Genomic DNA, 72089 nt, shown 5'->3' on the forward strand with positions numbered 1-72089 from the left:
GCACAAATCCAATTCGTAAATTCGAAACACAATTCATAAATGCGCAAATCCAATTCGTAAATTCAGAACACAATTCATAAATATACATATCCACTTAATTTGGGGAAATATTTATGATTTTTTACTTGACAAAAGTTTTAATTGACAAACTTTTTGAATGTACAAATTGGATTAGCTAAATGTGAATAGTGCTGTGCATGTCTGAGCTTTATTTTTGTAAAAGCATTATTTTTGAGACTGATCTGGCTTCCTCGTTAATACTTCAAAACAAATTTCTTTGAAACATAAGAGCAATTTTGAACAAAATCAAAGAAATCTAAAACGCTAAAGTAGAGTGAAATTCAACTGGTGACTGATGTTAATTAAAAGTATTTTTAAAGCCATTAAAACAATAGCAGAAATTGCATCAATAGATATTCTATATAAAATTGGAATTACTAAAATATATATCACACTATTAAACTGATTTCAAAATGATTTAAAGTTATTGCTTACTATGCATAAAGATTTCAAGAAACTATATTATAATAAAAACAAATTACTGGAGAAATACATATGGCATGTGAACTGCAATAAGTCTATTGTCTAATCTTATTTATTTCCAGCAAAATTAAATAAGCGTTGAGTTTATAGAATATAAGATGAAAATAAAGTACGTACAGAAAGCATGTATGTATGACACATTTAATAGAAAGATAAACTTATCTCACCCTTTTTTCCTCCCAAGTTTCACTTGCTCAGACCATCGTTTCAGTTCACATAATTTAGAAAAATAATAACGTTAATCTATTCTAAGACTGCTCCTCTGCAGTGAATCCAATAAATTGTCTTCACCCCAGAGACCTGCAGGCAGATCAACATGGACAGGTCAACAGACTGACTATCTATGACAAACCAGGAAGAAGACAAAGCACGGGTGCCATATAGTGTCACTGCTGGATTTATTGGCAAGGTTTGTGGAAAGTGGTTGTCTTGATTCATTTGAGCGGCCTTGATTAACCCGTGGTCTCTGAAATGACTTGAGAAATCCTATTCGACAGTAACATACCTCGTCACATATGACACATCACTAGACATTTATGTTAGCTTGCTCTGTAATGGTTTACTCATTCTTTCTGAAGTTAGTTTAAAGAATTATATTGCAAAACATCAAACAGGGCAATTACATAAATGAAATTAGTTGCTTTCACTCAAATTTGAATGGAATTCTGCAATGGAAGTCAGCAAAACTTAAATGGTCCACGTAAATGGAACTCATTCAGTCAGTATCAAGAATACTGAAATATACACTACTGGTCAAAACTTTGGGGTCAGTTTTTTTTTTTTTTTAAGAAAATTATTCTATCAAGGCAACATTTATTAAATGTAATTTTTTTAAAATTGTTAAATATTTATTAAAATGTTGAATAACTGCTTTCTTACTGTATGCAGTTTCAAATGAAATTATTATTCCAGACATTATTTTATTACAATTACATTTAATAGAAATACTATTTATAATAATTAATATTAGAGTGATATCTGAAGGATTAAAGGATTAAATTATAAACTATGTTTGAAGAGTTATTTTAATAACATTTCACAATTTTACAATTTGTACTGTATTTTTGATTAAATAAATGCAGCCTTGGTGAGCAGAATAAGCTTATTTTAAAACATTTCAAAATCCTACTGACCCCAAACTTTGACTTACTAAGTTAATACATCTCATTTTAATAACCCAATACTTTTAAAGTATATTCATTCAAAATAAAATGACCGCAAATAAAGATATTACATTACATATTTTAATGTTTCTATCCAAGTAAAACCCAAATGAGCCAATAACCCATATGACTGGAGAAGAACTTATGATGAACATTTTCGATGTAAAAGAGAATTTTTTTTTTAGCTTTAGATAAGATACACGTTTCAGAGAAAAACAGGTATTTGTTATTATTATTAGCATACACTGAAAAAAATACGCTTGCTGTTTGTACAAACAACTTATTTAAAATGAGCTGAAACAGCACAATTCTTGAGTTTTTTGGGGGGCAGCTTAATTGTTTTAGGTTTAATCCACTTAAATTAGTAAAAACGAATGTTAACTTAATTCCCTCATTTTGTCCCAACACAAATTAGATTTTTACAGTGTACAATGAAACAGCATTGGATTAATATGATAGTTTCTTGTAAACAAAATTGAGCAACCAAAACCAACAAAAGAAGTCAAAGCTAAAAGAAAACACATTGCAAATGTTTATGGCAGCGCTTGTGAAATTATGGAATATTCTACATTTTCTTTTGCTATGACTGAATGAGCAGTGTCTTCTGGACGACGGATCTGGAAATTAGCATATATTTGGCATTGATCCTGGTGAGGTAAGAATTCCACCATACAGTAGGTGGTGTCATCCTGCGTCTATAGAGAAAACAGCTGACATTTCAGAAATCATCCATTCAGTTTAAATGATCAAACTGTTCATGTTTAAAAGATAGTGAAACTGGCAAACTAGGACAGCATGAATAAAGAAATATAAAAAAAAGTTCAACTATGGGTCACCAAATATCATGAGTCATTTCTGCAATAGTAAATGGAAAATTTTGCATTTTTGGAGAACTTGAATGACGATAAATAAAACTGGGAGTCATTCAGATCTTGTTCATGAAATGGATAACCAGAAGGTAATGTTATAGTAAATAACTAATTTTCTTGATATTCACATTTATACAACAGCTCATTCATTGTGTTTATTTATACATAACAGTATACGATTTTTGGTAAATTACACACTCTCAGAAAAAAATGGTACAATGTTGTACTATAGAAGGTACAAACTCTTGTCACTGGGGCTGTACTTTTTTATTGAACAGAATTGTACCTTAAGACAAAGAAACCAGTTTGTACCATAGCAGTTTGTACCTTTAGGGACATAATTTGTACCATTGGAAACCAAAATGTACCTTTGGTTTTTAACACCTGCAGATACAATATTGTACCTTCATCAAAGGTACAAATCTGATCCATGAAGGTACCACTACAGGGACAAAACACTTTGTACGTTAACACATGTGTCAAATGTGCATAGTGCAAAAAAACTTGCATAGTGGAAAGCAAACGCCAAAAGGTGCTGATATTTATTAGATGATGCTTACCAAATGTTTATTAAAAATGTCTTAAATGTTTAGTTTACAATACCTACTGAATAGTTTTGTTTTACCAGTTGTTTTGTATTATAGAAGTTAATAATTTGTTTATGAGTTTCCTTAAACATATGCTTTTAAATCTTGATTCATGTTTTAATATGGAAAGTATTTATAAAATCACTTTACCTTGCCAGTAATATTTATTTTCATAGATATTGCAATAAAGATGGAGTTGTCCAACACTTATGTACCTTTTTTATGAGAACAATTGTGTACCTTCATTTCAAATGGTCAGAAACATTATTCGTACCATTGTGTACCTTTTTTTCTGAGAGTACACAGTATTTAACTCTAATATGAACTTTATTTTACTGTAGGACTGTTATGCGGTATGTTACTGTATTTTAAAGTTGCATTGTAAAAATGTCTGTATATTTACCAGTAAAGATATACTATACTGTAAATACATATATACAGCGAGAGAAATGGTGCTGTAAATGTAAATACGGTATTATTGCTTTTTTTTTAGTATTTAGGAATTTTGTGTGTGTGTGTGTGTGTAATGTAATGTAATTGTAGCAAGTCTCTACCTAAATGTGTTGCATCTGTAATATAAATGTCTTTGCAAAGAGACTAAATCCACATGGTCATGAGTCAATAGAGAAGTACAATCTCCTTACCATGGTGATGTTAGAAGAACCACACGTTCCACTTTTATCTGTGGGTGAAAGAACAAGTTTAGCCAAAAAAGTTATTGGTAACTGAAAATGATCTTCATCTTTATTAATTTACCAACCTTTTTTTTTCTTCTTTAGTCGATATGCAAGCAGAATCAATGAGATGACCACAAACACCAGAACACTTAAAACAACAGCTAGCATGTGGAATGTGCTCCAGCCATCACTGTTAATAAATGACTATTAATTTTAATATGGCTGAACTGGGGTTATATTTGTGACACAATCTACCTGGATTTTTCAGCTGGTTGCTCTGAAACACTGGGTGTAGATGGAGAAGAAATCCAGAATGTTGGTTTGATGGTGGCTTTTGGTAAGAGAGGAGCTGTGTTGACTCCACTGAAAACTCTTAAGTCTATTTGTGGAAAATATAAGTGTATTTAATTATTGTTTTCATAAACATATTGTTCAATTAATAATTAAAGAAATGCAACATCCAATCATTTCTTATTACAAACATACAACTTCAATTTAGAAACAGAAGATCTTACTATAAACTAGAACATGAACCACTTCATAGGTGTTAAATATCCCTGCAACACCACATTGGTATGTGCCAGCATCTACTTCACTCAGGTTTGTAATTATTACTTCAAGTTCTCCACTGTACATAGAGATGGATATTCTTCCTTGATACATAGAGTCCACTACTCCTCTGTTGTTCACAATGAAGTAGCACCGCAACTGATTTAACTTACAGCAACTTATTTCATATGTATTGTAATATAGGTTAAAGAAATATCTTAAAGTAATCCTCCCTGAAGAATAAGACACAGTGAGTCCTTCGGTCAGATTCATTCCTGAAACACATTCACAGAACATTAATGTTTCCTCATTTTAAAAAGACTCATTTACAGCTCATTTACAGTCATCACAGTACATTGTTGTTTGTGTTTTGTGATGTTACAAATGATGCAAATTAATATGGATTACGTGAGAAATGGCAATTGACATAATGCAAATCTATTTAAGAACTAATAAAATAATTACCGTTAATCTCTGCCAATTTGAAATGTATAAATTTAGCTAAAAGATACATGGAATTAAACGCAGTCCTAGATGATTTCAGTATAATGATGGATCTAACCCAAAAAAACTCTAAAATGAACAGAAAAAAAGACTCTTCTCACCGTTCTTTAAGAGGACTAGAAGAAAGAAAATCAGCTTCATTTTCATCTGTAATAGCTCAAATGTTCTGTTAAAAATGGTCTGACTCTGGTGAACTTCATTCAACCTTCTAACAAACCAAGGAACAAAGTAAATCTAAATATAAGACATGACCAACAACTGACAGAGAAAGAGGAAGGGTGGTTCTGTTTCTCTGCCAAAACAATCTTCAAAATGTATAAATAAAGTCTGACACCAAAACCAGAAATTGATTTAGAACCACAAACAGTATAAAATGAATATTTAGAATTATAAACAATAATTCAAATTCTTGAGTTTTGTTTTATTCTTGAATAACTTTTACTGTTTTATGAAAATTTCAAGGACATTTTTGTTTGTTGTTTCCAGTGTTTCTATCAGTTGTCATGAGCTGTGTCTGAAACTGGTTCAAGAATCTATACATAGTGCACGAGAGCTGAGGTCAACAAACGGTAAATGAAATGAGCAAGTAAATCACTTTTTGATTTTGTTGAGTTTGTGTGAATGCACATTCAGATGATCATTTATCACCAAATTAATTTCATACTCGTTTATTACAAATTAATGATTAAATTTATTATATAACAGTGGTTTGTTCTGTAGACTTAAATATCATTAAACATTTATTTTACTATTATTATTATTAACAATAATAATAAAATACAGCCAGAATTATTAGCCCTCCTGAATTTGTAGCTCGTGTTAGCATGAGTTTCCTCCAGGTGCTTTAGTTTCCCTCACAGTTCAAAGACATGCACTATAGGTGAATTGAATAAACGAAATTAGCCGTAGTGTATGTGTGTGCATGTGAGAGTATATGGGTGTTTCCCAGTGATGGGTTGCAGCTGGAGGGGCATCCGCTGTGTGCAACATATGCTGAATAGGTTGGCAGTTCATACAGCTGTGGCGACCCCTGATGAATAATGATGAAAGAATTATTAGCCCCCTGTATATTTTATTTCCCAATTTCTGTTTAACGTAAAGAAGATTTTCTTCAACACATTTCTAAACATATTAGTTTTAATAACTCATTTCTAATAAATTGTTATTAATTATTTTCCCTTTGCCATGATGACAGTACAAATTATTTTACTAGATATTTTTCAAGAGACTAATATCTTCTCACGGGAGACAGTATGTGGACAAGACAACGGGTTGAATAATGACAAAATGACTTACCCATACAGGGCAGTTTATTAATATAGTTTATCATTTAAAAAGATGTAAATAAAAATTATAACATATTTCATCTGTCTGTCTACAACCTCTCAAAGGCCACTTAGGGCAATTATATGAATACATTCTGCAATAGTACTGAGATTTAAGCACAAGGCTTTTGCATATTTCATAACTCAGCAAGCATAATGATTGACTATAAATGCACATGTAAAGACGTAACTTGTGGCCTTCCTCTCACAACCAGTTTACAATGAAGTATAATACAATAAACTGCACATTTCAAAAACTGTAAGCAACAATTATAAATGCAACCCAAGCGAACTGTAAACATGTACAAATCTTATATTGATGCATATTTTGGAAATGTTCTGTTACGTATTTTCATTAATTTGGCCCAGGATATGACATTGCCGTCAGACCAATGTTTGCTGTGTGACTACCAGGTTTCAGCATTCTTCAAAATATCTTCTTTTGTGATCTGAGATGTCCTATAATGTATTTAATTTTAGTTTCTGTTTCTGAAAAGCTCTGTTCAGCGGGCTGTTTTTGCATCATTCTCATATCTACCATGAACTATTTGACCACCACTCATTTGAGAGGAGAAACAAAATATTTTGAAAGCTGCAAGCAGCAATGAAAGGGACCTCGCACCTGGGCTCACCCAGGAACAGCGAACAATAATAGTTTAAGCTGATATATTTAAAAAATCTGAGAAAATCACAGATTTATGTCAAACTTTCTTCTGTCAGCAGGTGGCGCTATGACTGTGACTCAATATTGGCATGTAGATGTCTTCAGAAGAGGAATCTTATCGAACATGTGAAGTTTCAGGAAGGTCTGGCATTGTGTGGCTGAGTTATAAGCCAAACTTCCTTCTGTCAGCAGGTGGCGCTATGACTGTGATTCAATATTGGCATTTAGATGTCTTCAGGAGAGGAATTTTATCAACCATGTGAAGTTTTAGGCAGATCTGACATTGTGTGGTTGAGTTATAAGTACTTCCTGTTCCGTGGCGAATCACTGAGGTTTGTCAGGCTGTCACGGACAAGCCCATCGGTGAAAACTCTAGATCTTCACAATATATCATTGCTAGAGCTTTAAGATAACATCACCCAAATTTGGTGTTGATATGATAACATTTGTACGAGGAGTTCGTTGCACTGTAAATCATGTCATTACCTGTTGCCAGCAGGTGGCGCTATAACTGTATCTGGATATTGGCATGTAAACGTGTTCAAGTCAGGACTCTTATCAAACATGTGAATTTTGAGGCACATTAGAGAATGCATGCCTGAGTTATAACAACTGGTGAATTGTGGCGAATCGTCAAAGTTTGGGAAGCCGCAACAGACACGTCCTTCGACGAAAACTCTAGATCTTTGCAATTTAGCATCGCCAAGGCCTTTAGATGACAAAAGCCAATTTTGGTCTTTATCTGATTAAATCCCTAGGAGAAGTTTGCTAAAATACAAAGCCTGGAAATGGCAAATACGCCACTTTTTTGGCGCAGGAAGTTAAAAATATCGGACATCCTGTTGGGTTAGAGATATCGCTCCAGGAGATTTTTTGTAGGCTTTGGCATGTTTGACGTGTGTGCCAATTTTCATGTGCATAGGTGGTGCTGTCGCATCATTTTGCCACGGCCACTTCCGAAACCTTTAACAAACATACATTTTCGCCACTTCTGGGACGTGTGCAAAGTTTCGTGAGTTTTCGGGCATGTTTAGACCCTCAAAATCGCTATTCAGAAGAAGAAGAAGAAAAAGAAGAAGAAGAAGAAGAAGAAGAAGAATTCCAATAGGGCACGGTCCCTAAATATTTATTCAGTTGTGATGTCTTTACTACCAATCAAGAATGACATGGCATATGAACAAACAAACAAAATAAAGCGTGAAAAGGCCCTCAGCTTTAGATAAGTATTAAAGACATGCTAACCTGAATGTTGATTCCTTGAGGTTCAATCATAAATTGCTGTGGAATTAAATGAACTTCACCCTCCTGAGAGTTGATAAACTTGACCTGGACAGTGAAAGATGAATAGAGATAGAGATAATATTGTCAATGTGTGATTATATCACAGTTCAACTGGCTGAGACTCTTGAAACTCTTTTTTTTTGGGCCTATTTTTAAAGTTATTCTTGTAAAACAAAAGTTGCACCTCATTTATTTCATCATGAATGGTCTTTAAGTACTTAACTAATCTGTCCAGCTTTAGGTTTGTTCTGTAGAATTTATGTCTCTTCCTGTGAAGGAACGTCAATAATATTTAAAGGAAATGACTAGGCCTTGATATTATTTCCTGCCAAATGTGGGTAGGTTTCAGCTGTGGCAGGTTAGACATCCGCGATCACTAGCCATTCTGGCAGATTGAATATAAATTTTAAATTGTAGATTTCATGTGAAATGAAAACTAATTGCATTGCGACACCACAAATCCACAACTCCCATGAGCTCCCCTGCAACCCAGTGTTTGCTCATGCGCACTACTGAGCAACATCACACACAACATAAAGGTGCTATACCATTTATATCATAATTTGAGTGATCAGAGAGTTTTTAAAATATCCGAAATCAAGTAAAAGCATTTTAAATTATTAAATCATATTTTAGAAAAATTAGGCATATCAAATATATTTTGCCAACAACAAAACTGTGGATAGTGAAAATGTATAGTGGCTAGTTACTTGACTAATGGCTAGCCACAGTGGCACAATGTCCTGGACATGTTTTAAAAACTTTTAATTTGAAGTTAATTTACTGGGGTGCATGCTGTGGGATTAAATTAACTCCATATTAAAAGTACGGGGTACTATACAGTGTCCAGCTATATGGTTATGACAAATAGGATAAACAAACTACTTACCGCAATGGTGTCAGAAGTTGCAAATATTTCTGAGGACATAAAATAAATTCAGGATTACATTAGTAATTTTTAAGTCATATTAAAACACAACTGATGGCTTTACTAACCTGTGGAGCTTTTCTTTAGTAGAAACACAAGCAGAGTCACTGAGACAGCAGCAGCTAGTAAGGACACTCTCTACATGTCACTGGTTAACAAAGGTGAACTAATTATCATTTCAAAATGTAAACATCCGAACACTTCTAACAGCTTAATGTGGTGTTTTAGATTATTTTTATTAGCTGGAATTGCTGAACTGGGTTAATATTTGTGATTTGATTTACCTGGATTTCTGTGCTGGTTCCTCTGACACACTGGGTGTAGATGAAGAAGAGAATGCATGATTGATGCTGGATTTTGGTGAGAGAGGAGCTGTTTACTCCACCTAAAACTCTTAACTCTATTGGTGGAAAATATAAGTGTATTTAATTTTTTTCACAAATGTATTGTTTAATTCATTCATTTTCTTAAATTCATTCATTTTCTTTTCGCTTAGTCCCCTTATTAATCTGGGGTCACCACAGCGGAATGAACCACCAACTTATCCAGCATTTGTTTTACGCAGCAGATGCCCTTCCAGCTGCAACCCATCTCTGGGAAACACATACACACTTATTCACACACACAAACACTACAGACAATTTAGCCTACCCAATTCACCTGTACCGCATGTCTTTGGACTGTGGGGGAAACCGGAGCACCCGGAGGAAACCCACACGAACGCAGGGAGAACATGCAAACTCCACACAGAAACACAAACTGACACAGCCAAGGCTCGAACCAGCGACCTTCTTGCTGTGAGGCGACAGCACTACCTACTGCGCCACTGCATCGCCCATAATGAAGAATTGCAAAACATAATTTTTAGATGACAAAAATACAACTTCAATTTAGAAACAGAAAATCTTACTAGAAACTGTAACATGAACCTTTTCATAGGTGTTAAATATCCCTGCAACACCACATCGGTATGTGCCAGCATCCACTTCACTCAGGTTTGTAATTATTACTTCAAGTACTCCACTGTACATAGAGATGGATATTCTTCCTTGATACATAGAGTCCACTAGTCCTCTGTTGTTCACAATGAAGTAGCACAGCAACTGATTTAACTTACAGCAACTTATTTCATATGTATTATAATATGGGTCAAAGAAATATCTTAAAGTAATTCTCCCTGAAGAATAAGAGACACTGAGCCCTTCGGTCAGATTCATTCCTGAAACACATTCACAGAACATTAATGTTTCCTCATTTGAATTCAGTTCATTGTTGTTTGGGTTTTGTGATGTTTTAATGTAAATTAATATGGATTACGTGAGAAATGGCAATTGACATAATGCAAATCTATTTAAGAACTAATAAAAGAAGACATGTTAATCTTTAGATTCAGATTTTCAAATTCAGCTAAAAGATACAAATTCAGTGATTACATTTTAAGACATGGAATTAAATGCAGTCCTAGATGGTTTCAGTATGATGGATCTGACCCCAAAAACCTCTAAAATTAACAGAAAAAAGTAACCTTCTCACTGTTCTTTAAGAGGACTAGAAGAAAGAAAATCGGCTTTATTTTCATTTGGGCTTTGATAGCTCAAATGTTCTGTTAAAAAGGGTCTGACTCTGGTGAACTTCATTCAACCTTCTACCAAACTAAGGAACAAAGTAAATCTAAAAATAAGACATGACCAACAACTGACAGAGAAAAAGGAAGTGGGGTCTTACTTCTCTAAACATTCATAAATTCATTTTGTTTTCAGCTTAGTCCCTTTATTAATCTATCTGGGGTCGCCACAGCGGAATGAACCGCCAACTTATCCAGCATATGTTTTTATGCAGCAGATGCCCTTCCAGAACCCACAACCCATCACTGGGAAACATCCATACACACTCACTCACACACCGACACTCATACACTACGGTCAGTTTTAGCATTCCCAATTCACCTGTACCGCATGTCTTTGGGCTTGTGGGGAAAACCGGAGCACCCGGAGGAAACCCACCCGAACACAGGAAGAACATGCAAATCCACACAGAAATGCCAACTGACCCAGCTGAGGCTCGAACCAGCGACCTTCTTGCTGTGAGGCGAATGTGCTACCCACTGCGCCACCACATCAGCCATTTTTCTAAACAGTCTTCTTCAAATATGAATAAAGCCTGACACCAAAACCAGAAATTGTTTTACAACCACATTAATAAATGAATATTGAGAATAATAAACAGTCTTTTGAAACTTTGAGTTATGTCTGAAACTGGTTTAGAAATCTCTATATAGTGCATGACAGCTGAGGGCATAATATCAACAAAAGGTAAAAGAAATGAGCAAGTAATTAACTTTTTGATTTGTTTGTGTGAAAGCACGTGAGGTTCAGATTATATTTTTTCCCAATTAATTTTATACTTGTTAATTGTTTATTACTTACAAGTTGCATTTTTTTCTCCTTTCCCCCCCACAAGAATGGAAGTGAAATGGGTGGAGCACACTGACATGACTACATAAAAGCTTAAAACTGATCAAATGAAAGCAAATATAAAAGTTAAATATTATTGAACATTTACTTTAATAATAATAATAATAATAAATATAGATACGGATACACACTTCTCAGTTTTGGCAACGCGGTGGTGCAGTAGGTAGCACTGTCACCCAAGCAAGGTTCGAGCCTCGGCTGGGTCAGTTGGCATTTCTGTATGGAGTTTGCATGTTCTCCCCATGTTGGCATGGGTTTTCTCCGGGTGGTCTGGTTTCCCCCACAGTTCAAAGACATGCGGTATATGTGAATTGGGTGAGCTAAATTGTCTGTAGTGAAAGGGTGTGTATATTGATGTTTCCCAGAGATGGGTCACAGCTGGAAGGGCATCTGCTGCAGAAAACATTTGCTGGATAAGTTGGCAGTTCATTCTGCTGTGGCGACCCCGGATTAGTAAAGGGACTAAGCCAAAAAAGAAAATTAATGATTTTTCAGTTTTTACATTTAGTCAGAATTATTATATTAGCCCCCGTGTATATTTTATCCCCCTGATTTCTTTTTATGGAGAGAATATTTTTTCCAACACATTTCTAAACAGAATAGCTTTTTTAGCACAACTTTTACTTCAGTTTATTAAGACTATATCATTATTCATTCAGTAGCCTACATAAAATTACCATTTGTCCAGTGTTTCCTCTATTTATTTTCTCTTCTGCGTTTTTTTATGTGGTGTTTATTTTTTATGGATCTATTACAATCAAGTAATCTAACTGTAAATGCGGTTGCGTGGGGTACAATGTGTGGGATTAATAGTTGTTTTGAAGGGACAATCATTTAGTTTTTCTTTGTCTAATATTTTTAATTAATAGTTTTGTAGTATGGGTTATACAAATTGTTTTATAAACTATTAATAAAGTTAGATATTACGAAAAACTATATAATAATAATAATAATAATAATAATAATAATAATAATAGTAATAATAATGTTAAAAACTACTGTATAATTGATAATGAAAATATGAAATAATTGAAATGAGCTACTCTAATATATATATATATATATATATATATATATATATATATATATATATATATATATATATATATATATATATATATATATATATATATAATTTTTGGAGTAGCTCAAAGCCACTTTGTAGCAGGAGGAATAATGAATTATACATAGGCCTATATGGTAATAATAATAATAATAAGCAAAACGCAGAAAAAGTTGTGTGTGTATATATATATATATATATATATATATATATATATACATATATATATATATATATATATATATATATATATATATATATATATATATATATATATATATATATATATATATATATATAAATAAATCACGCACTGTAGGTGTGTGGGCACATTAAGGTGAATTTGCCAGTCAGTCTAGTGCGGCCTTGCATTAGATGTTTATTTTGTTTTGTTTTAAAAAGTCCCCACGTAATTTGAAAATGTTCTTTCGCGTTCTAAAATGGAACTGTGTAAGTGACATCATCGGTGGCAGAATAAAGCTAACTGGATTTAGCAGAAACTCTCACTTGCTTCTTTGGATGACTAGTAGTTCAGTACTTACTGCGATTCCACACAACGGTGATAAAATGGCTTTTTCAAAGTTGATCTCCCGTTTAAAGAAAGCGTTTGGTATCAAGTGTGCACACGAACAACCCCGTGAGCCACTCAAACCCACCGGCAACACGACAGAAAGTCATCCGATAACCGATGACCCGCCCGTCGTTGCAAGAAAACAGGCAGGGAGACAGAAAAAGAAAATTAAGAAAAACAAATTTTCTTCCCTCTTCCTAGCCTGTTTCTCCAGAAGAGCTACTGTTGATGGTAAATTAATTTTATGAGCCTCTTGATAATACTTCTAATTTCTGAAACATACTGTTAAACACACTAAACATATCAGAGTAGCTGTTTAAAGATCAGAAATAAAATTAACTGGAAATATTTTAGAAAGGTAGTTTCTTAAAGGGACAGTTCACATAAACATGAAAATTCGGTCATAATTTACTCCTCAAACCTGTTTGAGATGCTTTCTTGTGTTGAACACAAAATAAGACTTGCTGAAAACAGCCATTGAATTCCAGTATTTTGAGTTCCTACAGTGAAGGTTAATGGCTGCTGATTTCAGGAATATTCTTCAGAATATGTAGTTTTGTGTTTAACAGTAGAAATTCATAATTAATTGTATTGGGATTTTTTCCAGTGAGCTTTGCCTTTAGATATATAGATTACAAATACTTTATTTGTTGCTAATTATCACTTCAATGCACAAAATGAAGATGACTATGAAGATCATAAATAAAAAATACACTGAGTAATGTTTTTGCCAATAAACTTTTTAAATATCTAGTCAAAAGAGTTATAGAATCATAGTAATTGTATTATTTCCCCTCTTTAGATACGCTCTCTGTGCTGGAGATCCACGACCTTCAGGACGAGCCGATCAGTAGCTCGAAATTCTTTCACACTGCTGTGAACAATCTGGAGCTGGAGGTTCTCCAACCTTCAATTCTTGATGCTCCAGCAGATGAAGACTTGGACTCTACTGTAAAATCTGAAGCGAACAGTTTTGAACCTTCAGTGAGCCAGCAGTTCTCAACAGATGGCATCTTTGAAATGATCAGCGCAGACTCTGTTGAGGTTGACATTGACTCTGCACTGGATGAAGACTCGGACCCTTCACTGAATCAGAAGGGCTCACAAGATGACTCCGCTGTGAAGTCTACAGGTGCCATTGACACTGAGTCAGCACTGTGTCCTAAATCAGATGATGGGACCTGTTTGAACAATAGTAAGTGTATTGCTAGAATTCATAACATTTGTTTAGGCTTATTAAACATTTTAAAATTGTACAATTGAAGTCAAAATTATTCGCCCTCCTGTGATTTTTTGCCTTTTTTAAATATTTCCCAAATGATGTTTAACAGAGTGAGGAAGTTTTCACTTCATTTCATTTCCTGTAGTATTTTTCTTATGGAGAAAGTCTTATTTGTTGTAAACTCTGTTTTTATTTGGTTTATAATTTAATAACATTTTATGTCTAGTCAGCTAAATTTTCTTCATTTTTAACAGATGACATCAGCTCCCGCTACAAACTGGGAAAGCAGCTCGGTGAAGGAGGTTTCGGCTCTGTTTTTGAGGGGATCCGCATACAGGATGGTCTGCAGGTATTCATTTTTGTTGACTCAAATCCTTTAATGAAGTTCACTATTTAAAGAACATCATCAGAAACATGCTTTCATAGTTTTGACATTTCTGAAAATTCAGACTGACGAAACCTCTGTTCAGGATATGAATGAAATGATCTCGATGCCCATGTTAATTGTTCGCTTATTCCTTTAAACAGGTGGCTGTTAAATTTGCCCAAAAGACACCAAATAGGCGAGATCTCTGCTCTGTAAGTAGACTACACTTCCTGTTTTTTCAGTCACTGTGTTCAACTCATAATGACTTTATTTAATATTAGACAACAGGCTGTGGTTAAAAACCCTTGTTTGAAAACCAACATTATTATTCTGTTTTCAGTCTGATGACCAGCCACTAGAGATCACCTTGGCAAGTATGGCCAGCAGTGGCTCCAGGTGTCACAATATTATTGAGCTCCTAGATTGGCAGGTGTTCAAAAACCATTACGTCATGGTCATGGAACGGCCTACGCCAAGTATGGATCTGGAGGCATTCCTGCAACTCAACGGAGGCGTCCTCAGCGAGCAAACAGCACAAACTATCATGGGCCAAGCTGTATATGCTGCCAATGTTTGTTGTTACCGTGGGGTATTCCACAGGGACATAAAGCTACAAAACCTGCTTGTGAACCCAATAACGCTGGAGGTTAAACTGATCGACTTCGGCTGCGGTGATTTCATGATGGAATCAGCATACTCCACCTTTTCTGGTAGGTGTTTTGAATAGGGTTGTCAGAAGTATTGACTTTGATCCTGACATTTTAAAAACGTCCATTTGAGCGCTGTTAAACCACTGATTGGCCATTGGTGTTCACATGCTCAGCAAATATGACTGTGATGAGTGTCAGTATCGATTGGTACCAAAGTCAATACTTTCGACAACACTAGTTCTGAATGTACATCAGCATTATTAATATACGTTTTAAAAGCTCATTAATTAGTACACCTGAATTCCATCTGGTATATATATCAACATGATACTGACACAGAGATTTAACTAAATGTCTCTCCTCCAGGCACAGAAGCATACATCCCGCCAGAGTTTTACGAAAGAGGATGTTACCAAGCCATACCAGCAACAGTCTATTCTCTTGGGGTTCTTCTCTTTACAATGCTGCATGGAGATTTCCCATCGGCATATGACCTGTACTACCTTGAGCATGACTGGTCCAAATTTACCCTCTCTCAAGGTGAGATGTTTATCAAAGAACAACTAAAAACAGTTTAATAATCATAATAATAATCTCACCTCTCCATTTCTTTTTCACAGAATGCTGTGATCTGATGTGGGCTTGTCTGCAGCAGAATCCAGAGCACAGAATTCTTCTTGGACAGATGCCTTACCACGACTGGCTCATGCTGGAGTAGCCAGTTGACACCTTTGCTGTTTAAATACAGTGTCTTGTTATTGTATTGTGCGTGTCTGTAATAAAATATATATATTTTTGAACTCACTTGTGATGTGGCTTATATTGTGATCTAGTCCCAGTGACAAAAATCTGGCATGAGGTTTGAACAGCATCCAGTCATTTATAACGCACACTGCAGTTGCCACTGGCGTCATTAAGGCGCACTATTAGAAATAGACTTTTGAAGAGTACAGTCCAGCGCTGCCCCTTACCTGATCCAAAACCTAAACATATCAGTCACTGCGACATAAGTAAATCATCAATATAAAATTCCAATAATTTATTGTGAAATCAGAGCTGTTTTTAAAAATATTTTAAAATACAAACATCTAACATGAGAATGTGACATTCAATACAAAACATCTGCATTTTCACAATAAGAGCACCCAGTTTTATTTAGGTCATTGAGTATTCGTTGCCCTAACTATGAAATCCAAAAGTTTACATTCTTAAATCAACTGTTTCTAAATGGTCTAAATGTTTCTAAAAGTGAGGGGGGATGTATCCCCCCTGTCCTCACCGGTTGCTACGCCCCTGCTTACAACATCTCCAACTAAGCTAAAAGCAACAGGTTCTATAGGAAGAAGAAGAAGAAGAGGTAACACTTTATTTTGATGGTCCATTTAAGTATTCTCATTAGATTATAAGTAGACTGTTAGGTTGAGGTTAGGGTTGGTGTATACTGACATGTACTTGCAAAGTTTCTTGTAGTCAGTTAAATGTCTGTTGAAGGAGCAGTATCAATAGATATTTAGCAGTCTACTAATACTCAAATGGACCATCAAAATAAAGTGTCACCCCATTCTTTAATAATACCCTAGAACAAAGAAAATCAGCTTCATTTTCAATTCTAATAGTCCAGATTTTGTGTAAAGGCTGGTGGTGAACTTCATTCAACCTTCTACCAAACTGAGGAACAGAGTAAATAATCTTTGGTTAGGATGTTTGTCAGATTGATCAATAAATTAGAGATTATCAATACAAATTCTAAACATAGCAGCATTTAAATCAACAGTTAGTGTGAGAGATGTGCTCCAACCATCACAGCTTCATGTTTTGGTTTTCACAGACAGATTAATGTCTATGATGATTTGGAGTTGTAAAATGGATGAAGTGTGATCATATTTGTGATTTGATTTACCTGGATTGATCAGCTGGTTCCTCTGAAACACTGGGTGTAGATGGAGAAGAGCTTCAGACTGCAGGTTTGATGGTGGATTTAGGTAAAAGAGGAGCTGATTTACTCCGCTCACATCTCTTAAGGATTATAGAGAAAAACATACATTTTACCATTTCTATTTATTTATTAGTCACAAACTCATTATTAAAACAATATCTGCTGATTTATTCATTCATTCGTTTTTATTTTTGGCTTAGTCCCTTTATTAATCATGAGTCGCCACAGCAGAACGAACCACCAACTTATCCAGTATGTGTTTTACACAGCGGATGAACTTCTAGCTGCAACCCAGCACTGGTAAACACCCATACACTCTTGCATTCACACACATACACTACGGCCAATTTTGTTTATTCAATTCACCAATAGTGTATGTCCTTTGACTCTGGAGGAAACCAGAGCACCCGGAGGAAACCCACATGAACACGGGGAGAACATGCAAACTCCACACAGAAATGCCAACTGACCCAGCCGGGGGCTGGAACCACCGACCTTCTTGCTGTGAGGTGAAAGTGCAACCCACTGAGCCACCGTGTCGCCATTCCACTGATTTATAGTACAGCAAAATACTTCAAAAACACCAAAGATGATTATGAAAGGATAAAAGCAATGTTAAAGTAATTCTCCCTGAAGAACAAAGCAGTTTGAATCCTTCAGTTGGATTCAAGCTTTAAAAAAATGATTACTGAGCATTAAAAAAATCATCTAAAGACGGAGAAAATAGACCCCATATTCTATTGCTGATTAAATTATCACTGTATGCGTAGGATTATTATAAACTAAATGTATGATTGATGAATTAAATGTTGCTGAAATAGATTACAGCCCTGGTATTAAGTTCTAAAACACACAATCCAAGAAGTTGCTTCAATGTAATGGCAGGATTTACACTATGATTATCCAAAAAACAAAAAGACTCAAACTCACCATGCGTCAGTGGAACAAAAGGAAAGAACACCAGCTTAATTCTCCTCTGATATTGATGTGTGAAGAGGACTCTATTGGGCTAAATAGAGCTCAGACCAGACGAGCTGCAGCGTTTTAGATCTTCTGAAGAGGTTTCACAGCAGATGATGGAAGTTCAGCCTGGAGAACATTGCAGTAGCCTAATATACAAATCACACGGGCTTGGACTAGAAGTTACGCAGCCTGCTCTGTTACAAAACGTCCAATGCTTCTAATTTTGAGAAAAGAAAACAAAGCTTGCACAATCATGCAGGTTATGTGATCACTGAAGGACAACTGACCATCAGGTCTTCTGACTGAATTAAAAGGTATAATTGCAGATGACCCTAGCTGAATAGTGAAGTACAGATGTCTTTGTCTTGGTAGCTTTAAAATTGAATATCATTTTTAAAAATAGAAAGTTTGATGGATCCTTGGTAGCGAATGTACAAAACAAACAAAAGATAAAAACTGATCTGAATGTTCGGACGCAACTTAAAACACATGCATAAGGCACTGAAAAGGCAAAAAAATCATTATGTACACAAGTATAAATATTATTACATCAAATGCAGCAGACAACAGCTTTGTAAAACCAGAATTGTACAATATGATAGCACAACGAATGCAAGAAAATCAGTGATAGATTCAGATAAAGAGGTTTTGATTTATTTGGTATGCATTTAAAGTTCCTGTCTGTAGCCATGTTTAAAGAAAGACATATCTGTAAAACTGAACAAGCTAAAGATGAAACAGCAAATGATCAAAACCTTCGTTATAAGCATTTTAGCTACAGCTAGGAACTGTTTCATAGCAATATGACGTCAATCCTCCAGCCTACCATTATATACAGACTGTCATTAAAGCAGCACCCACAGCGACATGTCCATTATTTTTCTTAAATACAGGATTCTCTATACATATTTCTTTTTCCTTTACAAGGCAAAACATTGTAGGCACACAAAGATAAATTTCTTTAAATATTTACAAAGGCATAAGTCATATTTTGAGAGGATCTAACTGTACATTCACCTTATAAATGACTGATGATTCTGGAAGAAGTTTGTATTACTTATGATCAGCGCAGTTCGTGATGCTCATTTGGAGCTGGGATGAGCTTCAGATATTCTGTCTGTCTGTGTGTGTGTTGATGTCGTTAATAAATAATGTGTGTGTCGTGTATCTACTCCTCAGTAAAAGTGATGACATCATACTGGATGCCCTGCTGTTGCAGTTGTTCCAGTTGTTCAGGTGTGGCTTCAGTGTAAACCGTCTGAGTCATCGCTGCATCTGCAACAGCTACACACAAACACATACACACACAGATGAGCACAAACACAGAGACAGAGCAAAATGTACTCATAATGAGAGTGAAAATGTAAGCATTTTAAGCAAGTTTAAAGCATTTGGTCAAAAGAAATTGTAAGCAATTGTAGCTTTTGTATTTAATTATTTGTATGATTTTTTTTCACATCTGTTTAAGTTCTGTACCTCACTGTAAAAAATAAATGCTGGGTTCCACACAATTCCTTCATGTTATCCCAACACAAACCAAGTTCATTTAATTTAACTTAATCGTTCTTATAAATTTAAGTGGCTTGAATACATTTACATTAACATTTAGTCATTTAGCAGACGCTTTTATCCAAAGCGACTTACAAATGAGGACAAGGAAGCAATTTACACATCTATAAGAGCAACAGTGAATAAGTGCTATAGACAAGTTTCAGGTGTGTAAAGTCTAAGAAGCAAAGCATTAGTAAAAAAATTTTTTTTTTTTTTTTTGGAGAGAGAGAGAGGGCACCATTAGTGGTATAGCCAGAGAGGCAGTTGAAGATTAGGAAGGAAAGTGGAGACTAAACAGTTGCGTTTTTAGTCGTTTCTTGAAGACAGCAAGTGACTCTGCTGTTCTGATGTAGTGATGTAGGGAGTTCATTCCACCAACTGGGCAGATTGAATGTGAGAGTTCGGGAAAGTGATTTCTTCCCTCTTTGGGATGGAACAACGAGGCGACGTTCATTCACAGAACGCAAGTTTCTGGAGGGCACATACATCTGCAGAAGTGAGAGCAGATATGAAGGAGCCAAGCTAACGGTCACTTTGTAAGCAAACATCAGAGCTTTGAATTTGATGCGGGCAGCAACTGGCAGCCAGTGCAAACGGGTGAGTAGCGGAGTGACATGTGCTCTTTTGGGTTCATCATAGACCACTCGTGCTGCTGCGTTCTGAAGCAGCTGAAGAGGTTTGATAGAACTAGCTGGTAGCCCGGCTAGCAGAGAGTTGCAATAGTCCAGTTTGGAGAGAACAAGAGCTTGAACAATGAGTTGAGCTGTATGTTCAGATAGGAAGGGTCGGACCTTTCTGATGTTGTAGAGTGCGAATCTGCAAGATCGAGCAGTTTTAGAAATGTGGTCAGAGAAGTTCAGTTGGTCATCAATTGTTACTCCAAGGCTTTTTACCATTTTGGATGCAGTGATGGTTGCTCCGTCCATCTGGATTGAAAAGTTATGGTGAAGAGTCGGGTTGGCAGAAACTTCAAGCATTTCCGTTTTCGTGAGGTTAAGCTGGAGATGATGATCTTTCATCCAGTGTGAAATGTCTGACAGGCAGGCTGAAATGCGAGCTGGAACCGAGGGATCGTCAGGGTGAAAAGAGAGGTATAGCTGGGTGTCATCAGCATAGCAGTGGTAGGAAAAACCATGTTTCTGGATGACTGTTCCTAAAGATGCCGTGTAGATAGAGAAGAGAAGTGGCCCAAGAACAGAGCCCTGAGGTACCCCAGTGTTTAGATGCTGTAGGTTGGACACTTCTCCCCTCCACGACACCCTGAATGACCTGTCCGAGAGGTAGGAACTGAACCATTGAATAACAGTGCCTGCGACACCCAGTGACTCAAGCGTAGATAGCAGGATCTGGTGGTTTACAGTGTCAAAAGCAGCTGATAAATCCAGCAAGATGAGGACAGATGATTTAGAGTCTGCTTTAGCCAGTCTGAGATCCTCCACGACTGAGAGCAGGGCAGTCTCAGTTGAGTGGCCTTTCTTAAAGCCAGATTGCTTGTTGTCCATGAGGTTGTTTTGAGTAAGAAAGTCTAGGACTTGATTGAACACTACTTTCTCCAAAAACTTGGCCATGAATGGAAGCAGGGATACCGGTCGGTAGTTTTCAAGTAGCATTTGATCCAAATCAAATAAATAAATATAATATTAAATAATAATATTAATAATAATAATAATATATAATATTGAATATGCAATTAAGTTGTCCAAAAAAAAAAAACGTAACGCAACGTAACATAACATAGTACACATAAGTACACACAAGTAGTTTGAACAAGCAGAAAATTCTGTTAGACTCCCCAAAAAAGAACCACAAAGCACCATGTAATTTTATTTGTGTCTTTGCGCTATTATATTTTTCTATGCTTTTAAATTGTTCATTATGTCTCATGCAGATGCACTCCTCTTAAAAAATGAATTATTTCCAAATACAGCTATTTAAGTCATCTGGTGAAGTTGTATTTATAACAACTCATAAAAACTTAATACCACAATGTAATTTGTTTTCCCGATCTTGTAAGCCCTAAAAGGTTGTAGTAAATAGTTACGCTCTTTGCATTTTTAGTGGAAAACTTGTAAGGTAAAAGGTGAAGGGTCATACCAGTGACCGCTGAATGCGCAACTGCTTCCAGGTCTTCAGGAGCCACAACCTGCTGTTCAGTAGTGATGGGAACGTACTGGATCTGTCCATCCTGAGACAGAGCAATCTGAGACACAACACAGAGGAGATTTACACTGACACCAGGGTATATTTACACAAAAAAGTATGTACTACAAACAGAATTTGAAGTGTTGCTGTGAAAATGATTAAAAATGCTGTTCTATTCATGTCAGGCCAGAAGTTGGCAATTTCTCTTTGTAAAGTACACTATGTGCCTGCAAACATATGGTATTTACAGTCTGCCAAGGTTATATTAAGTACTCAAGCATGGCTATAGACTGAACCTGTAATCTGCACTTACATGGAATGTAATCTACAAAAACATCATTTTGTGAAAACAAGGATTATATCTATATCATATTCAAGAACTTGGTCTTTAAAACCAGTTTTCGAAGGTTTGTGTTTTCAGGCACCCCAAAATGCCACTGTTATGTAATGAATGAAAATGTAAATGAATGTTCAAAATGCAAAACAACAACAACAACAAAACTAAACAATAAACTTTTTTGATTTAGTTAAGACAGATTACTGGTTTTACTAAATGTACATCTTATAATCTACTGTTCAAATGTAAAATGCATTAACCTCCTAGGGCTTAGTGGCCACATACGTGGACAGCACATTTTAGCTCTTAAGTGGCTATTTAAAATACTTTGAATGGTTTATATTTTGTTACAGACATGCAGTGTCATCCTGCAACTGTTTTGCAGCATATGAAATGTCCCAAACACTATTTTTAACTGTCCAAAATCGGGAAAAAATGTTGTTTTTATTCTATGATAGTCAAAACATGTTCAAAAAAGATTCTATGTTAAATATGCATTACATAAATGTCAGGAAGTGTTTTATGTAAATTCGGACCACGAGTCCACATGTATGGACATCATTTTTCTCTAAAAGTACATCATACCAATAAGCCCAAATTGCAAAGAAAAATAAAAAATGCATGTAAAAAAAAACACATTGGGCCTTAAGAGGTTAAACTGATAAAAATGTTGAAACATTTATATTTTTATGAAAGATTACTACTTAAAAATACATTTATTTCTATTCTAATTTGCACTTTTTAATATGTAAATCACAGTTTCCACAAAAATAACAAACAACTTGTTAATTGTTACTAAACCATGATGAAAAACTTTTTAATAAGCACCAAACTAAAATCCATTAAGATGTATAAAATGCATTATGTAAATTTAGCATTAAGATAACTACTACAGAAACAAATGATTTATATGAAGACACAACAGCCCCTAAGTATTTATGAGCTATCATGTTACATTTAAATGACAGTAATTCCAACATGCTTGTATTGTGCTCTGGACTCAACCTGTTGTTCCTGCAGAAACGTCCCATCATGTTCATATTGAATGTGAGCAATTTGCCCGTCCTCCATCTGCAATTTCAAGCCAGGGTTTTAGTCATAATGATGAAACAAAACATCCAGCAGACCATACAAGAAGCTGAAAGTGCTTCTCGGGTTGCAGATGAGATGAGCCATCAGTGAACTGTTCATTAAAAACCATGAGGAATTCTGGACTCTTGGGTTATGAATGATTTAAAGCACAAAGACTAACCTGAATGTGGTTCCCATCAGATACCACCACATACTCTCTTGGGAGCAAATGCTGAACTCCATCCTGAGAGATGATATACTGAACCTGAGAAAATACAGGGCAGAAGAGACAGCACATTTAATATTTGCATTTAACACAAGGAAATATGAAGCTGAAGGCGCTTACTAGGCATGGGCCGGTATAAGATTCTGACGGTATGATAAACTTAGAGAAAAATATCAAGGTTTCACAGTATCACGGTATTGTGATTACTGCTCTAAATATATATTCTATTTAAATGTCTGGGTAAAAAACAAAAAGTTTTTTTTCTTTAAAAACAATATATATATCTCAGTTTTCCTGAGGCAATTTGAGTTTACTTGTTAAACTTCAAGGCCTTTAAGTGCCTTTTTACTTGTTAAACTTCAAGGTCTTTGATGGTTGTTGTGTGATTCTTAACTGAGCCTTATGACCTTCTTGTTAGGTTTGTTTTAGTTTAGATTGATTTTGTTAGGATTAGTTTGCGTGTTTTGCCCCGTGTAATTTTGAGTTTTGTAGTTTAATTAGGTTAGAAGGTTAGGGTGTCGTGTGCACTGAAGATATCGGTTTTATTTTCATTATTTATTTTTGTCGCCTAGTTTAGACGTTTGATATAAGAATTGTTTTGTTTTGGTCATTTCTTTGATTTGGCTTACACTCATTGTTTTTTCGTTTAAAGAGAATATTGTAAATATTTATTTCTCTTTTCCATTATTATTGTTACATCTTTTGTTTAAACCATTAAGTAAAAAGCTTAAATTCTGAATCAATTCCTGCCTGTCGCACACATTACATTTGTCTCACCTGGATGTTACAGCATTGCTTATAAACATCATAAACTCGTAACAACAAGAAAGTAATATAGTCTTGTTTTCACAAAAAAATATGAACATTAAGGCAGCTTTTCATTAAAACAAGCAAAATAATATGCCAGTGAAAAAGAAAAATAAGCTTGTTTTTATATTATTTTGCTTACGGAGAAACTCACTTAATCTTGACTTGTTTTTTTTGCAGTGTAATGACTGTTTTTACAATGATTAAGAGAAGACACCAACTAAAATATAATTCAGTGTAACAATAGTTAATAGACCTAAAAATCTTGTCAAGTATATTTAAAACAAGAATCATTTGATGACATATTTGATGACAAATAAAGTAAACTCTATTTAAAGATCATAGAATAGCACCAAAATACTAATTAATTGTTATTTGAAATCTTTATACATTCTACTATCCTTCAAGCCACTAAGTTTTACTCATTTGTCTGCAAAAGCCTTTAAACAAAAAGTTTTAAAACCTTCAAATAAAGGGTGGGGGGGGGGGGGAATCACATTTATTTGAGATATTTTAGTAAGTATTGTTCAAAATAAAAATCTGTTCAAAACGAAACTTTTGAGCGTGTGTTTACTGCTTGTCTGAAAACAGCTTTATTAAATGAGTCATACCTCAGTGACCTGGTTGTCTCCGGTCATTAAGTGCTGTACGGTCTGTCCATCTACTGTGGTGATCTGCTGAATATATGTCGCTTCCTCCTAAAAAAAGAAGCATTTTGTCAAAAACATGAATTTAAAACCTGAATTTATATTATATTTATACATTTATCACTTCATAAAATCTAAACCACCTTGCATTAGATACAATCTCAAATTTAATACTCTTCTTTGTGATTTTCCATAACCACCCAACATCAAGTACAAGCTGAGAATGAGAAAGTGTGTAGCTGTGCATTACCTGGTCAGAAAGACTTTGATCCTGAGCCACAATGATGTGCTCCTGACCCAACGCTTGCTGCAACCTCTCTGGGCTGATGACCGTTTGACCTGCTTGCAAATCTACAAAACACAGAAGAAGTATGATGCAACAAAGTAACAAGATGTATCAAATAAACAGACCAGGGCTGTGTGACTATAGAGTGGAGGAACTATGACGTTACCTTGTAGGCCAATCGGCTGCTAGCATAAAATTGGTTCCCTCAATAAAATCCCCATAGGATTTTCCCGTAAACTTTTCGAAGATTGCAAATAATAAGCTCTGTGTTCAAACACTGTTCATTACACTTACACATTTTATTCAACCGGATAATCCTCACACAACATTTATATAGACCTACAGTACATGCTTTTTGGATAGTTTTTCCATGGGAAATACATTTGTTTTGCTTTACAGTTGTTGTTTAAGTTTTAAAACACGTACTGTATGTTTTAGAAATGTGCATATATATTATTATCATAAGACATGTTTAAATAAGTGTATTGCCTGCCTTAGGGAAAACCTAGATATGACTGTCAATTACAAATCCCATATTCTTTTTCATAGACGACAGAAATAAGGGACAAGTCTATCAAATCCCTGCAAATCCCATCATGGATAGAGAACATCAATATTCTTTTTTGTTATGAAGTACTGAGAAAAGCGGGCTTATACAGTCATGTATGATATAAGTTTTAAGGTGAGTGTAAAAGAGTTTAAGGAGGAGTGTAAATATTGCATTTATAGTTAAAAATGTGTTCAGATGAAGAAAAAAAAAGACGAAAAATCATTAGATGCATGTTAATGTAAAATTATCATGTTAAAAATATCAGTAAATATTTTTATATTTTTACAAATTTATTCACACCTTTGCATTACTGAAAGCAGGGAAGAGACATGATGCCCTATGGTAAGCAGTATCTTCATAAAATAGCTTTATTAAAATAAATGATACCCTAACCCTGATGAAACAAATGAATCTGTCATGATGGTCTCAACAAGTCATTATCTACACACAATATGAAGGGCTAATAAGAAAAATACTACAACCTATATAAAATATTACTTATAAAATACTTAACCGAATAACAGACAAATCCAAATGGTCAACACAAGCTGTAAATTTAAAGCGGCTGCATTCCAGACCAGTTCAGCTTAATGACGTATAATATCGCCTGTAGCCCCAGTTAGCAGCCGTCTTTTAAAAGAAGAGTAACCAATTAAATAAAAAAAAAAAATCAAAAGTGGGATATAACTGATGTGTTTTATGTCTTAAAGCAAAACATGAAAGTATCTTCAGTTTGTGGGATCCACGAACCTTATTTAAGAGATTTCACCAAAATCCCATTTAAAAAAACCCATTGACTTTGGGACGAGGGAACTGGAACTCGCTTCTGGGTTTTTGCATACAAACTGACATCATAGTTCCTCCACTCATTTATGTTAATTCCAGCACTTACTCTGCAGTGTGGCTAAAGCTTCTTCATCGCTGTTGATGATGATGGTCTGCTGTGAGGGAACGGAGCGAGCTTTACGGGGAGACGGCTCCTGAGTGTGAAGCCTCTCCATGTGGAACTTCAAATGGCCGTTACGGTTAAACCTAAAAATAATTTATGAGAGTTTCAATATGAGGGACAATGTGTTTCTGTGTTGTTTACACTTTTACACTGGCAACTGATTACGGTTTCAGCTAAAAATCTTCTTTAAAAAAAGTTCCCCGCATCTTAGATGGCCTGAGGGTGTGTAAATTGCCAGCAAAATTACTACTTTTTCAAGTTGGGAAAGCATTTATGGATCTCTTTGTATTAATAATGTAAACAGCACAAATTAAGATTTAGATTTACTAATTTATTTGAATGATTCTTTCTCAGTTGCTCACCTTTGTCCGCACACCTGGCAGGAGTAAGGCTTCTCGTTGGTGTGCGTCATCATGTGGCGTCGCAGGTCTTTCTTGTTTTTCGAGGCAAAACTGCAGCTGGTGCATTTATGAGGCCTCAAATATGCATGCAAGGCCATGTGTGTCTAGGATAAAAAAAATATACACATTTATATTTATTATACACAGGCAGAGACTTTAATCCAAAGCTACTTCCACTACACTTATGTTTTGTCAGTCCATGTACTTTTAAACACAATGTTATATTAAAGTGTCTTCATTTTGTTTCAGAAGTCAATTGCTTTACACCCATTTGCAACAGGTTTACATTCATTCAGTGTTTTGCAATAAACAATCTAATCTTTTCTCAGAGTATCTGAAACAAATAATTTAAGGATCCTGTCTCTTTTATAGCTACATTCAGCGAGCGCACTATTTTCTGAAACCTGAATATCAGCTTCGAAGGTTCCTTATAGGGATAGTTCACCACAAAATGAAAATTTAATCACATTCAAGTGGTTCCAAACCTTGAGTTACTTTCTGCTGTTGAACATAAAAATATATTTTGACGAAAGCTGGAAAGCTGCAACCACTGACCTCCACAGTGGGAAAAACAAATACTATAGAAGTCAAAGGTTACAGGTTTCCAGTTGTCTTCAAAATACTTTTTTGGGTTTAACAGAAGAAAGTAACTCATGAAAGTGTAGAGTAGAACTACTTGAGTAAATGTGAGGAACATTTTGTTTTTGGCAGAATTGTTTTTCCTTTAAGGGCTCACCGGCTACTTTATTAGGTACACCTTACTAGTGCCGGGTTGGACTCAGAATGCATTCAGAACTGCCTTTATCCTTCATGGCATAGATTCAACAAGGTACTAGAAATATTCCTCAGATATTTTGGTCCATATTGACATGATAGCATCAAGCAATTGCTGTGGATTTGTTGGCTGCACATCCATGATGCGAATCTCCCGTTCCACAACATCCCAAAGGTGCTCTATTGGATTGATATCTGGTGACTGTGGAGGCCATTTGAGTACAGTGAACTTATTATCATGTTCAAGAAACCAGTCTGAGATGATTTGCACTTTATGACATGGTGGGTTATCCTGCTGGAAGTCACTGTGATCACAAAGGGATGGACATGGTACTCAGGTGGGCTGTGGCATTGGCACAATACTCAATTGGTACTAATGGACCCAAAGTGTGCCAAGAAAATACTCCCCACAGCATTACACCACCACCACCAGCCTGAACCAGTGATACAAGGCAGGATGGATCCATATTTTTATATTGTTGACACCAAATTCCTACCATTTGAATGTTGCAGCAGAAATTGAGACTTATCAGACCAGGCAATGTTTTTCCAATCTTCTATTGTCAAATTTTGGTGAGCCTGTGTAAACTGTAGCCTCAGTTTCCTGTTTTAAGCTGAGGGCGTGGTTTTTTGCTGCTGCTGTAGCCACTCTGCCTCAAGGTTGGATGTGTTGTGCATTCAGAGATGCTCTTCTGCATACCTCAGTTGTAACGAGTGGTTATTTGAGTTACTGTTGCTGTTCTATCAGCTGGAACCAGTCTGGCCATTCTTCTCTGACCTCTGGCATCAACAAGTCATTTGGGCCAATAGAACTGCTGCTCACTGGATAATTTCTCTTTTTTGGACAATTCTCTTTAAACCTTAGAGATGGTTGTGCGTGGAAAATCCCAGTTGATCAGAAGTTTCTGAAATATACAGACCAGCCCGTATGGCACCAGCATTCATGCCACGTTCAAAGTCACTTAAATCACCTTTCTTCCCCATTCTGATGCTCGGTTTGAACTTCAGCAGATCATCTTGACCATTTCTATATGCCTAAATGCATTGAGTTGCTGCCATGTAATTGGCTAAACTGAAATTTGCATTAATGAGCAGTTGGACAAGTGTAGATAATAAAGTGGCCGGTGAGTGTATATTTATGATTCACTTTGTACTTTGAAACTTTGCAAACCATTCACACACAGTCACATCACACAATACAAGAAAAGCAGCATCTGAAAAAGCACCAAAAAAGAAAAACTCAACCAACACACCTTGACTTCTGGCCAAGAAGGTGCTGTGAAGTCACAGTCAGGGCATTTGAATGTTTTGGGGTCTATGTGCGCCCTCTTGTGGTTCTCCATATCCGATCGACCATGGAAAGCCTCCATGCAGATGCGACATGAGAAGCGTTTGGTGTTCAGCTGTTGAGAATGGGGCGATGGAGACAGTGGAGGAGAAGCTGGAGCTTCACTGCTCAGCTGCAGGAAGAGGATTTCATCAGTTTAACTAACTTTCAATTAGGTTCACTGGTTATTTGAATTCTTAAAAAAACTCAGTCTCACCTCTACCTGCTGCAGGACTCCGTCTGTCAAGCCTGAGCTCACGTAAAACTTCTCTTTATTTTCTTTGAGAGGTGTAGAGATGGACAAGGGCTCAGTACTCACTTCCATCACCTGAGGCTCTGCTGAGGGCTCCTCTAAACTGCTGTCAAACACACACATTTATGAGGACATAAATACCTTTCATTGGTGATTAGGAAATATCATAACCTTTCAATTATTGCAAAATAACTTTAAATATTTAGCAAAAGATTTTCAATTTTATTTTTGCATCCACAGGTCACATGGTGTACACTAAATCCCCTTTTTTTAAAAGATATGGATCTCTTATTATTGAAAAAATATATATTTTACAAGATGCACTGCACAACTCTAAAATGTTTTTGTGCTCATCTTGATATTCTGAATCCACAGGTCCTCTATGAAATCACGCACACTATAACCTTCCAGAAAAAACACATTTGTGTTACTGTGTGATTGTTGGAATGATTTTTCGTGAGAGAACAAGTTTAAGTCTCATAACACTTAACAATAATATTTAATCAACACTTTAATCAACACAATATCACAATTTTACACACACTTGTAATGGAAAACGCACCTTTTGTCTGTTTTGGACATTCAAAAGTAGTACCTTTGTGTTGTCTCCTCAGAGGTCTGCTCCACCACACTGAAATCAGCACCTTCATATGAACCAATGCCAATCTGTGCCACTTCCTGTTCCACTTCCTGTGCCACAGGAATAGTCTCCTCTTGCTCCACAGCCCCTGTTGCCGTCTCAAATGCCTCTTGCACCAGAGTGTCTCCATTCTCTGACACATGGAAAGTTACAATCTTTTGAGGTTGTAAGGATGAGCCTTCACTTCCAGAGCCAGGTCCGGACCACGACCCCGTCTCCAGAGCCTTACCATCTGTTTTCAGCACTGCCACCTGAGAACAGTGATTTATTTATTATTTATTTATTGCCACATCAACAACTTATGCTTATTAGTAACTTATTTCGTGGCAAAATGGATATACATAAAATATTACATGATAAAAACAAATTCATATTACAATAAAGAGTTACTTATATATACACAATATATAGTTACAAATATCCAATATATATATATAGAGTTACAAATATAGAAAATATAAATAAATATCACACAAAAATATATTCAGTTAAATATCATTTTTCAGTTAAATTTTTGATAAATAATTTAAGTACCTGGTGGTTCCTTTTTAAGGTAAAAATGTAATTTAAAAATGTAAAAAAAATTTGTCTAATAGCATTAAAACTTTCACATTTCAACAAAATATGTTTTATGGTGAGAGCAGCCTGGCAGTAATTACATTTGGGTGGTGCTATGTTATTCAGTAAATATAAATGTGTCAACCTAGACTGTCCAATTCGACATCTAGGATAGACAGTTTGATAATGCCTGGTCTCAAAATTATAATTTGCTAAATGTTTTTTTTTTTTTTCGGGTTAATTTCATGCAATTTATTATTTATGCAGTTGTTCCATTTTCTTTGCCATGTTTCAGTTATGTACAAATTAATTGTGGGTTTCAAGTCCTCAGCAGGAAATAAATATTCTGTCACTTTCAAGGAGATAGCCTATTTTGCCGCTTCATCTGCCAGTTCATTTCCATGTAGTCCCATATGGCCTGGAATCCAACAGAAGATAATGTTGAACTTCTTATTTTTTAGCGTTGCCATTTTCTTTACAATCATGGAAATTATGGGGTGATCACACTTAGAGGCTTCAAGTGCTTCAAGACAGGATTTGGAATCTGCAGATTAAAAAGTTACAGTACTGTGTCCATTCCATTTGCCTGAGAACAGTGAATAAACTAATCATTCGCCATGAAAAAATAATCATTTGTGAATCTTTTTTTTTTTTTTTCAGACGGCCTAATTATCTTGTTTAGATTTATTTTCAGTGTTCCCACTCATTCATGGACACCAATTTCAAGAACTTTTAAATCATTAATCATTTTAAATCGAGCATCTTTGCAATTCACACCCCAGCAAATATAGTGCCATGAAAGTCCTTCCTGTACTTAACATTTCCCTTACACTTAACATTTATTAAAATGTCATAATGATGATGTTTTGAATGTGTCATTTTAAAACATGTTGACCGTTTTAAAGAGCTTTAATACAATTAGTGGAATTCAATACTGGTAATATTCAAATGTGGTTTCTGAAGTATTGATACAATTCATTATTTGTCATTTGTAAATTGTTTTAACATTCAGTTTTTTGAAAGCAGCAATTGTTTAAATAACACCATCAACTTTAAATTCAAGCACTTTCAAGGACTCATGTTTGTTTTTAATTACTTTTCAGGTTTTGTATTCCAATGTGTGAAATTCAAGTACTTTCAAGAAGCATGGGGACCCTGCATTTTATATTTCAATAGAATTATGACTTAATCCATTACAAAATACCAATGTGTCACACAGTACCTGCAGTTCTCTGGCGTTACTCATGTTCAGCAGCAGATCTAGAGCATTCTGTGCTGAGAGGTCTGAGTTCTGGGCTATTAGAGAAGGTGAAAATTTAATTTAAACGAGCAATCTGAATATTAATATCACAATGTGAATGGTGAAATATGTGTAGATGAATTGAAAAAAAAAAAAAAAAAAAAAAAAAAAAAAAAATCACACATTATATTTTAGATTTATTCACTGATCTACTACTGATAACTTTTCTACTGACCTTGCTCGTAAATGATGGTAGTGTTGCCCAATGCATCTTGGGATACAGATGTGTTCCCTATGGACTCCATGGTTTGGAGAGTAAGAGGGTCCACTGTTACCTTTAGGTTTAAAAAACAAATCAATGACAAATAAGTAAGGACTAATCAATGGTTTTCAATGTGTTAACATTTTTTTAATGCAATGATTAGTGGTTCTTTTGCTCAATAAAGTGCATTTAAAATCCTTTAATACATAGCAAGCCATTGTTTATCTCACGTATTAATTTCATTCATGTTCATTTGCCAGGTATATACAAGTTAAAACTAGTATTTGTCTTTACGGTTCAATACTTCATGGAATGGTAAAAAAAAAACTGTTGTTTAGTCAATTACAACATGTTAGATCTCTGCACTTTGAATCTGTCATGACAGAGAGAAAAGGCAGACATAAAAAATCCTGGTCTCCTAAAGAACATAGAATATGTAAACAGTGTGACACAAACCAAATAGAGGATGAGATGCACTTCCTTCTGTTTTGCCCCAAATACACCACAACTAGAGAAATATTTTTCCCCCAATTTGAAACATTGACTAATTCATTTTTTAATTTAAATGACTCAGAAAAACTTTACCATATACTCAGAGAGAATGAATTGACGTATAGACTAGCTGCAAAATATGTTTACACCCTACACACAGTAAGAAATGGTTAATGTAAATTCATGTATCTTGTTTAAATAATCTAGACTTTTTATTATTATAATTGTTATATTTATCAAATATATTATCTGTTTGTTTGTTTTTGTCATTTATGTCTTATTTACTGTATTATTATAGTTTTTTATTTTTATAATTTAATGATTTTAATATACTACATACTTAAAGTGCTACATACTTAGAGAGAGAGAGAGCAGAGTGTACACAACACAACAGATCTTGTCTGTGTATATGACATGACCCACACTGGCATATCTAATAGCTCATAATAACGTGTTAGCTATTTCTCCACAAATATTTTGGAGAATATTGTCAAGGTGGTTGATCCCCATCAACTCCCTGGTGAAGCACATGTTGGTGTTCTCATAATAAGAGCAGAAATGTGTCTTATGGAGTTACCATAGTCACTACTATTGTTTGAGGGTAGCAAAATTTTAGAGCTGTGACCAAAACTGACTGGAACTACCTGTGCATTAAACTATTGAACACAAGCGGAATAAAGAATTAATCAGTCTATGGAATAAGAATAATATATATTCTATTTTCCTGAAAACAAATACCATTTTTACCATCTAAAACACACAGCAACATACACTTAAAAGTGATTTATGTAATGCATTTAGCATCAAGCAAGCAACACATTCATAAGTTAAATGCATTACATAAATAATATAAGCCATGCGAGTACTTGTGTAGCACATTTATAGGTACTTTTAGATTTACTTAAAAGAAAATTTGTTTGAGACAGAAAATATACTACAGCTTTTTTTGCCATTTCCATACAAGACCATCAAAATGCACATCCATTTACTCACAATGGTCCCTTGAAATTCCTGGGTTTCATGCTGTAACCTCAGCTCCTCAATCTGCTCCACGGTGAAAACAGGCGTCTGCCGTCGCCGGATCGGCTCATCTGGATGTGTTCGACTCCACTCTTCGAAAGTCTCGGGGTGGCGACACTGCACATGGAGCCGCAGGTTCTTCCTGTGTCGCGTCGTGAAGTGGCACATTTCACAGGAGAAGGGCTTTTCACCTGGGTAAAGATGAACAGACATGATCAGAAAACATTCCAGCAATTTAATAGAGGAATAATTGTTGACAGGCCATTGAATTGTTAGAAAAATACTGCAACTTCAGTGGATCAGAGTCATTTATCCCACTTGTATTACAGTTACCACACCTAAAAACATTGTGGTATTCAGACTGCTGCTGTGTGTGGGACTAGATTCGTAGCCATCTCAATCAAAGCTGTGATTAAATTTTTGAAGTTTGAAACAACTGAAATCATTTGGCATAGTGCCTGGCTGGAACAACTTTAGCTGTGCACTTCCACGAAAATAACTCCACATCTCAAAATTTCCATCAGCCAATCAGAATTAAGATTCAACAGCCCTGTTTGATTAATGGAAATGAAATCACTAAGCAAAGCTGTGATTTTCATGCACATCTAGTCAGGGAAGCATGATGTGACTGGTAGTAAATCTCCACCGAAGGCCAGGGGGTGCTCTCACAGAAACCCTAAATGCCCATGAAGAAACCAAAAGAAATACCAATAGCGCTTGTTGATAAACAGAATATTGATTTCATTGATTTTTATTGATTCATTGTGTCTAATAAACACATGACTATGAAATATTCTTCAAGAAAGATTTATTTAAAACAACCGACTGTTATGAAGACTGGAGTAAAATCATACTATGTGGTGATGTCACTGGCCCATGAACATTTCCTACCTGTTATCAAACCATTTTAGAACTGTAACAAGAGGCAATTCAATCATATCTTAATGTTAAAACAGCTGCTATAACATTATTTATTAATATGTGGACCTTATTGGATTCTCTGAAGCTATAGAAATTAAAAATGTAAAACAGGAAATAGATTGTTTACAACCCTCTAAATCAGTGTTTCTTAACCACGTTCCTGGAGGACCACCAGCACTGCATGTTTTGGATGGCTCCTTTGTCTGCCACACCCATTACAGGTCTTTTAGAGCTGATGATCCAAATCAGGTGTGGTTGGTTAAGGAGACACGGAAAATGTGCAGAGTTGGTGGTCCCCCAGGAACTTGGTTGAAAAACACTGCCCTAAATGGTCTGTAATGCAGTAATGTCACGTGTAGCCTTTATTACTTTATTATCCACACGTGTAGAGTTTGAGAAGTGTCGCAAACAGCTGGCATTATCACAGAATGATTATCTCTATGTCGTTATTGATTAATTTAGGCTAATGCGAGTTTTGCATAGCTTATCAGTGTACTAAGACTCTGTGTAAAGTGTAGTAAATGCTGCTCCATCTGAACTCACGTGCTGGATGTTTATTAGAACCAGCTTTACTGACATAATGGGCATGAGAACTGAAGTAAAAACAGTCTTAATAATTACATCACTTACCAGTGTGTTTAATGGCGATGTGGGACACCAGGAAATCCTCTTTGCTCGTTGAATACTTGCACTCTTCACATTTGAAAGGTTTGTCATTGGTGTGGGACAGCTGATGATTGAGCAGGTGCTTTTTGTCATTACAGGTGTAATCGCAGAACTCACACTTAAACCTCAAAAAAGAGAAAAGAAATAGATACTTTGACTGTATGTTCATCAGACAACTTCAATTTTTATAAGTATACACTAGTCCAGACATCTTACTTACAGGCTGTTGCCACAGTTTTGTATGTGTGTGAGAAGATGCATTTTGAAGGTGTACCGCTTCTTAAAGGATTTCCCACACTGCAAAGCAACACATTTACACCGGTGTTAGCATAGTAAATGAAAAGCAGTTTTTTCCTGATACTGTCGGCTTTGGCTTGGTTAGTTGGGGTAATTAGAGCTGCCCTACAACGAATCACATACTTCAACAATAACAATTGTTTTGAACTAAACTGAATCATCATTAAACCAACTATAACAAAACAGGTATTGAATGTGGCTTATGAACTGAGCTTTACCTTGTCACACATGTGTGGTTTCTCTGTGCTGTGTGTCTTCATGTGTTGTGTCAGGCGTTTCTGCATAGGGTATACTCGACTGCAGATGGGACATGGAAACTCGGACACTTTAGAAACCTGTGAAGGGTTGGCACAAGACTGTTGTCGCATGAAAAACTGCCCTCATCAGACTGGTCAGAGTTAGTAATATAGCATGTCAATAAAAGAAATTTTAAAATATTATTTCTGCATCTTGAATCTTACCACATCTATCTTTCGACTCCTAAAAAGAAGAAACAAAAACACTGTAATCAGGTATGAATTTTACATAATTGTTTTGTATATTGTATATATATACACATACACACACACACACACACAAACAAAATTATTAGCCCCCCTGTTTATTTTTTTTCCACAATTTCTGTTTAACAGAGAGAAGATTTTTTTTCAACACATTTCTAAACATAATAGTTTTAATAACTCATTTCTAATAACTGATTTATTTCATCTTTGCCATGATGACAGTAAATAATATTTGACTAGATATTTTTCAAGACACTTCTATACAGCTTAAAGTGACATTTAAAGGTTAACTAACTTAAGGCTAACTAACTTAAAGGTAAGGGTAATTAGGCAAGTTATTGTATAATGATGGTTTGTTCTGTAGACTATCGAAAAAAATATAGCTTAAATGGGCTAATAATTTTGACCTTAAAATGTTTTTTTTTAAATTAAAAACTGCTTTTATTCTAGCATAAATAAAACAAATAAGACTTTCTCCAGAAGAAAAAATATTATCAGACATACTGTGAAAATTTCCTTGCTCTGTTAAAATCTTTAGGGAGATATTTAAAAAAGAAAACAAAATTTAAAGGGGTGCTAATAATTCTGAACTCACTGTGAGTGTGTGTATATATATTTCAGAAGGAGAATGCTTTATTAATGCATAGTGGAATGCAAATATTTGCAAAAATGCACCATAAAAATACACACACATATAGTTTTCCCCAAGGATTAGAAAAAATAATAGGTTTAAGGATAAAAGGATTGACAAATAATAAACAAAAAGCAGACATTTTCAGTTCTTACTTGCTTTTGTTGTGGACGGCTGAGTGACGGGTCACGTCTTTCTTATAAACACTGGTGTAATCACACATTTCGCATTTATAAGGTTTTGTACCTTCATGGTTGAACATGTGCTCCTATTGGACACACACATCAATTTTATAATTAGAAGAAACAATGAGTAATGCAAAACAATGACCTATAAATATTGCATTTATTTACAAGGACATATTATATAAATATTTACCTTATATCACCTAATTGAAATTAATAAAATATAATTGCTCTTACAAGGGCATTTATATTCAAACACATAATAATGTGGACAGAAAAATCCTTAATAATGAAAACAAATCAGCATTATTTTATAAATTGCCGTATTTGTTATTCAACTTTTTACATTACAATTACCATCAAAATAACGGAGCGTAAAAAACAGCTACAGGTTTGTTAGATGATGGACACTTGTACTTACCTTCAGTGAAGACCACCGTTTGCAGCGGTAACTGCACTGCAGGCATTTGTAGCGCTCAGGGTCATTTCCCTCATGAGAATCCACATGGAACTTGAGATCCTCTTGTGACAGAAAGCGAGAGCCACAGATCCAGCAGTTATGAGGTCTGAGCAGAGGCTTAAGGGATCTGTAGTACTTACTTCAATAAAAAAAGAGAGCTATCAATAGTCTAGATTCTGCAGTGACTATAATAACATTCCATTCACGCAAAGGACAATAACAGTATTAGCATCCACAAAAAATGTACAATATTGCTCTATTTATTATTAGATGCTTAAGCTCTTTAAAGCAGGATGGATTCTGATTAATCTCTTTTTTTAATAATTCACTGGCAAATACCAATTCCAATGATCAAATCTATGTACTTTTCTCTATTGTTATACTTATCAGGCTTGATATGAATGGGTATTTAGTTCATGTAAGATGTAATTCTGTGTCAAACAAGCAGGTCAATCAATCAATCAATTACATGCAGTTATGGATTATCAAACAGTAGTTCTAACAGTACTTACTTGCGATTCATGTATTTTTTGTACTTCTTTTGAAGGAAGCGTTTGGAAGGTCGTCCTCGTTTTTTGGGCAGGAACTCCAGATCATCTGGGCTGGTGTTTGATGAAGGATCTCTGTTCTCAGAATCTGACTGGCTGACACCTGGTTCCACTTCTGTCCCATTGGAAAACGAAGAAGATCCATTCTCCAATCCGGAGGAACTTGCTTCTTCAGGAGCTTGAGGATCCTCTGCATTGTTGGTTTCAGATGGTGCTGCTGGTGACTCTGTTCATAAAATTTAGGGTTATCCCACTCATATGAAAGTTGCTATTTAAACATTTTCAAGAGTTCACACTTAGATAATGCTTGACGATGTTAGCAGGTTTGCTGTCCCGGTAGAGAACCCAGAGCTCGAGATAGGGGCTCATCTATCTCCGATAGGCTCCCGCCTGGTCAATGAGCATTTAGAGGGATACGAGATCAGGTAGTTCTTGAGAGCTCCACTGATTAGTTTGGCGTATTCCTTCATTAATAAATACAGCTCTATAGAAATAGTATACAGTGCTATATATATATATATATATATATATATATATATATATATATATATATATATATATATATATATATATATATATATATATATATATATATATATATATAATAGTGCATACTCATTAAGAGAAGCTCGGTATTAAGTGCTTGTGACTGTTACTATTATTTAAATTCAATTGTGTCACATGTTTTTGACTGTGGGAGGAAACACGAGTCCCTGGGGGAACATGTAAACTCCACACAGAAATGCTGACTGGCCCAGCTAGGACTTAAACTAGTGACCTTCTTGCTGTGAGGTAGCAGTGCTAGCCATAGAGCTGCCATGTTACCCGATCCTAGAATTGAGGACAAGGGAGAATGGATGGATGGGGGATCTTCCAAAACGAAGATAGGGAGTAAAGTTAGGCTGGATATACATGTTAAATTTGGAATAATCCAATTGGCTAGCTAATGATTACCAATAGGGGCCAGCTGCGGTCAATCATATCACATGCTCCTCTCGAAATTAGTTTGTGAAACTTCACTTATTACACCTCTGTGTCCCCAAAAGCTAGATTAACCCTAACCTGAATCTGGAAGAAATTTGCGAGGAGGTCCCACCATCCTGCGAGGACGTTTCCGTGAGGTAGATGCTGGAGATGATGAAGAGCAGGAAGGAGGAGGAGTGAAGTGACTGACAGCCAATCTGGACCTGGCTTCCTCATCAGCTGGTTTATAATCACTGTCACCTGTGTGTACAATAAAAATACATTAAAATATAAGAAATTATGAAATATATAGGATGCAATCTGCACTCCACTGACCTTGATCATCAAGAGCGCCTGCATCAACGATGTCATCTTCTTCCTCTTCAGGCTGCTCCTCCTTCTTGACCTCAACCACTGCTCCAGCCTTGCTTTCAGATTTTCGAGGACGTCCCCGTCCCCGTTTCCTTTGGCCTGGTCCATTAGCATGCGAGACAGCACCTCCAGAACGAGAACCTAGAAAAAAACCTGTAAGCATCAGTGCTGATGGAATCTTAAAAAGTTAGTAAAAGACAGAATGTGTGCCTTTTATTTAGATTATTTAGATTCCTTAACTGTATTTGTAAGTGAGATGGCTTCTGGAAAAAAAAAACATAAGGTGGAAATTTCTTTTTACCCGTTGGGAACTGATTGGAGGACACTACAACAGATGAATTTGGATCTAAAGAGCCTTTGTGGCTACAATGTGTCCAAGGATATTTTCCCAAGCCCTAAGTATAGACTCAAGAAGAACTGTGTGCTTTAAAACAGGGCCAATAATGGCGCTGATTTTAATCAAAAATTCATAATCAACATATTCATCTAACATTTTATGAATGTGTGCTTCAGTTTAATAAGCAGCACTACCACTGAACACTACTGAACTGCTGAACAAATACAGTGTTCTTTTAACAGCGTGTGGAACTTAAAACTTTTTAACTTCTAGTTTTATATATTTTCATGTTACACACTCAAGAATTAAATCAGGAACACAAATTAGAACTTGTGAACTCAGACTCAAATCAAATCGTGACATACAAAACTGAGACCAAAAGCAGCTATACCCAACCAAAGCATCATTCTTGTGTAGCATTACACCCCAACTTTGTAACATTGAAGATGATATAACCTCCAGGTGGCACGGTGGCTCAGTGGTTAGCACTGTCAGCTCACTGCAAGAAGGTCACTGGTTCGAGTCCCGGCTGGGCCAGTTGGCATTTCTGTGTGGAGTTTGTATGTTCTCCCTGTGTTGGCGTGGGTTTCCTCCCAAAGAAATGCGCTATTGGTGAATTGAAAAAACTAAAGTCAGTGTATGAGTGTGGGTCTGTGAAAATGAGTGTATATGGGTGTTTCCCAATACTGGGTTGCATCTCTAGGGCATTGAGGGATTCAGATGTCTGTCTTGGAATCTGTCTTAAGCAAGGACCAACGTTTATCCTTTTCTCATTATCCTTTTTCTCATTGCTTTATTAATATGATTTTTTTAATTAGTATTTACCCGTGAAATGATTTTGACTACTGAATAAAGTTAACACATTGCTTAATATAAGAATGTTCGGGGCATTTGCCTGTCTCTTTATAATTCTATTTTCAGGAGCCACCAAACCAGGTCAGAGGTCATGGAGACCTCGAGTGGAACTGACGAGCTTGATGATTGAAAACAACTGTTTTTCTATTTGTGTTGCTATGTGTTATTACTGTCTAAAGTGATTTTGCTATTATTATTATAATTATTATTATTATGTGTTAATTCTGTTTAAACTGATTTCCCTTTTTATTCAAGATAGACTTTATTTTTTTTTAAGATAGACTCAACCTGCAGTCACTACTTTATTTTTTCTTGTCTATGGGGATTAGAAAAATCAATCCTGTGATTCCTGTCCAATTACATAGAAGGTAAATCGCATCATAATGAACTACCTCAAGACATGGTCGATTTAAAAGCATTAAAAGTGTCCAAAATCTTTCTACATATTGACGCAGAGAGTGTTTAGATGCATGTCACTGATGAGAAGATGACAGATGTTTACTGTAATGGCCTTAAAAACCCAGCAGGCACAAGATGTCAACACGACATCAGATTGACATTGTACCCCAACGTCGTGGAGACGTTGCATTTTGTTTGGAAATGAAAATCTCATTAACATCAATGTCCAACCTAAAATCAACGTCTAAGATGTTACAGCTTGAGGTCCAATCAGATGTTGGACTTGGTTGTCAGTATTTGACATCAATGTGACGTTGGTTTAATATGTTGGCTCGACGTTGGATTTTGGTCACTTTCTAACACAACCTAAAATCTACCAAATATTAACGTCATTTGACGTTGTTATTGGACATCAAAATAACGTTGTCCTTAGACGCTGACTGGACACTAAATTTTGGTCACCTGACATCACAACCTAAATCTAACCTAATATTAACGTCTTATGATGTTGTGTGCCTGCTGGGCAATAACTAAATGCACTACAGAATGTTACGTTTACACACATCCTTAAATGTACATGTAAATGCATCCACTTTTTTACAGCGTAATACTCACTACTCTCGAGTACTTTAGAAAGGTCTACTTTTTACTTATACGTTCAGCAATATTTAAAACAGATACTTTTACACTACATCTTAGGCAAGTAATGGTACTTTTACTTAAGTATGATTTTTCAGTACTCTTTCTACCACTGGTGAGAATATAGCAGCCTGACTGTATATTATACCGGTATTTAACCAGTTTTGATAAAGACGGCTGAGAGTACACTCAACCCTGGGTAAAAAAACAGATTGTACTTTGATTGTGTGTGTTTCTATTCGATTGTAGATCCTTTCACAGGTCTGGGGTCAGCTCTAAACAGCCTAGTGGATGTCTGACGTTTGTATGCTTGAGATATTGAGATATCGTTCAGAGTTGTATGCACGGACCCACGTGGAATTTTCTAAGTCTATCTGCATGACGCAGTTAATGACGTTGTGTAAGAGTATAATTGTTATAGATTTGTAATTGTACGCAGAGCGGTCTAGGAACTCATTGCGAGTGTTGAAGCTGGCTTCTGCAAACTATCTTCAGTACACTTTATTTATTTGAATCTCTGACTCTGGCTCTTCTTCATCTGACAAACTGGGCATTCTTTACTTACTGGTTTAAACTGTAAATTATCTATACAGCATCCACTGCATAAAACATATGCTGCAATAGTTGGCGGTTCATTCCGCTGTGGTGACCTCTAAAATAAAGATTAAGCTGAAGGAAAATGAATGAATGAATGAATGATATGACCGCCTCCTACTTTACCTGCTGGTTTAAAGTGTTTATCTCTCATGTGGTTGATGAGTGTATCCTTGGACACGCTTTTATAGGGGCACATTTTGCACTTAAACTGCTGTACGATCACCACCTCCATCATTTCCTCCAGTTCAGCCATGTTTGGAGTTCTTTGCCCAGGCTCGTCCACCACCCCAGACTCCACCACCTCAGGCTCTGTGTTGGTAGAGTAGGTCCCACTGCTACTTATGTAGGAACCAGGCAAAGTATCGTTGCAGTCCATCTGATCAGTGAGCTGCGACCCCACAGTGTCCGCCAGGGAGTGCTGAACGGCTCCTTCATCCGCATATAGTGATTCCTGCGGCATGTAGGAGTGCTGGGGCTCTTCTAGCGCTCCTCCTTCCTGTTCTGAAGCTGAGACGTGCTCCCTGTCATCCATGCTGCTGTCGATGTAACGTGAATGCTGAGGCTGATCCTCTCCGTCCGCTCCGTACTCCAAGTACCCATCGCTGCACTCCACAACGTATCGGGACGAGCGATACGAGCTTCTCTGAGGGATGTCATTCGTACCACTGCATTCAGCTGCATAGCGCTGTAAAGGCTCTTCTGAGTCTGCCAGGTTGTAGTCGGTGACCCCTGAATGGCGAGGGGTTTGGTCTGGTTCATCTGCGGAGCACTGGATGTAGCGAGCCTCTCTGGTCTGGTCTGGGTCTATGTACTGGGAGTGCTGGGGTTGGTCTGGGCGACTGCTGCTGCTACTGCCGTCATCGTGCTCACGGTACCCTGAGTGTCCAGGCTGATCGGGCTCCATGCTGCCCTGAGGGTTTTCTGACAGGTCTGGCTGGTCCAGGCAAGTGGAGGTGGGTCCATCAGCAAGGGCTTCGATAGCAATGCGGCTGGACAGCGCAGAGGAAGACATCTGAGCCACCATAGGAGCTCCTGCACACAAGGAAAAGGGATAATGAAATATCTAAAAGCTATACGAGCAATTGCAGCATTATGGATGTGACATTTGCAGTAAAATCTCGAAACATAAATTCACAGAGAAGATAAATGTTAATATTATATTGAAACATCTGTTTATATTTTCCAAAACAACTAACCACAGAGTTATGAGATAAGAAAATATCAATCTGTATACATTTTTTAGATTTTTTATAAAGGAAAACAAAAATGCGTTATGGATGTGACGAAAAAAACATACGCAAGTTTACAGTCTACAACATATTTTGTAGAAATTCTGTGAATAAACTGCACAACCCAAAAGAAACAATACTAATCAAAAGGATAAGGGTCTGCTCACTATAGAACAAAAACTATTGATTTTATTTTATTTGACATTTTTTGCATTTATGAGGAAAAAGCTCCATTATGGATGTGACGTCTCTCCGTTATGGATGTGACAGACGTAAAATTGGCACTTGTGTGAATTTGATAAATCAAATATTAAAGTTTGAAAACACTGACAGACATTTTTGAGTATTTTTAAAGCACCGTAAAATACTTGTTTACACAAAAAGTGCAGAAACGGTTTCAATATTTTGGCGAAATGTTAATTTTTTTCATGGCAAGGTTGAGATTTGCATGGAATTGCTCAAATATGCTTCAGCGGACATACAGAAAAGTATTTTCTGCTATAATTGTGGCAGATGGCAGCACACATTATAGCAATTATCAACTTTATACTTTGAAATTCTACATTTGTCACACATATTATGAAATTAACTAGAAAAAAAAAAGGTAATTTTACTTAACTACTGACAGTGTCTTATGAATAGATAGTTTGTTCGAAAACGAAAAAGCTGCTATAATGTTTCTATGTTTATGGCGTTGAAATCCCTTTTTTGTTGTATTATTCTGTGCAAAATATTACAAAACTTCAAAAATAGAAAACAAAAAAATCTGGTGAGATTTAATAAATAGAATAATTGATAGGTTTTTTTAATTTTAATTTTATTTTATACAATACAACACAACGTTTAAAAAAAAAATCACTTTTATAAGTGGTTTAAACACAGCTGTGTGGTAACAGTCTGTGAATATAACTAGCTTATAATGGTAAAAAAGGATTAATTTTAGTTTTTTAAATCAAACATCATAATAACAGTGTGCAGAATCACTTTGATTGACATTCTTCCATTGTACATGTCATCAGAGGGGGAAAGTCCATTATGGCTCGTTTCCACTGACTGGTACTGTACGGTACGGTACGGTTGACCTTTATCAGGCTTGCGTTTCCCCTAACAAGGGTACCCTTTTGGTGGGCGTGGTGTATGACAGAAAGTTTCAGTCGACGTCATTCTCGCTCGAGGAAATGTCTACAATAAGGCTTTACAGGTCGCTCACATATCATATGAAAAGCACTTCTCACAAAACAGATGCTTCATACACATAAATACTTGTGTAGAAATGTTTATTACTAACCTTTCTATGAACATGAGTTGATTATAACTGCAGATCAATGACAGTGCGAAACAGCCTACTGTAATGTCTGTAATTATATTAAATAACTAAATAAATGAACATATATAAACACATACAGCCCTTTACAGTCTCCGATATGTTACCAACTACAGAAGAACTATATATAGCAGACATTTCGTCCGTATTTAGGTTCAAAACAACACAAAATAAAGCCCACAGACAGTGAAAACCTCTTATCTGTGTATGTAATCTTCAGCAGCACATGTAGCCTCTGTTAGAGAGTAATTCCGTCATTCCCAGTTCATATTAGTCCAAAAGATGAAGGTAATAATTTAGTTATACATGACATTTTGTTCATGTTTGCTGAATATTGTGCTCCTTTTTTTCCGGTTTCTCCTTTTTTTCTTCTCGCATTTGTAATAGTAAGCGCAGGTTATTATCATCAGCTCAAGAAGTTTGTTATTTCAGATATAATGTTAGACGTGCGCGAGCGCTAGCAAGAAAGCGAAACCGCTCGCGCCTCAGACTGGCTCGTAAAAAACTACGGGGCACAGGGTAAATCTGCTGTTTATCTTGGCTTTGTGGCTGTTCATCAAGACGACGACAAGGTTTGTTTGAGCCCAGATAGACCATGGCTCGTTATTATATGCATTTATAATTCCGCTGTAATCTCTCGCTGTGTATTTCAAACATGGCGGGCTTTTGCACTTTTAGATTTTTGGGATCTTTCTCACCATCATCAGGACCTTGGAGTATCAGATACTGTGTGGTTTCTGCACTGCCATCCTCTGCACTTGTAACTGCAATACATCCTGTAAAAAGGACATAGGACACACGATTAAGATACAAAAAAAGTCCTATATAAAAATCTAAGATTATATATTAGCTACTTCTGTGTCAAAATGTTTTTTTCTACCATTCATAATGTCAGGTCCAATGGTGGACTCGATGATCTTGTCAATGGCTGAGCCGAGATCTGAGGACGTGGAAGCAGTGGAGTCAGAAACCATCATTCCTCCTTCAGAAACCGCACTGGAGTGAACCAGCACCTGGACAGACTCTGACACCAGGACTGACTGTGTCACTGTGGACACGCTGGACACACTGGTGGACTGTGCCACAGAAGACGAGTCTGGAAGATGAACTCTTCGCACATCGGTACTGGAGCTCGTCTCTGGGATGAAAACCTAGAACACATGCAAACTTTTATTAAGGCAAGAGAATACAGGCTAAAACAGTTTTTACAAGCAGCCATCAATTTTTCCATACAATGTTCTTTTCAGTCTAATGAAAAGAAAACATTCGAAACACACTTTAAAAAATCTCTCTCTCTCTCTCTCTCTCTCTCTCTCTTTCTCTCTCTCTCTCTATATATATATATATATATATATACATATATGTTTGCAGATTTATATAGAATATAGAGTATATTTATATTATAGTATTTTGAAGGTTTTTACAGATATGTACATACATAATTACATAAAATAATATTTTTATTCTACAAATTTGCAGTATTTTCTCATTTATAGAGTGAAATAAATTCACAAAATCCACTCAGTAAAAACATTTGGCTCCAATAAATGTATTAAAAAATTTGAACCTTCAATGTTAATATATATATATATATATATATATATATATATATATATATATATATATATATATATATATATATATATATATATATATCTTAGAAAACTTGTCATATAACAATTTTTTGCAATTCTTAATATTATAACTTACACTAACTGGCCACTTTATGAGGTACACCTTACCAGTACCCTTAATGCTTTGTAGCATAAATTCTACAAGGTACTGGAAATATTCCTCAGAGATTTTGGTATATATTGACATGGCAGCATCACACAGTTGCTGCAGATTTGTCGGCTGCACATGATGTGAATCTCCTGTTCCACCACATCCCAAAGGTGCTCTACTGGATTGAGAGCTGGTGACTGTGGAGGCCTTTTGTGTACAGTGATCTTCTTGTCATGTCCAGGAAACCAGTCTGAGATGATTTGCACTTTATGACATGGCGCGTTATCCTGCTGGAAGTAGCCATCAGAAAATGGGTACACTGTGGTCATAAAGGGATGGACATGGTCAGCAACAATACTCAGGTAGGCTCTGGAGTTTACACAGTGCGCAATTGGTATTAATGGCCTCAAAGTGTGCCAAGAAAATATTCCCCACACCATTAAAACACCACCCTGAACCATTGATACAAGGCAGGATGGATCCATACTTTCATGTGATTTTCGCCAAATTCTGACCCTACCACGCGAAAGTTGCAGCAGAAATTGAGACTCATCAGACCAGGCAATGTTTTTCCAATCTTCTATTGTCTAATTTTGGTGAGCCTGTGTGATCTGTAGCCTCGGTTTCCTGTTCTTACCTGACAGGAGTGGCACCCGATGTGGTCTTCTGCTGCTGTAGCACATCTGCCTCAAGGTTCGATGTGTTGTGTGTTCAGAGATGCTCTTTTGCACACCTCGGTTGTAACAAGTGGTTATTTGAGTTACTGTTGCCTTTCTATCAGCTCAAACCAGTCTGGCCATTCTCCTCTTTTTTTTTATTCTCTGTAAACCCTAGAGATGGTTGTGCGTGAAAATCCCAGTAGATCAGCAGTTTCAGAAATACTCAGACCAGCCCGTCTGGCACCAACAACCATGCCACCTAAATCACCTTTATTCCCCATTCTGATGCTCTAAACTGCAGCAGATGATCTTGACCATGCCTAAATGCATTGAGTTGCTGTCATGTGATTGGCTTACTAGAAATTTGCGTTAAAGAGCAGTTGGACAGATGTACCTAAGAAAGTGGCCGGCATGTGTATATCAACTATGGAAATATGATGAGAACTTCCAGTTGTTTATTTTTATCCTATTCACCTGCAGTCTTTGCTTAATGCAGATTGACACAGAGAAGTGTGGATGTGTGAACTGTTTGTCTTACCACAAGTCCCTCAGAGCTCTGTCCTACATGACAGTCTGATTCTGGGGCCGGTGCAGGAGGAGCCGCTGCATCACTGCTATCAGCAGACATGGCTTCTGAAGACTCCATTCCCATACCACTTTCAGACGGCTCTTCCATCCCAGAATGCCCCACGTCACTGCTGCTCTCCACCTCCATGTCCTCCGAATCCATGTTTGCTCTGCGAGAAAGTTTCTGTCGTTTAGTAAGACAGCACTAAATTAGACATTGTGTAAAAAATGCATACAAGGTCATGAGTGACACATGGACAAGTGTGCAGAATAAAGTGTAAAATTAAATATAATCATTTTATACAAAAAGTGGTGGCAAAGATTTTAAACCTTTACATTGGTAATATTTACTCAAACCCACACCAAACAAATTGTACATTCCAAGTGGTCTCTCATGTCTAAAACTGATTTTGTGGATGTTCATTATGTTCATTTATCTAATCCAATATATAATAGATTATTTTCATTGATATAAATCATGTTAGATTTTAAAACTATTGGTCAAAACAGTTGTAGCCAGAAAGTAATACTTTTATGTCATGGTGCATTAATTTGATCTTTAACAAGCAACATGAATACAAAAAATAAACAATAAAATGTTACCAAAAGATTTCAATTTCAAATAAATAGTTTATTTTATGTTCTATTCATCAAAAACATATATGTATAAAACTTTTTAAACACTCATAGACATACATATATAAACTTTATTTCTCAATAATGTATGCATCTTCCCAGAACATCTGAAAACCACAACAAATTCAGTGCTTTGGTAAATAAAGCTCATTCTGAAGCCAATTTTGAGGATGTTCATTATGTTCAATTATATTTATTAAAAGCTGCATTTAATTGTATATTTATATATGTATAAATAAATGTATAATTATATTTCAGAAATTAAAAGTATTTATTAAAAACGTTGATGGCAGTACTTTTCTTTTTTTAATTTTGGAAAGAGGTAAGATATTGCTGTTAAAATGCATTAATTTGATCATTAGGATGAAAACAATGTTATGTGCTACACATTTCAATCTCACATAAGTGCTGTCTTTAATCTTTATATTCAAGAAGCATGTTAAAAAGATCATGGTATACATAAAAACGCATTTATCATAATTAGAAAAGTCATACTAATATAGATATTTCTGAACGACTGTGTTGTATCAGTAAACTAAGAAAGGAAAAAGGCAAGCAAATTACACGTTCTAATATGTTTGATATACTTTGCTCACATTCATAATCAAGTGTTCCATTATTTTATATATTCACTGCCCTCTTTCTTCTCGTTATTTTTCTAATATCATAAGAACTCCTAAATTAACTTATTGCACATTTATTCTATTATTATTACAACATGTTGTTTTGGATTTACTGTCATTTCCTATTCTGTGCTTTTTGTCGACAGCTTTAGTGTGAAATTCCCCCAGGGATGAACTGCTGTCTTGTGATCGCACCTTTCTAGGTCACAATAAGCACATTATAAGCTTACCAGCACAACCACAAGCCATCGTGGTCGACTCGTTAAATGCCAAAAACACGCCACTTAAACTACTTGATTTCACCTATTTGCCAAATGATAACACTTCTCATCCAGCTGAGCAGCCATCAAACTGTGAGTGAGACACAAAATCTCGCTTAAATGAAGGACAACAGGGTTCTGGTCCTTCATAAGCACTAACACCTCTAAATGTCGAGCACACCAACAATTTCATAGTGAAATTGTCACTAAATTGTGTTCTAAATTCTACACTTGAGCCCTCGGACGGACCGTGTGTCAGTTTCCAGCTCGTTTGTGTCACTAAAGTGAACGCGTGTTTTTGCTGCCCTTCATCCTGCCTGCTCGCGCTTCGCCATTTTCCCCTCCCGCGCTGCGAGATAATTTTTCCGCTCAGGCGATATGAAGAACCGCTCGGGGACCTCGAGGGCCTGCGCGAGCAGGGAGAGCCAGTCCGCCCGAATGTTTTCCTCTTGCTCATCATGGAGGAACCTGCATTTTTAAACGAATTAACCAGATTTTTATAAGCTAGATTTTTTTCTTACCGTGAATAGATGTGTGTTTTTCTCTTCACTCTCGAGAATGATGCGATATAAAATAAATGTGTTAAAGCGATTAGTTGCTACGGCTTTCTAGTCGGGCGCCATCAGCGTCTCCTCGCTTCCTGTCCTCAGAGCTGGCCGGAACTCATTTATTGACACGGGAAAAGACGAGTGCGAGAAACCTTTAATCTGGGTTTTACATGGAATAATAATTGTTTTAACTATTATTTTTTTCACGTTCTCTCTGGGAATAGTGAATATCGCCTGTTTCGCTTAAACTTTTTGGTGTTTTGTCAAATAAAGTTGTAAACCTAAGGACTATTCCTTGTGCGATTCGCGGATTAATACGACGCTTATTTTTTTTACCCTAAGAGTATTCTTGTCTGTATTTTTTTAAACCAAAACAAGTTATTTTCCCCTACAAATTGAAATCGAGGGGGTTATGTGGTTTCCACGAGCTAATTTTCACTCTGTTGAATTTGCGTTATAGATATATATTTACATTATACCTCATTATACTATCATTCAAATGGCGGTGTGATTTAATATTTATAGCTTCAGGTTTTAAAATAGGTTTTAATTAGTCCAACAACTTCTCATATTTTAGTATTTCATCGTAAGGCGAAAACATTGAGGAAAATGACTACTTCCTGGTTAATCATTTTGAGCAGCGTAAGAATTGGCTCATTTTCTATACCATTATATTTATAAGTCCATCTGAAATGGATCAGGGTTATTTTTGTTGCATTCTTCATAATCACCGTCTTAATAATATTAAATAATACATTTTTTTTACTATATTATTATTGATTTTAATCATATAAAACGTTTATCTTTATGGACAAATGTACTAAGGTTAACACAAAGATACAGGCCAAAAACATCTACAGAGGATTCAACAGCAATGCAGGTTTTGCACAGCAGAAGTTTGGGTGGAAAGAAAACACCATAAAAGTAAAAAGCAAATTGTGTGATTACTTGGATTACAATATAATGCATTGACAGGCCTTAACTGAAGTGACAACAGAAATGTGTGTGCACGTTTGGCAAAAATCAGTTTTTTTTTTCTTCTCTCAAGATTGCATGGTTGAGTTGGTTACCACATTTGGTTTTTTTTAAAGAATGCAATCAACTATTCAGTTTAAACCATACTTAAGTACAACCCCTGTACACTAACACTTGAAGTGTAGCAATTAAGTAGAATTACTTTACTTTTATTTAACTGTGGATAGAAGTAAATGTGAATGTGTACATAAATGGATCCTGGACATACAGCTGCTGTTAAATACTATTGAGGAATTTGTTTAATCCTTTAACTACCCCACCAAGAAAAAAAAAAAAAAAATTTGGATTGCATTTCTTGACTCCTATAGTCGCTAGTTAAATGCATTTTTTTATTACATCCCATAATTTCTAAAATATCAGCCTCTACCAAATGGTTAATATGTTGGTTTATGGTAAAAGTACCGGGCTTAATACATATACTATGAAAAATCGGAAAATATGAAATGTAAGACCAATTTATTTAAATAAAACTCCAAAATAAAACATTTTTGTATGCTAAAATAACCTTTTTAAAAGTATTTTAAACCAAAATCAACTGTAGTAGTGTAACAGGATTATGTTTGTTTGATTTATGTTGTAAACCAACAATGCTGTGTGTGTGTAAGTCATTATTTAAAACAGTAAAAACATGGTGGAGGGGCAGTCAATGGTCTAAAATGGTTATTAAATCACAAAGAATCAACATTGATACCAAACCCTTGTGTAAAAATTCATAATGTAGCAAGGGATGTAGCAAGAGCAAGAACAAAACACTCGCACAAAGATTAAAGGGTCTTGTTTACAAATTTATTGAGTAAACAAACACTGCAACAAACATAAAAATATAAATAAGTGGAAAGTTGAACATTAAATTAATAATATTAATATCATTTACACCAGGCAAATGATTTCACAATATGGCAAAATCTGCAATCCCCAACATTAGCTCTAAGGCTAAAAATAAACCTTTGCATTCAAAAACATCTGAATGGGGTCAATGCAGAATACGGATGCTTTATTCACAACAACATTCCTGCGGAGACTCCATTCACACATTTACAAGCACAAAGTTAATTCCTAAAGTCAAACCGGCTTTGCCTCGTTTTATACAATAATGTGCCATTAGGAAACTCATCATGACCAAAGCGGTTATGTGGTAAGCTGAAATAATAAATTATAAGACCATGGTAAAGCTGACGGACAAATATGCCTAACATCCCGTCTCATGTGCCTATGATAATTTCAGTGTTAAAACTGTTCTTTTCCGATAACAGTTAAAGTCAAAATCCCATTAACAGACATTTGAAATTTAATACATTCTGTCTGTGTCTTCCTTGCTGCATTTCACACTGAATAGAACTGGTTTCCCTGTTAAAAAAAAGGGCTCTGTCATCAGATTAGGATGTCGAAGGTCTTCACTGTGCCTATAGAGAATGAATGTCACTGCATTTCAGGAGGTCGTACTTCACATAACCGACTCGGTCAACCTGCCTTTTGGCATTCATTCTCCAGTAGAAGCTCTCCCGGCAGAAGTAGAAGAATCCTGGAAAATATGAAAAATCAATGTCATTTAAAAAAAAAAGGATTATTTAATGAATTAATTTAAACTCGAAACAGAATTTAACTTACCCTTGTAGAGGAACACATCATGTGAATCAATGGGCACTCCACCGAAAGCTGCATCAGTGAATCGAGGGTATCCTCTGTCTATCATCTGAGCCTTTACATCAAGTCTGAGAGAAAATATAAAAGATAAGTCATTATTGTGGAAAACTAGAGTTATAAAAAATAAAAAAAACTGTATAATTCATATTTAATATGGAATATTATGGTAATTATTTGCAAATGTTTTCAAAATACACATGGCCTCATAATGTTTAATCAAAATAGCATCTCCTTCCTCCAGCAATAACATCTCTGCTGCCATGTTTACTGGTGCTGGTCACTCACATGAGATCCACCAATGGTCCAATCAATTCAATTCAAATCCTCTTTATTTCAATAGTACTTTTTACAGTGTAGATTGTGTCAAAGCACCTTAACATAGATGAAGTTCTAGTACATTAAAACTGCATCAGTTCTGCTTAGTTCAGTTCAGTTTAATGTAAATGTCACTGCTGGAAGCCGAAATACTGAAGAGCAACTTTACTGATGCGCAGTCCTACATTTTTTTCTGGCATGAGAAGTTGCAATAGCGAAGAAAAGACTATCACAAATACTGATTTATGTCGATTTTAAAATTCGTACACTTTCTGATCAGCTCTTAGTTATAGTATAGTTACTTACCTCCAGAAGTTTTCTCCATTAAACAGGAGCACCTTGCCTTTTCCTCTCTGCATAGATCCTTGCACTTGGTCCAAGTTGCTTGGTAGGCCGAGCTTCTCGATTTTACGTGGTCCAAGCACATCATTTCCACTGTAAACCCAGAACTGTCTCTCTGTGTGGATTAAATACGGATGATATTATATTTCTGAACTAGGGGTGTGCAATATTGACCCAAATAATGAAACTATATTTTGCTGAGTGTGTTTTTGATAGATTTCCAGATGGAAAGATTTGATAATCATCCTTTAAATGATTTGTTCAAAGAAACTAATTGTTTTAGAAATGTGACAAACAACTGCTTTTGTGACTGACTGACTGAATCAATGAATCATTTGGATATGAATCAATGTTGCTCTGAGATGCATAAAATTGTTCTGCTCAAGTTTTGTTTGGAACTATCGATCATGCTAATGTGCTGATATTTAGAGAAAACTGCAATCTTGCTAGTGTGATATCAATTATTTAGAAAAAATGCTGTCATAACTGATTATATGGCCATTTGTATTGTAGTCTACTAACAGTGAATCTTTTTGGGCCCTATATATACAGGTAAAGTCAGAATTATTAGCCCCCCTTTGAATTTTTTCAAATATTTTTTACAAGATTTTTTTTAAAAAATATTTGCCAAATGATGTTTAGCAGAGCAAGGAAATTTTCACAGTATGTCTGATAATATTTTTTCTTCTGGAAAAAGTCTTATTTGTTTTATTTTGGCTAGAATAAAAGCAGTTTTAAATTTTTTAAAAAACATTTTAGGTCAAAATTATTAGCCCCTTCAAGCTAAATTTTTTGATAGTCTACAGAACAAACCAATGTTATACAATAACTTGCCTTATTACCCTAACCTGCCTAGTTAACCTAATTAACCTAATTAAGCTTTAAATGTCACTTTAAGCTGTATAGAAGTGTCTTGAAAAATATCGAGTCAAATATTATTTACTGTCATAATGGCAAAGATAAAATAAATCAGTTATAAGAAATGAGTTATTAAAACTATTTTGTTTAAAAATGTGCTGCGAAAATCTCTCCATTAAACAGAAATTGGGGGAAAAAATAAACGGGGGCTAATAATTCAGACTTCAACTGTAAATATGTATATATTTTTAACTAAATGACCTTCAGCAAAATCAACTTGCAGTTAAAACTATGATTACAACATTACTGCAACAATCTGAATTTCAACATATCATAGAATAATGGCAAAATATCTCCACGTAAATAAGTACCTGAGAAGAAGTAGATCTTTTTGGTAAGGTGGTCCTCAAAGGCAGAGTTGATGATGGCTGGGAGAGCAGGCCACTTTGCAGAGATCAAGAAAGGACCTTTGCGTTCACCATTGCCTGAGATCTTCCAGTAGCGCCTTGGATATTAAAAAGACAGATTTGAGCAACATTTACGTGAGAAATGTGTTATGTTTTAATCAAAATATGTGTTATGCCCGTACCCATCCTTGAAGAAGTGAAGCTCCTTCTGGATTTCAGTGATGGTGTCAAACTCCTTGATTTGACAGGCATCGTCTGAAGGGACCACCTGAGTTGTGGTGGAAGTAGTGGTTGTTTTGTCACTTGGAGAAGGTTTTGTTGGCACAACTGGAGAGGAAGTGGTGGTTCGTGGTTGAGGAGCAGTGGGTTCAGGGCCAGTTTTAGGTCCTTAAAACACATAATTAAACAAAAATGCAGCTATAAAACCAGAATTGAGCTTCAAAATCAGTTAATCTTGATTAAGAAATTGCACAGTAGTTTTTAAAATGGATAAGTACCATAGAGATACTGAATGCCATCAATATCGTCACGATGAAGGGGGAAATCCTCCACATATTTGTACATGGGATACATCAGGGCGTCTTTGATGTTGGAGTGATCCAAACCAAGTGCGTGTCCAAACTCATGAGCAGCCACCACAAACAGACTGTATCCTACCATGGGAAAGATCATGTTAGGTAAAGTTCCTACAGTATAGTGTCTAAACCAAAAGAGAGGATTGTCACTTACCACGGTCAGGGCAAAATCCCCATTTTTTATCAGTATCATAGTTGCTGGTAGTTCCACACCAGAGTTTTCCATCACTGCGGCCCTCACTGGTGCAGGATGAGTATGTGTTCCCCAGGAAGGTGAATGGAAAGTGGCATGGCTCTCCTTCTGAGTTTCCACCAATCACAGCCGTATCTGTAAGAGAGAATATTTCATATAAGGGACAATGTACATCCATTCAGATGTCATATCAGAATAAACCAGACAGGGCAATTAAGACTTAAAAGCAGAGAGCTTTAAATCAACCTGAGGGGGTTTATTTGGTTAAATGTTAGAGGGACAGTTCACCCCAAAATGAAAATGAGCTTTATTCACACACACAAAATAACACAATTTGAAGAATAGTGAAAACTGGTTATTATCAAATTCCATAGTATTTTTCTCCAACTATGGAAGTCAATGGCTACCTGTTTCCAACATCTATCAAAATATCTTCTTTTAGTGTTCTACATATAAAAGAAACTTTTTAATGTGCTGAAACCATTTAAGTGTGAGAAAATGATAAATATTCATGTTTGGGTGAATTTTTCTTTTAAGTTTTAAGGTAAGTTTACCTCTGTTAGGGCAGAATCCATACTTCTTATCAGTGTCAAAGTTAGCTGTTGTGGAGCACCAGCGATATCCGTCATTTCGTCCTTCTGTAGTGCATGAATCATATTTCTTCCCATCAAAAACGAAGGGGAAAACACATGGAGCTTCATTGCTGTTCCCGTCAAATGTGAAGAGAACTGTGGGATAACACAGATGGAACATTAGACAATAAATACATGTTCTTATTAAAATACTGTCAATATTTTAAGGTTAAAGCTCCATAAAATCAAGATTGGAATACTTACGCTCACTGGGACAGAAGCCAAATTTCTTGTCCTTGTTGTAGTCTGCGGTGGTTGAGCACCAGGAAAGGCCATCTGTGCGGCCCTCAGTGGTGCAGGTGGAGTAGGATGTTCCCTCAAACAGGAAGGGGAAGTGACACATTGCGCCCTCTGCATTACCATAGCGGGTTCGAATGGCTGAAGGAGGAAAATTATTGTCAATATCTACTATAATATAAGATATAGAAACATTATGGTCGACTCTTGTAAGACCTGATATATATATATATATATATATATTAGATTGCATCCAGTATTGTAAAAACAATATGTTTATAAAATAAAAGTTTGTAATATTAGTGTTATTGGATGGAACCAAAAGTAAACACTAGTTGAATAACTTATTATGGTTATTGAATGAAGCCAATACCTAATATTACCCCAGATCCCATTTTAATTGTAATATATAAAGACAGGATATTGGATGGAATACAAGGGACATTTTAAAATGTTATCTCAAAATGAAAAACAAAACGGTGTGGAAATATTTAAACTCAGAAGTTGCTAGTGAATTTCCCAAACTATAAAACAAACATGTAAGTTTGAAGAAGGAATGGTTAAATAGTATTTTACTGTAAAAAATATAATAATCTTTGTTTTATTTACAATTTTGGGGAAAAAAAAGTACAGTTTAACCATTGTTTTAACCTTTGTAATCGTCACTACTCATTCAGAACTGCAGAGGGCGCTATTGCTGCTCTATGCGCACTATACAGTTATTATAAAGTGCAATGCTAAATTTTGTTTTAAACTACTTAGGTTATACATCAAAGCTACTGCTCGAGTTAAAATGACTCTCACCTGGTCCAGAGCCAAGGGTCCAGTATTCATCGTCATCAAAATGAGCATCTCCCTGCATTCCTTCACCTGGAGGATAAGCGTGAGCCAGCAGCCCATCTTTTCCATCAAAGGGGTAGGGATCACCGTGATCTGAAGTACAAATAGCAGCTCATTCAAACATTCTCAGGGAGGTTAAGTGTTTGAACTTAATACCTTCATACAAAAACTCAACTCACCTGCTTTCCCGAAAGAGATCATGATGTCAGCAGTGCCGTCATAGAGGCGTGTGAACGTCAGAGGAGTGACGTCACTCCAAACTTTGAAAGCTCTGGCAAAGGTGTCATCGATCAAAGAGGCTTCCATGTCTGGCGAATAGTTTAAAATCCTGCAAATCATTGTAATACAGTGGGTTATACACATGATTCATTATTAAAAGATTGCAGTCAACATTCAAAACATCCAAACTTATTTCTAAATGCCAATTTGACTAGTAACAATTCTTATAGCCTATTAATTTTCAGCCATGCTCATTCTGGATGTATTTATCCCTTTATTTTTCTAAGTATTAGTTCAAAATATATTATTAGTTACACATTTTCCAATTAAAAATGACTAATTATGATTTGAAGCAATGAATTATGAGAAAATTGTACTAGAATGTGTAGACCTACTTAACAAATGATAACATTATTAAAAATTGACCTAAAAATCTTAAACTATTGATGTGAAACAGAATCTATAATATGAAAACATCTGACGTTTATTGCAAAATAAGCAAATACAAATATTTAAGTATTTTTTTTTTAATAATAAGTTTTCGGGGGATTACACCTTTATTAGATAAGACAGTAGAGAGAATTGACAGGAAAACATGGGGAGCAGAGAGGGGAAGGATCGGCATAGGCCCGCGAGGCGGAATCGTACTCGGGTCGCGGTGAGCACCACTACACCTCTGGCACCGACTATTTAAGTACTTTTTAGAGCCGACATCATGTGAATGTATATAAAAGTATATCAGTTACATTGATCTACATCATTTGCATCATCTTCCCAGTAAAGTTTTGTAAATAAATAATTGATTCAAGAAATTCCATCAAAAACACTGGCTTAATAAACATTTAGTCAGAATGTCTAGTACATCACAAACTATTTTATTAGTTTATTAAGCAGCTCTATTACAAAACCCATGAAGTGTTAAAATGTAGTGAAAGATTTGATGTAGATAATATCCCACCTGTATGTAACATCTGTGTGATCCCACTTCAGGTCTCCTTCGAAAGTCTGGTAGTTGCGGATGTCCGGCACGCCACAGCGCGGCTGCTTCATGGCATCAACGGTGGGCTGGTCAAGCGAGCCGGTCTCCTCCAACCCGAGCTGACGCTGGAGCTTCTTCAGAGCTTTGGTATTAGAGACGACCGCCTGCAGTCCGCTCTTCTGAAGAACATCGATGTACCCGTAACGCTTCAGGTACTCCTGAAACAAACATTTATGGAGAAAACAAATCATGCGGAGCTATAACATTCAGTTATTTGCACTTTAAAGGTAGAGAGCCGAGAGGAGAAATCCAAACAAATCATAAACTAAAACTGCTACTTTAGTTTAATGGTCCACTTTTAAACAGTCTATTAAATTTGCAACTATGCCAATTTGAAGTCTTTAAAGTCTACTTACTATCTCGTAACTCTTTATTTTAATAGTCCTTTAACAGATGTTCTACTAACTGTAAGTAAGTTTGCAAGTACATGTCAACTTGTTCTATTAAATCTAAGCTAACAGTATAATAAGACAGCTTCATTCAATAAGACATATAGTTGCAGACTTACTTATAGTTAAAGGGGAAGACAATTAAACTTAAAATGTAATCCTAAAACCTGACATACTCACATCTGCCAGCTGCGTGTTGGTCATGTTCTTGATCACATCTCCTGGGAACGTCACGAACACAGATTTGAGTGGCAAACACCAAGCTCTCAACGAGCAGGTGCCCAGGACCAGAAACGCCAGGACTCCAAGTCTCATCTTGAGTCGCAAATCTAAGTAAATTCAGAAGAAATCTGGAGAAACTGTCTTCCAAGTGCTCAGATCAGATGAAGTGCAAGCAGTGTTGCTGTGTCTGCTCCTGCTGGTTTGCTGTCTTTTCTTGTGCCCTGAAGGCAGTATTTATGTGGTCTGTGTTAGTCACCCCCTCACCCCTCCTTTAGGTCATTTTATCACTCCCACTAACAGCACTTGCCCACTTAAAGGAGTGATATGTTTTTGTCCATTCAAAAAAAAAGAAGGGGCTTTCCAGCAATCTCACATCGAGTGTGAAGACACAAAAGATGACAACAAAGACCGTGTTGTCTTTTATCTAAAACTACATTAAAAAAGTTTCTTAAGTAATAAAATAAACAGTCTGTTTTAGTTGAAAAGTTTTCATGTATATATATATGAAATGTATTTATGAAATATATGTACACATATATATATATATATATAGTGTATACCTAACAGTATATAGTTGAAGTCAGAATTATTAGCCCCCCTGTTTATTTTTTCCCCAATTTCTGTTTAATGTAGAGAAGATTTTTTCAACACATTTCTAAACATAATAGTTTTAATAACTCATTTATAATAACTGATTTTTTTATCTTTGTCATGATGACAGTAAAAAATATTTGACTAGATATTTTTCAAGACACTTCTATACAGCTTAAAGTGACATTCAAAGGTGTAACTAGGTTAATTAGGTTAACTAGGCAGGTTAGGGTAATTAGGCAAGTTATTGTATAACGATGGTTTGTTCTGTAGACTATTGAAAAATAATATAGCTTAAAGAGGCTAATAATTTTGACCTTAAAATGCTTTTAACTAATTAAAAACTGCTTTTATTCTAGCCAAAATAAAACAAATAAGACTTTATCCAGAAGAAAAACTATTATCAGACATACTGTGAAAATTTCCTTGCTCTGTTAAACATCATTTGGGAAATATTTAAAAAAGAAATAATTCTGACTGTATATATACAGTGCTCAGCATATATATAAGTATTCATATTTTTAATAGGAAGCTATGTAATATTATATTTGTGCTTATACATTAGATTAGTCAAATATGTTTAGTGACTAAAATATTATTTTAATTATTTAAATAAATATATCTGTTTAATAAATCTGTTTTGTTTAAATGCAGCAAAATACATTACCTATATTCACTGAGATATGCATACAAATATTCATTTTCAAAATGAGGTGTACTCAATCATGCTGAGCACTGTAGATATATTAAATGCGACCAAATATATTTATAAATTATTATAAAAATACAAAATAGTCCAAATACAATACAAAATCATTCAAAATTCATGAAAAGTATCTCATTTTACATGTGACTAAATGAGGATAAATGTATTTTTAAAAATAAATGATCGAACAGATTGCTATTTTAAACAACTAAACAAAATATAAATAGAACAATCCAATTGAAATATAATGCATATTATAAATATTGAATAAAAATGATCAAGTACGCCTGAAGTCAAATGTTTATACACTCAAAAAAAATTGCTGCTTGTTCAAACTACTTATTTAAAATGAGCTAAATAAACAAGATGTTATTTCTAGTGTTATTTAATTGTTTTATGTTCAATCTACTTAAATTTGTAAAAACAATTTAGTTCATTCACACAATCGTTTTGTGTTGGGACAACATGAACGAATTGATTGGAACCCAGAATTTGATTTACAATGCATACAAATTATTTGCAATTTAATAAAATCAACTTCACTAAAATTCATACCACTGAAAAATAAACTAAAATGTCTTACATCTGTATATGTTTTTAATCACAAACAAACATATGAATACATAAATAAATTAATAAATAAATGTACAAAAATACACAAAAATCTAGCAAATAAAGATTTATTTATATAGATAAATTAATGATGTGTAAAATAAAAGATTTTTTTAATGTCAGCTTTTCAAAGGGGTGTTTTTGCAGTAGTGACTTGTGCAGAGGAATATAAAGAAAATAATGAACATCAGAGAAAGTGGTTTTGTGTTGTTACCAGTCAAGAATGATGAAAAGTCAAGTGTAAATTCACAGCAACCCACAGGAAACTCATAAACTTGAAACTGGTCCAGGTAAGTAGACTTATTGCACAATTTCCGTCTGCTCACCAACATCCAGCAGCATGACGTACACACACAGGTGTTTTTTTCAACATAGCTCTATAAACTTACAAAACACAACATTTCACAAGTGTGTGTTGGTCTGCGCTGTGTTGACATGCAGGTTCTGAGGCAGTTGTGTGCCCACAGGGGAAAGAAATCCTCATCCATACATGGCCATAATTTGCTCTGGTTTCTCCAAAATAAAAAAGAGGAAGCCATCAACTATTATTATTAGTTGCCTAATGATGATGCTTTGCAAATCAGGATGTAAAGAGGATGTTGTTGAGTGATGTGCAGCACAATCATATGCTAATTGCCTCATTTTATCAAGTCGCTAAAGCACATTTAGGGAAATGTTTTTGTCATTCACAGAGATAACGTAATCGATTTGATATTACTGCCATTTCTAGATACACACACCACAAATGCAAAACACAGAGACTTTTTCATGAATCAAGAAGTACTCTCGTGGCTAAAAGCGTTTTGTATGTCAAGTTTTTGCTATTTTAGACATAAGAGTTTGTTTCCTCTCTTTCACTGTACGCTTGATAATGAATCATAAGCTACAGTGGGCTGCTGACTCCCTGTAAATAGAGCATGTTTAAGGACCTGAGAAGTTATTTAAATATCTTCTTGTAATTGCTTCAGATGATTTATTTATGTTTATTCTATTAATGCTGGGTAAATAGAAATAAAAATGCATATATATTATGTATGGTTAATGCGTTAATACTGTAGCAGGGACTTCATTGTTGTGTTGTATCTTATGAAAAAAAAATGTGTTATGTTTATTTGATCTTGTATGAAGGGACCCCCTTCAAAATAAGAGGTTACATATTAAGGGGTTTATCCTTAAGAATAAATTTTGTTACAAATAAACTGTCATGACACCTTTGAAATAATAATAATAATAATAATAATAATAACAATAATAGTAATAATAATAATAATATTTTAATGAATAAATATATTAATAATTTAAGTGTACTTATGACAATGATAATAAAGATCCATTCTATTCTATTCTAATAATAGGAAAGAGATTTTATGTTAACTGTTATTAAGTGATGTTATGGGATTTTAAATGAAAAGATTACATTGTTTAAGGTGTTTTTGTTATGATATCTTGACATTACCAAGTCAACATAACTTGTCATAAATCTGTCATAAACATGAGTGTCATGAGGCCATTTTAATAGTGTCATTTCAGTGAAACAAACTGAATTTGCCATTAAAATCTCTCATTAAAAGTGTCGATACATTAATATTTACTGACATTTAATGATATTTAATTACAAATTCAATCTGTACCATTGTAGTTGAGGTCAAGAAAAGTATTAATGACGCTGTTATCAAATTCGTGACATAATTATAATAGCCAAATGAGACTTATGTTTATGACAGATTTATGACAAGTTGTTGTCTTAATAATGTCAAGTTGTCATTACAAAGACATCACAAACAATGTCACCTTTCATAAAGGCATTCATAAAATCATTCATATGGCATGATTATAAAGGTTTCACAACAATCTTATGAACATCCTTTCAAGTAAAGGGTTAGCACATAAATTAAAATATAAAGCATAAAATCTATGATCATTTTATGATACTCAGCATACTGAATAAGGTAAGGAAGAAGAAGTCATTTGCTTTTAAAATGAACAAACTCAATCTATATGTTGTAAAACACTATTATGTGTCAAATTAAAACCACTGTGGGATATTTTGCAACGACACAGATGGATTAATACCACAATAATACCACATTCTTGTGCCTGAGATACGTCTGAGTCAAATGCAACATCCTTTTTAATTATTTCATCAGGAGCGACTGAACACGTTAATCAATTTCAACAACATAATGACACAGATGCTTAATTGCACATAATTGGCAACAGAAGAGAGCAGGAAACTGCAGAATTTTCAGATTCAAATGTAAAAGCTTATTTTCATCTGCCATTCATTTACACTTCAGTGTTTTCACATGAAGATTTGTGCTCCAGACTGCTTTTGTGCCATTATTTGTTGTTTATTTCAGTTGTTTCTTTGGACAGTTTGAGATTTAGTGGCCGCCAAGGGCAAGGAGGACTTGTTTAAGTTGTTTGTGTCATGATATACAACATTTCAGGACAAGTGCATCGCAGTTGAGGTTTAATCACTTGCATGTTTGTCCCTCAGGATTTTTTAAAAAGAATAACCACTATGTGGTTTGGAACTGTATTCTGTAATTTTATACAATGTATTGGTTTTAGTATATATATATGCCGTAGAAAGCATGATCATACAGGGCAAATTATCAAACCTATTGAGAGCATTTAATCAGAAATAGTTTCATGGAACATTGTAATGTCTGTATCCTGTGGGTGGAGCTGCACTGGAATATGTACGTAATTTATTATAGTCTAATAAAGATTATAAAATAATGAGATCATTTGTGTGTGTGTGTGTGTGTGTGTGTGTGTGTATGTGTGTGTGTTTGCATACATCTGAACAATGATGTGTGAGTTTTATTTTGAGTGTGTAACATAATGGTGAGTAAGAAATGATCAGGAAATTTGGAAATGTGTGGTTCCCGAGACAATATTGTAACTTCTTCTCACGCATTCACACATTTATTCTTAATGCTGCAGGTCTAAATTAGCTCATTATTATTCAAATAGAGGGCCTGTATCACATTTCCATAAATATTCAACTATCTATTTAATAGCCCTTTCATATAAATAATGTTTATTTGTCTGTTTATTTGTCTCTCTGTCTAACAAACTGTACATCATCACACAAATTATTCTGATTTGTGTGTATTTTTATATATTATGTATTATGTATGCCATTCGTCCACAAAAACTGCATTTATTTTTGTTTCCATTAGTTAACAGCATAGTTGAAGCTTCTATATATATATATAGCCCCCCTTTGATTTTTTTTCTTTTTTAAATATTTCCCAAATGATGTTTAACAGAGCAAGGAAATTTTCACAGTATGTCTGATGATATTTTTTCTTCTGGAGAAAGTCTTATTTGTATTATTTCGGCTAGAATAAAATCAGTTTTTAATTTGTTAAACGCATTTGTTAACCTAATTAACCTAGTTAAGCCTTTAAATGTCACTTTAAGCTGTATAGAAGTGTCTTGAAAAATATCTAGTCAAATATTATTTACTGTCATCATGGCAAAGATAAAATAAATCAGTTATTAGAAATGAGTTATTAAAACTATTATGTTTAGGAATGTGTTGAAAAAATCTTTTCTCCGTCAAACAAATTATAGGGAAAAACATTAACGGATGCGAATAATGCAAGGGGCCTAATAATTCTGACCTTAACTGTATATAACAATGAAATGCAATTGAGTTTAAATTCTAATATTTATGCTCCCGTATATAAAACACAAGATACAAAGCTTGGTTGAATAATGGTTTTGTAAAATAAACAAGTATACAGTTTTACAGTTTTTTAATGAAAAAATTATTAGAAATAGTAGAAAATGGAGAAAATGGAGCCATATCGGTGAGCCAAGACCGGTTATTCACTGAAGCTAAGCAGGGCTGAGTCTAGTCAGTACCTGGATGGGAGACCACATGGGAAAACTAGGTTGCTGTTGGAAGTTGTTATTATTGAGTCCTAATACCCCAGTAAAACGCATGGGACACTATACTGTCAGTGAGCGCCATCTTTCGGATGATATGCTAAACCTATAGGTCCTGACTCTCTGGTGTCATTAAAAATCTCATGTCACTTCTCATAAAGGGTAGGGGTTTAACCCCAGTGTCCTGGCCAAATTCCCTCCATCAGCCCTTACCCATCATGGCCTCCCAAGTCCCAATCATCCCCATCCATCAAATTGGCTCGATCACGGTCTCTCCACTCCCCCTATAGCTGATGTGTGGTGAGATGGTGCTGTTGTCCTGTGGCTGTCATTGCATCACCCAAGTGGATGCTGCACACTAGTGTGGGTGTGGAGTGACCCCCCCACCACCCATTGATTGTGAAACGCTTTGGGTGTTTGGCCATACACAATAAATGCACTATATGAATACACGCTGCCTAACAAAAGACAAAAGCTGCATGTGAAAAATAAGGTAAATAATGTAACTAGTAACTGTAAAAATAAAAAGCATATATTGGAAATGATTTAGTCTGAAAACGTGTCCATGCTCATATAAGAATCACCATTAGACTCGATGAACATAAAATGGCATTCCAGAAAAACTCTTTGCTATAGCTGCATTTTGAGCAAGTTGACATGCAGTCTTGTTTAATGCGCAAACTGCACAATTTTCTCATTAGACAACAAGGGAGGGACTCTTTAAATTTAAAGACAAAACAAGGGAAATATACTGGTGTTTACGTTTTACAGACATACGGCTGGCATTTTGGCACTTTGATGTGGAGAGCTCTGTTGTTCATTTATATTTAGCCACCAAAACCCTTTTTGAAGATGAACCTTCCTACGAGGAGTGTAAATGTCAAGTCAAACGTAGAACAGCTCAAGAAAATCATTTCAAAACGAATTAGCATTACAACCACACACAAACTGTTGTGCTACATTTAGAAAGCAACCCAAATCCACAAAGCATGACAGAACTTGCTGATGTGGTCAGGTTTGGCTTTTTTGCGCTGTTGTTGTTATAAAAATATCTCGTTGAATGATTTCTCACTTCATATTTCCAAAATACTGACTTGCTGACACTTAATTTTTATGGTAATCGCTATAACTATTTATAAGTTGAGTTAATTTACCAGAGATCAGTTTACAATGATTTACGCACATCATATGGGCGCTACTTTTTGCATCTGTCACATATCCAGATTTCAGGAAACCAATCCAGATTGCTTATGCGGAAACATCTGCATGTGTTTAAGGATGGCGTCAAGTCAGTAATGAAAAGCGGCTCCGGGGTTGTACAGAATGCCACAGTGTTTTGCTATTTTACATCCAAAAAAAAAAAAAAACAGCTAGCGCAGCCCCCAGGATCTTATCCTGGGAACAAAATACATCAACTTGCCTCGTTTGGCAACAGTAAATTTACCCATCACATTTCTCATGCAATATGTTACAAGAGGAAACCACAGCAGGTCATTGCATCACATCAGGGAGGATGTGTGCTTGATGTCAGCGTGAATCTGACTACGCAAAAACATCAACAAAGTACGGTACAGTGCGATAGCAGCACATAGCTCCTCTATGCTACTGTACGCCTGGAGAGTTGATGTTGGATGAGGCGAGAAGTGCTGTGGTTCGCCTCTTCTAAAACTCTCAGGGTGATGCATGCAAATAATTATGTTTTAAATGTCGCAGGCAAAGATTGCAGGCTATAAAACAACCACAGCAACACGGTCCGCCCTGCCCTGCTCTTCCAGCCAAAAGCCTACACAGACACTGAACCCTCAAACTTGGCTTTGTCCCGCTACAACAGGCTGCTTTTCAGGAAAACAATACTCTAATAATATTTTATGATATGTTTGGCCCGGTGGATTTGTGTTATGAAATGGCTGCTCGTAAATCATGGAGTGATTTTGATTCCATAAAAAGATGCTGATGTATAATTCAGCTGAACTGAATGGGAATCTGTTGTCCAGCAAATCAAATCATAACATTGGGTTTTTGCTAGTGTATTCTTGAGAAACGGTTTAAAATGTCATGATAGTACTCCCACAGAGTAAGCTGGCACATCAGCAAGGTCATATAGCAACTGTTTCCGAATAGTTGCTTGTGTGTTTTTACTAAATTATTCCATCCAGAGAAGTGCCAATCTGTAAGTCTTAAAGAGACAGTTTGGCAATGAAAAACCAGCTCTGGATATACTTATCCTCAGGCCATAAGATGACTTCTTTTTCTTCAAAATAACATTAAGGAAGATTTTTAGCTGAAACTGTAGTCCTTGTTTACTCAAAACAAAATGACAAAGGCTAGTGGGACTTAAAATCCTGTTCAATGATACACTGAGGCCTTTTGAAGTGTGACTATTGGTCAGTGCAAGGATTAGGGTTAGGGTTATATTTTGATCTTTATTTTGACATTTGATTTATGACATTATATTGTCATGAACATGCTCTGGAACAAACGTAATAATGTCCTTTTGCCCAGACCTCAGTATGTAGGAAGTAGCCAGAGGCATTCATTTTGTTTTTCTTGTATTATCCCCCCCCCCCCCCCCCCCTCTTTTTTTTTTTTTGAATAACAAAGGGATAGTAACACTGGCTGATATTAATAATCACCAATGACCACAGTTTCAGCTAAAATAATCTACACAAGAAAAAAGTGGCTTGTATTTTGAATGGCCCAAACTAACAGCAAATTTACTCTTTCAAGAAAAATTTGTAAATACGAGAGTAAATTAGAAGTAATCTGTGCATGAAACAGATTTCCCTATAAAAATTCCCAAACTCTTCATAAACATTGGATTTAATAGTTAAACATGTATGTTGTACAAGTACAGTAGGACAGTTGGTTGGTGTATTTAATTTCCTGCCACATCTCCACTGATTGGTCAGCTGGGTAAAATATTGACAAGTGCTATTTCACCCAAAGTTAAAGTTATTAAGTGTCAGCTACAAAAAAAAAAGCTAGACCAAATTTTCTAGTAAAATATTATTATGTTACCAGTCTACCTAAAAATAATCCATTAAAAAAGTCTTTAAGAACCAAGTGGAATCCTGGTGTGGCCAGTTCATCAGTTTTGGCCAATGCAAACAATTATTTTTCAAAAGTCCAACATCCAGCTGCGCAAGAGAAAACATCTGACATATAAGTAAAGTCAGCTTTTGCTACTGTATTGTTTTTAAAGAGAGAAAATTTGACTTTTATTCTAAATCTTGGACGTAAAAAAAGTGCTTAAAATGTCACTAAAATACAGTATTTAAATCCCATAGCTAAATAAAAAACAAGGCAAATAACTTGAAAAAAAAAGCACTCCTTTTACCAGTCTGGCTACTGGTCTGAATTATAGAAAAGCAAGAAAAGGTCAGTCACTAATCATGAATTCAAATCATTACACCAGAACAGATTTACAAATCAAGTACACACATATTTTTGCTTGTGTTTCATGAATTAGGCCCTATGCATGAAGGCATGTTGAAAAGGCCTGTTCTCAGAGCAGTGTTGCTAAAAATACTTTAGCGTTAAGTTAAAATTCCCCATATTAATTTTCTAAACACGTTATAGATCTATTGTAAACAACTTGTCTGTATATATTTTTCTTTGTTCCGGAATCAATTAGTCTAACACAATCTCAGGGCAAATCCTAACTACTTTACACTCATGACACTTAAAGGGTTTTTCCAGTTGACAATAACAATCCAACAGCATAAGCTCATTTGTCAAATCTTAATTTAACCAGCAGTTTTTAAACAGGATGTCAGAATTCAGCATTTTATTCCTGACGTTGCTGCAACATGTAACAATGAATCATTTTACACACATCATCTACTGCATTTCCAGTATTCAATCAAGCATCTGTTCTGGTAAAAACACCTCTGTATTTAAACACAAGACATACGGGAAGAATCAAAACAGAAGGCAGAGGCAAAAATAGCATTTGTACACTCTTAACATCAAACACACATGCTTTTTATTTTGCTACTAGTGCAACAAATGCAGAATAGGTGTTTGCATTAGAGCTTGAATCATTTCCTGTGGCTACATATGTGATGAGCTTAGTGGGGAATTTTATGGTCCCTTATTTCCAGAGAGGGGCAAGATATGAACCACCCCATTCTTTTTTCTGCCAGATAGATGCAAAATTGGTACTTCATAGGAAGCTTATGTCATCAGCTATACTAAATGAAGCAAGTCACATAATTCATATCTTCTACTCCCACAGATTTACCATAAAGTGTCCCAAAATAAAGGCATCTTCACCATGCAACTGTAACAGCCACCATCCATCAAAGTTTCAGAATCAGATGGGCTGACACTGACTCTATCCCTTCACCTGTCAACTACAATGCTTCCTCAAGAGAGTGTCACCCTGCCAAATCAGCCTACTTTCACGCCACAACCTACACTGAATTTACCCTGCGGCACTTTAACGCACATACTTTACCAGCAAAGAGCCTCTATGAACACACAACATGTCAAATCTTGAAGGAGGTACACAACAGTAGCAGAAGAGCACACCGGTGACACTCCTGTCAACTAAAAACAGGAAACTGGGGCAACAATTAGCATATTTTCAGCAAAATGGCATGATAGAAAAATGAAAAAGGTTGGTTAGTCTAATGAGTCTTGATTTCTGCTCTGACATTTAATTAGTTTGTATATAAATATATAATGTATATAAATTTGGATTAAATAACATGGGATAGATCACAAAACATGAAAATTCTGTCAATAATTATTCACCCTTGTGTCCTTCCATACCCTTAAAACCTTCATTCAGCAAAATCTAAAAGCTTTCTGATCCTCCACAGACAGCAATGGTCCCGACTCGAGTTCAGAAAAGTTCCAAAAACCATCAACAAAACAGTCCTTTCTGTCTTTGGTGGAATATAATACATCGAGAATACTTTTGTGCATATGTAAAACAAAAATAACGACTTTATTCAACAGTTTCTTCTCCTCAGTGTCACTATAGGGCGCACGTATTCAGCTTGGTTGGTAATAGTCCAAGAACATTCCAAATGAAGCACTAAAAGCATATGATCTGTTTTTGTGTGTATTTTTCTAGACTTTGAAAGAATCATTGCTTTCTCTAAAGGACGATGGAGGTCTCTGATTTAATCCAAAATATCTTAATTTGTGTACTGAAGATGAACGAAAGTCTTAGGGTTTGGAACAAGGGTGCCCCAACCTTTTCTTACGAAGGGCCAAAATCCAAGCTTGATAGAGAGCTGTGGGTCGAATTTAAATATAACAAACTATAGTAATTTCCTAATTTATTTCAAAATATTTATAAAGAAATAGCAGAAATGACTTTAACCGTATATAATGCATTATATATTTTTTGAAAATGTATATTATTTTAACTAACTTATTAGAATAAAACCAATAAAATAATCCATTTATAAAACAATAGAGTTCAATGCCAAATACACTAGTCATGCTGAACCTGCCTTTGCCTTGACTTGCACGGCGATGTCTTCTGCTTTGTCCCCTGTTCGTTAAGTGACAGTATGTACATTAAACTGAAACATTTCATTTTTTTTGTAGTTCAACAATTAACAAACAATCAAAAGGTTACATTAATATAGAAATCAAATCAAAGGATACGAAGGGCCAACTCTGGCCCGTGCGCCCTAAGCTTGGGCATCTCTGGTTTGGAATGACATGACAGTGAATAATTAATAACAGAATTTCAATTTTTGGATGAACTAACACTTAAACAAATGTAAATTGCTTGTGGAATGTTTTCTTGACAGTCCTTTAGTACCAACTGAGCATTGTTGTTGACCATGTCCATCCCTTTATGACCACAGTGAATCCATCTTTTTATTTATTTATGTATGTATTTTGCTTACTCAAATAATCTCTAATTTGTTTCTTGAGCATGACATTGAGTTGACTTTACCCTTGCCTTTCACAGTCACCAGATCTCAGTTCAGTAGCGCAGCTTTGGTATGTGGTGGAATGAAATATTTGCATCATGGATTTGTGCTGACAAATCTGCACCAACTGCTTGATGCAGTCATGTCAATATAGACCAAAATCTCAGAGGAATGTTCAGAGAAATATCCAAACCAAGTCGATACATACTACAAACACACCAAACCAATACAGAATAAAAGTAAATTTCAAAAATAGACAGCCAAACAGACAGATAGATAGATAGATAGATAGATAGATAGATAGATAGATAGATAGATAGATAGATAGATAGATAGATAGATAGATAGATAGATAGATAGATAGATAGATAGATAGATAGATAGATAGATAGATAGATAGATAGATAGATAGATTTAACATTTTTAGTGGAGAGGAAATTCAGCTAGTCACTGCACACTGATGAGTAATGCCTACAATCAAATGTAAAGAACTGTTATTTTGACACTGTAAGGTCTTCATGTGAAATAAGGCTGAAAAGAAAAAGCAGCATCAAAATAACATCCTTTGTCTCTGATCCATGAGATGTATGAGTCAAAGGGCTGATGCTGATAAATCCGAGATGACTCTCTCGTCTGGCTGGAGAACTTCTGCAAAATCTTTTCATAGATTTTGCCTCAACTGTAATGATTCATCCTGAGAAACAGGATAATTACAGTATGCGTTTAATGATGTTGTTTTCTGAATGAATTGTGCAGGACCGAGAGGTAAGCACTAATTATATATAAGAATACAATCATAGTGAACGGATACGGAAATTCATTCATTCATTTCTTTTCGGCTTTGTCCCTTTATTAATCTGGGGTCGCCACAGCGGAATGAACCGCCAACTTATCCAGCATATGTTTCACGCAGAGGATATCCTTCCAGCTGCAACCCATCTCTGGGAAACAGCCATACACTCTTACATTCACACACATACACTACGGACAATTTAGCCTACCCAATTCACCTGTACTGCAGGTCTTTGGACTGTGGGGGAAACCGGAGCACCCTGACGGACATGGAAATATAATTGCATAAATGAAAAGCGATTTAACTTAGACAAACAACAACAACAACAAATCTTTTTCTCAACATTCAAGAGAGGGTTCATCCAAAAACAAAAACCATTAGGGTATTTTGAAGAACAGTGGTAACCAAACAGTTGACATTCATTTCATTTGACATACTATGGAAGTCAGACAAGATCATTTTTTTATAATAGAAATAATAGAAAGATAGAAATGTGAAATATAGAAAGTGTTTCTTTCCCCCTTTTTTATTAATATTGGTGATTAGTGACCCCAAAAGAAAGGGTCACACTTTACAATAAGGTTTCATTAGTTAATGTATTTACTAGGGCTGCACGATATTGAAAAAACTGACATTGCAATATTTTTTTTTGCTGCGATTTATATTGCGATATGAAAACAATTTCACCAGATGACTTGATTAGCTCGATTTGGAATAAAATCATTAACCTTGGAATAATCTTAATAATAAGATAAAAGTGAAAGTAGGTATTCAGGTACAGCAATACAATATTATCATGATATTTTGCCCTCGATAATGAT

General features: G+C 35.5%; 4 protein-coding genes across 8 annotated transcripts; 1 reads left to right on the top strand and 3 right to left on the bottom strand.

Annotated features, from left to right (window-relative positions):
* Nucleotides 1-1940: 1940 nt before the first annotated feature.
* LOC130234282 (uncharacterized) lies at nucleotides 1941-5063 on the bottom strand. Its single transcript, XM_056464558.1, has 6 exons — nucleotides 4994-5063; nucleotides 4355-4663; nucleotides 4095-4218; nucleotides 3923-4029; nucleotides 3807-3844; nucleotides 1941-2401 (listed from the first exon to the last, which is right to left on the bottom strand). Exons 1-6 carry the CDS (start codon nucleotides 5037-5039, stop codon nucleotides 2240-2242), a joined length of 786 nt encoding a protein of 261 aa, XP_056320533.1. The 5' UTR covers nucleotides 5040-5063; the 3' UTR covers nucleotides 1941-2239.
* An 8131-nt stretch (nucleotides 5064-13194) lies between these two features.
* LOC130234236 (serine/threonine-protein kinase pim-2-like) lies at nucleotides 13195-16159 on the top strand. The gene is made up of 7 exons (XM_056464515.1): nucleotides 13195-13429; nucleotides 14001-14393; nucleotides 14675-14769; nucleotides 14949-14999; nucleotides 15128-15497; nucleotides 15804-15977; nucleotides 16058-16159. Exons 1-7 carry the CDS (start codon nucleotides 13195-13197, stop codon nucleotides 16153-16155), a joined length of 1416 nt encoding a protein of 471 aa, XP_056320490.1. The 3' UTR covers nucleotides 16156-16159.
* Nucleotides 16160-18964: 2805 nt separating this feature from the next.
* Nucleotides 18965-49905, bottom strand: znf335 (zinc finger protein 335). 5 transcript variants are annotated; one of them, XM_056463630.1, is made up of 28 exons: nucleotides 49787-49905; nucleotides 47718-47916; nucleotides 45676-45946; nucleotides 45494-45571; nucleotides 42366-43274; nucleotides 39380-39556; nucleotides 39143-39304; nucleotides 38045-38306; nucleotides 37494-37671; nucleotides 37043-37155; nucleotides 36215-36233; nucleotides 35972-36088; nucleotides 35677-35753; nucleotides 35421-35581; nucleotides 33843-34060; nucleotides 32331-32430; nucleotides 32078-32151; nucleotides 30253-30548; nucleotides 29622-29763; nucleotides 29331-29537; nucleotides 27265-27407; nucleotides 26846-26985; nucleotides 25368-25468; nucleotides 25082-25168; nucleotides 23619-23702; nucleotides 23372-23437; nucleotides 21982-22087; nucleotides 18965-19620 (listed from the first exon to the last, which is right to left on the bottom strand). In XM_056463630.1, exons 2-28 carry the CDS (start codon nucleotides 47907-47909, stop codon nucleotides 19505-19507), a joined length of 4596 nt encoding a protein of 1531 aa, XP_056319605.1. In that variant the 5' UTR covers nucleotides 47910-47916; nucleotides 49787-49905; the 3' UTR covers nucleotides 18965-19504. The 5 variants fall into 5 exon arrangements, with proteins under 5 accessions (XP_056319605.1, XP_056319603.1, XP_056319600.1 ...); XM_056463628.1 differs by having other exon boundaries at nucleotides 29622-29760; nucleotides 35972-36109; XM_056463625.1 differs by having other exon boundaries at nucleotides 35972-36109.
* Nucleotides 49906-51612: 1707 nt separating this feature from the next.
* Nucleotides 51613-58980, bottom strand: mmp9 (matrix metallopeptidase 9). Its single transcript, XM_056463631.1, has 13 exons — nucleotides 58719-58980; nucleotides 58069-58307; nucleotides 57071-57219; nucleotides 56856-56984; nucleotides 56019-56192; nucleotides 55737-55910; nucleotides 55144-55317; nucleotides 54912-55067; nucleotides 54597-54801; nucleotides 54379-54512; nucleotides 53114-53264; nucleotides 52457-52560; nucleotides 51613-52370 (listed from the first exon to the last, which is right to left on the bottom strand). Exons 1-13 carry the CDS (start codon nucleotides 58851-58853, stop codon nucleotides 52252-52254), a joined length of 2043 nt encoding a protein of 680 aa, XP_056319606.1. The 5' UTR covers nucleotides 58854-58980; the 3' UTR covers nucleotides 51613-52251.
* Between the last annotated feature and the right edge of the window lie 13109 nt (nucleotides 58981-72089).

This window comes from Danio aesculapii, chromosome 8 (assembly GCF_903798145.1).
Source record: "Danio aesculapii chromosome 8, fDanAes4.1, whole genome shotgun sequence".
Classification (NCBI taxonomy): domain Eukaryota; kingdom Metazoa; phylum Chordata; class Actinopteri; order Cypriniformes; family Danionidae; genus Danio; species Danio aesculapii.

Excerpts from the sequence above, each read along its gene's own strand:
- LOC130234282 (XM_056464558.1), bottom strand. The coding sequence starts at position 5,039 with ATGAAAATGAAGCTGATTTTCTTTCTTCTAGTCCTCTTAAAGAACG. Across the intron at positions 4,219-4,354 it reads GGTTCATGTTCTAGTTTATA|ACTTAAGAGTTTTCAGTGGA; the intron begins GTAAGATCTTCT and ends TTCCACAAATAG. Across the intron at positions 2,402-3,806 it reads GTTCTTCTAACATCACCATG|ACGCAGGATGACACCACCTA; the intron begins GTAAGGAGATTG and ends TTTTCTCTATAG.
- LOC130234236 (XM_056464515.1), top strand. The coding sequence starts at position 13,195 with ATGGCTTTTTCAAAGTTGATCTCCCGTTTAAAGAAAGCGTTTGGTATC. Across the intron at positions 13,430-14,000 it reads CAGAAGAGCTACTGTTGATG|ATACGCTCTCTGTGCTGGAG; the intron begins GTAAATTAATTT and ends TCCCCTCTTTAG. Across the intron at positions 14,394-14,674 it reads TGGGACCTGTTTGAACAATA|ATGACATCAGCTCCCGCTAC; the intron begins GTAAGTGTATTG and ends CATTTTTAACAG.
- znf335 (XM_056463625.1), bottom strand. The coding sequence starts at position 47,909 with ATGGATTCGGAGGACATGGAGGTGGAGAGCAGCAGTGACGTGGGGCAT. Across the intron at positions 30,549-32,077 it reads GTAACGCCAGAGAACTGCAG|GTGGCAGTGCTGAAAACAGA; the intron begins GTACTGTGTGAC and ends CACTGTTCTCAG. Across the intron at positions 23,703-25,081 it reads GAGACAACCAGGTCACTGAG|GTTCAGTATATCATCTCTCA; the intron begins GTATGACTCATT and ends GTATTTTCTCAG.
- mmp9 (XM_056463631.1), bottom strand. The coding sequence starts at position 58,853 with ATGAGACTTGGAGTCCTGGCGTTTCTGGTCCTGGGCACCTGCTCGTTG. Across the intron at positions 58,308-58,718 it reads CCAACACGCAGCTGGCAGAT|GAGTACCTGAAGCGTTACGG; the intron begins GTGAGTATGTCA and ends TGTTTGTTTCAG. Across the intron at positions 55,318-55,736 it reads TGGATTCTGCCCTAACAGAG|ATACGGCTGTGATTGGTGGA; the intron begins GTAAACTTACCT and ends TCTCTCTTACAG.